General features: G+C 44.3%; 4 protein-coding genes and 1 pseudogene across 4 annotated transcripts; 1 reads left to right on the forward strand and 4 right to left on the reverse strand.

Moving 5' to 3' along the window:
- Positions 1-2,346: 2,346 nt before the first annotated feature.
- LOC130681809 (rhox homeobox family member 1-like) lies at positions 2,347-10,674 on the reverse strand. The gene is made up of 3 exons (XM_057495385.1): positions 10,253-10,674; positions 5,633-5,678; positions 2,347-2,567 (listed from the first exon to the last, which is right to left on the reverse strand). Exons 1-3 carry the CDS (start codon positions 10,672-10,674, stop codon positions 2,472-2,474), a joined length of 564 nt encoding a protein of 187 aa, XP_057351368.1. The 3' UTR covers positions 2,347-2,471.
- Positions 10,675-18,127: 7,453 nt separating this feature from the next.
- On the forward strand, positions 18,128-23,303 carry LOC130681956 (rhox homeobox family member 2B-like). Its single transcript, XM_057495842.1, has 4 exons — positions 18,128-18,457; positions 18,620-18,908; positions 19,927-19,972; positions 22,832-23,303. Exons 1-4 carry the CDS (start codon positions 18,157-18,159, stop codon positions 23,102-23,104), a joined length of 909 nt encoding a protein of 302 aa, XP_057351825.1. The 5' UTR covers positions 18,128-18,156; the 3' UTR covers positions 23,105-23,303.
- A 1,732-nt stretch (positions 23,304-25,035) lies between these two features.
- On the reverse strand, positions 25,036-41,199 carry LOC130681810 (integrin alpha-8-like). The gene is made up of 6 exons (XM_057495386.1): positions 41,132-41,199; positions 40,585-40,813; positions 40,195-40,535; positions 34,505-36,986; positions 34,331-34,436; positions 25,036-25,196 (listed from the first exon to the last, which is right to left on the reverse strand). Exons 1-6 carry the CDS (start codon positions 41,197-41,199, stop codon positions 25,036-25,038), a joined length of 3,387 nt encoding a protein of 1,128 aa, XP_057351369.1.
- LOC130681950 (integrin alpha-8-like) lies at positions 32,950-36,982 on the reverse strand (annotated as a pseudogene).
- Positions 41,200-50,538: 9,339 nt separating the features above from the next.
- On the reverse strand, positions 50,539-55,714 carry LOC130681955 (rhox homeobox family member 2B-like). The gene is made up of 4 exons (XM_057495841.1): positions 55,385-55,714; positions 54,934-55,222; positions 53,870-53,915; positions 50,539-51,010 (listed from the first exon to the last, which is right to left on the reverse strand). The coding sequence occupies exons 1-4, from the start codon at positions 55,683-55,685 to the stop codon at positions 50,738-50,740; spliced, it is 909 nt and encodes a 302-aa protein (XP_057351824.1). The 5' UTR covers positions 55,686-55,714; the 3' UTR covers positions 50,539-50,737.
- Between the last annotated feature and the right edge of the window lie 14,772 nt (positions 55,715-70,486).

Consider the following 70,486-nt stretch of genomic DNA (forward strand, 5'->3'; position numbering starts at 1 on the left):
TTGGTTATTTCTTTCTTTTAGAGCAGCTGCCAGGAGGCGGGCCTTTTTTTTTTTTTTTCGTTCTTCTTTCAGCCTCTCTGTCGGCCTGAACTTCTCTGTCTAGATATACTTTGTTGGCAATTTTAATCAATTCAGTGATATTTATTCTGGCAAAGCCTTCGAGTTTTTGGAGCCTTCGTCTGATGTCTGGGGCGGCTTGAGCTACAAATAAGGTGTTGGCCATTTGCTGGCTCCCTGGTGACTCAGGATTGAAGTGAGTGTAGATTCGATAAGCTTCACACAGTCTCTCATTATAGTCCCCAGGAGACTCTCCTGGTTGTTGAGTGACTGGAGATACTTTGGTCATGTTCATAGGCTTTTTGGACCCAGCTTTGATCCCCTGAAGGAGGGCGTCCTGATACTGGTGGATCTGATGCTGTCCCTTATGGGTGGTAAAGTCCCACTTGGGGCACTCCTCGGGGACAGCGATTTCAGCCCATGCACCCCGATCAAGGACCCCGGCTGCCTCTTCTCTTCCGTTGTGAACAGGTTGTGGAGAAGCTGTTGGCAGTCTTTCCAGGTGGCCGATGGGTTTGGAAGACGGATTTCATGAGATCAGCCGGGGCTTGTGGCTTTTCCGATGGGGTGTTGTATTTTTAATTGAGGAGGATAGTTGTGGAGAAGGGTTGATAGTAAAGCATGGACTGGCTGGGCTGGATGGTCCTGTCTTTATTACACCTTTCAGGCTCCTGCGTCTCTTGCGCTGGCATCTGAAGGGCGCCTGCTCCCAGCCAAGGGCTCAGTCTGGCTACTGGTCTGGGGGAGAGTGGGTCCACTGGTTCTGGAGTTGGCGGGGAGGCTGATGGTGGTGGGGTGGCCAGGACCAGGGGGCTGGGTGCTGATGGCCTTGGGGGCGCATAAAGTGGGGGCAATATTGGCTCTTCCTCTGGATCACCAGCAAGAATTTGTGGCGGCTCAGGCTTCTGTTGATTCTTTGTGGGCTGCTTTGTTGAGGCGACCAAGACCCTACCTTGTCCCTGCCTGTTGCAAGCAAATTGCACCCAAGGGGGAAGGGTCTGGGCAACTCCTAACTGGGAGTCAGTGTATGGGAACTGATAAGGATGACCTGGATCTCTAGTGATGACCCGCCAGACTCGACAGATTGTTGGGACATCTAGGGTCCCCTCAGGAGGCCACCCCACATCAAAGGCGGGCCAATCAGATGCTTCACTTGCCAGGGGTCATACTTATTCCATATTCTCCCTGAAATCCCTTTTTGAAATTTTTGATCATGGCTTCAAGAACTGTGGGTTTGCTGTGTCCCGATCCCACGATGTGTTCGTGAGACGGTGCCGCAAAGACAGACAGGGGACGGGGTGTCATACACTTCATCATTTTAACATAGAATTCCATTAAAGAAGCCTCCCGCTGCTAAAGACTATGACTCAGAAACAAAGGTTCAGCGGAGAAGAACCTAACGCTTTTAAAAAAGTGGGCCTGGCCTCTTCCCTCTTAGCCTTATGCTTGCATTGTTTTTACACTGGCAGTTTCACACAAAGAAGACAGGATGAGCAAAGCAAAGGTATGACAACTTTTTTCCCGTGAGGGATTATTCTGGAACACTGTTCAGGAGACCGTCTCCCTACTCTTGCTTTGAGCAGCATTAAACTAAAAGGTCTCCTTAAACAGCAGGAATTGGGATCTTCTCAAGGATGTGGAGGGTGGCAACATACATCTGAAGGCCTGATAGCTTCGGAGCCAGAAAATATGCTTTCCTGGGCTGGTGGGAGGAGAGGAGAAAAGGGAGAAGAGCCCTTTCTGGCCTTGATGGAATTGCTTCTCATCTTTCTTTTCAAGTGCCTGAGTCACTTCTATTTCCCAATCTCCCCCACAAAAGCTGAGGGTAGTGAACCGAATTTGGGTCATGGTGAATGAATTTTGGTAGCCACCTTCCCGTAAATCGCCTTGAGGAGCTTCTTAGGACGTTTCCCCTAGAGTCCAGTGTGCAGCCTGACCTTGTCAGCACCAATGGAGCTGGTCTGTCTGGAAACACACTGCTCTCTGACTAAGGACTCCCCTCGTCCTATCTTGCCCTTCCTTCTGGTCACAGAGGGGCAGGGTGGGGATGAAATGGGGTGCTGGGGGAGGGATGGAGGAGAATATATGGGCCGCTGCAAACTCATCACAGGCACTTGGGAAACGTCTGTGACATGCAGGGCCTACTGACAGTGACTCGGGGATGTCCCTCATGAAAGGAGGCCTCCTTGTCATTCTGTGTAAACGGCATTTCCTTGCCCATTGCCATTCATACCCTACCTGCCCCATGTGGTACACAGAGACAGATATATTGAGAATGTACGTCTTTACTGATAACACAAGTGTGGAGGGGATAAGGGTGGCATGGGCAGCATGGGTGGCCCATGGGCCCATGGCGCCAGAAGCATCCATCTGTGCTCCAGCTCTGGAACTAGGATTCTAGGGCCCCTCCATCATTACGATGGCAGGGTGGTCTGGGTCAGCTGGCGCGTTCCTGGGCACGAGGTGCTCTGATTTCGCTTGTACTTGGCCCTCCGATTCTTAAACCACATCTATAATCAGAGGGAAAATAGGATTGGTTTAGTATATGAAACAGTTAATGCCATCATAGAAAAAACACAGCATGCAACTTTATATCTGCCATTCGAATTTCAAACTGCATCAGGAGAAACTATTTAATTATTGCTAAAATAACTCCGCAAAGTTAGCACCACACCCCCTCCCTCCGGCTCACCCTCAGCTCCAGCTATGTGCCAAGCTCTGGAATAGGTTTATTACTTTGTCTCTGTGCTCCCAATTTTAATATTCTAGTGTTTTTTCCAGGTATTGGCTGGAAGTCTGGCTTATTAACTGGACCAATCCTTGCTGCTGATCCCAGGCCTGATTACAGGATAAAGAAAGGTCTGTATCCTGACAGTGGATCATCAGCTGTCCAGCTGCCTCTTGCCCCTTCCTCACTAGGGATAGGGTCAGCTTGTGTGCGGGGGAATTTGGACATTGTAAGTAGTGGGCCCTATTTAAATTCGTATTGAGGGGAAGAGCTCCCTATTTGAAAAGCCTATCTATCTTCAGTGAGAAGTAAATAATCAATAGGAAGGAACATGGATTTTTAGACAAGGTTTCCTTCATGGATGTCCTAGGGGTCATGAGTCCTTTGAAACCTCTCGAGAGTTAAAACGCAGTCTGCCCCTTTTTAGGGAGGCCTGGCCATAGGGTCCTGAGGAGTGTGTGGCTTGTCTAACTGGGACCTGAGAGTTGCTGACATCTTGGACACTGCCTTGATTCTTGTAACCTGCAGCATTAAGGGAAGTCGAGACCATCTCAAGGCACACCATGGTCACTGTTGTCAATTCTGCATGCTCCAACCTGCCCCACCCTTCAAACCTTCCTGGGCTCAGGACCAGGTCAGCCCACTCTGCTCTGGCTACAGTTCCAGGATCCTGGACCACAGCCGCTGTTGTCCAGCATGGCAGGTTATCCTAGGCGCTGCTACTCAACCAGGAGGTCCCAATCCCATCCCTTATTCTTAAGGCAAGAACGTGGAACAGGCATTTTAGGAACATAGGTGACAACAATGAGGCTAAGGGGTTGTAGCATGGCTCCTCCCTAAATATCCGCCAACTAATTTTGCAAACAGAGCAAAACTGTCAGTCCAACTTCACTATCTTCTCAGTGTCCTAGTTAATGGGCTTTACATTGTACTTAAATCCTTTTGGAAATTTCCAAACTGCGAATTTTATGTGACACAAAGGGCCTTTTTTCCCTGCCTGAAGCCTCATTTCCGCTCTCCTGTCTTAGTATTTGCAGTCTTTCTGCCGCAGGAATACATGTTTAAGAAAGGCCAGTGTGATAGAGCTCATTTTTGCGGGATCCAAAGGCACCAGTGGTCAAATCTCCATAAACATAACCAAAGCCCACAGCTGGCTGTAGCGGTCTGGGCTGATATTAGGTCTCTATCCCCAATATTGGTTTCACCAAACAGTTCTATTTGCAAAAGAAAGGAGGAAGACTGTGTATTAATTTTCTCATGGAAATGCATGCGGCAGGGTTTGGAAATAGATGAGAACCCTGACGTTTTTTTTCCTGATTTGTGGTTCCTCGTGGCTCCCATTGCCTTCAGAACGCCAGTGAGAGAACACTATATAAACCCGGAGCGGGGGGCAAGCTACTCACCAAGCATTACATTTTCCTTATCCTCTGCAATATGCCTTGCCGGCCTAAGAAACTGCTCCCAACCTCCTCCCACCCTTCCCAAGCCGAGCCAGGCCTGTGAGCCCAGCCTCTGGCATTAGGACGCCAGCACTCAATGGTCGGCTGTGTGGGGCTGCTTTTCAGGCACTCCCAGTGCCAGACCTTCAGCTCTTTGTTCATCACTGCACTCAAATGTGCACTGCAGCAAAGCTAATGAATTCAAAACTCATACCGATTTTCTTTTCTTCTTTGGGGGGAAATACCTCTTTGATAAACCTTAGGGTTCTTTTTATTTTTTTTTGGCCGCCCATTTGTCCCAGATGGGAAAAAAAGTATCATTTCCTGGGGGAATGAAAAGTACTTGAAATTAACACAGCTATGAATCTACCCTGAAAGGAGGGCCATCCTTCCCTCCCCCACCAAACAGATTCCACAAAATTCACCTCTTCAAAGTAGTACCATCACAATGGAAAAAAATAAATTCCTCAGATGTTAGAAATTCCTCAAGAGAATACTGGCACATTTAGTAGATTCATAATGTTGCATTTGCATGGTGTCTGTAAAGACCTATTTTGACTATATGTAATTCTTTTCCTGACCTGTTTCTCCCTTGTTAGGTCAAATTAATATTAATTCAACATTCTTCTTGCTTGCTTCATTCTTTAGGCAAATTTTCAAAGCTTACAAAACTTTCTTCCCATTCTCACCATAATGTGGCTATTCTAGCAATGTCTTCAGGTTGATACATCAAAGAATTAAAGAAAATTGAACTTTAGAGCTGCCGCTCTACGCTGCCTTACCAAACACTTAAAAACACCAGTGAGAGAATCAGGCAACCGGACTTTTAAGCTATCTTCCTCTGTCTCAGCTTAATTAAAAGTTACTCCTTCACTCCCCCATTTATAAACACACTCATTTTTCTAACAGCTTATGTCTGGTTTTAAGTGATTTAGCACAACTGAACCCTCTCATAACCTGCTCTGTGCATTAATTTGAGTACTTCCAAATTTAGGATGAGTCCCACTCTACACAGAAGTGTTCCCTACAGGATACCACTGTTAGAATGAGTGGAACGTTATTGAACATACACATATATATGTATATGGGTATTATATATTCTATATGTATATATAGATCTACATATCTATATGTTTGTAAAATATATGTATTTAGATTTGTACACAGAATAGAAGCAGTTCCTTTTTTTCCCTTTTTCTTTAAGAAATCATGTTCTCACTTGTCATGGGAAATATTCATAAGCTGGAGTTTAAATATCCCATTTTCCACCTGCAAAGATCCCTAAGGTTAAAAGTTCTTTGCCAGTGGAAAAACAACAAAAACACGAATGTGAGAATGCCTAGAATAAAAGCGTCCAATCCTCAAAGCAGGCTTCAGAACGGCTGCCCTGCCATGCAGTTGTACTCACCTGCACTCTAGCTTCAGTCTCACCTATGGATCTTGCAAGTTGGCTTCTGAAGAGAGAAAACCACAAATGTCTTAGTATTCGCAGTTGTGGATAACATTCAATATGTACATTTTATGCTTGTTTTAAATTTGTAGTCTCCCCTCAAGACCGCCCAAGTAAACTTTTCTGTCATTTACGGCCCCAGGCTTCCTTTTTAGATGGCTTCCCCTCAAAATTTAAGGTGGCACTGACAACTCAGTATCCAAGAAAAATAATTTTAATGCACCTTTAAAAAAAATTAATGCAAAGAGTCTAATGAACAAATTATCACAACTTTTAATAAAAGAACAATCCATCAACTGGGGTTGCATGACAGTACCTCACTCTCCTTCCCTGATTCCACTAAAATTTTATTTACTAAAAAGGGCCACTAGCACAGGTGGCAAAAGCAAGAAACACATACATGGGACTACATCAAAATTTAAAACTTCTGTGCATCAAAGGACACAAACGGAGTGAAAAGACAACCCATGGAATGGGAGAAAATATTTTCAAATCATGTATCTGATAAGGAGTTACTATACAGAATATATTAAGAATTCCTACAACTCGACAGTAAAGAAACACCCAGATTAACAAAGGGGCAAAGGGCCCAAACTGACACTTCTTCAAAGATGACACACAAATGGCTACTATGCACGTGAAAAGATGCTCAACATCAATATTCATTAAGGAAATGCAAATCAAAACCACACTGATTTCCTCCTCATCCCATTAAGATAGCTACTATCAAAACACCAGAACACCAAGTGTTGATAAGGATGTGAAGAAATTGGAAGTCTTGGGAATGTAAAATGATGCAGCTGCTAAGGAAAAAACAAAATTTACAAATGGGATTAGCCTATGATCACCAATGTTCCACTTCTGCATATATACCCAAAATAATTGAAAATGGTCTTGGGAAGATATTTGTACTATTCAGAATAGCCAAAAGGCAGAAGCAACCCAAGTGCCCAGTAATAAATGGACAGGTAAAGAAAAGATGGTATTTACGCACAATGGAATATTATTAGCCCTAAAAAGGAAGGACTTCTGGGACACGCTACGACATGAATGAACCCTGAGGATATGATGCTAAGTGAAAAAAGCCAGTCCCACAAAGAAAAAACTATGATTCCACTTCCATGAGGCACTCAGAGTAGTTAAATTCATGGGAACAGATAGTAACAAAACGGTTGCCCGGGCTGAGGGGGCTGGGGGAACAGTGAGTTGCTCACAGTGTACTCACTTCTCAGGTTTCAAGATGAAGAGTCCTGGAGATCAGTTATACAACAATATGTGTGTACATAACACTACTGGACTGTATGTTTAAAAATGGTGAAGACACTACATTTTATGTGTATTTTGCCACAATAAAACATCAGGAGAAAAGGAACAAGACAAGGATGCCCACTCTACCCGCTTTTATTCAACACAGTGCTGCAGTTTGTAGCCATGGAAATCAGACAACACAAAGAAATAAAAGGCATCCAGTTTGGGAGGGAAAAAGTCAAACTGTCACCCTTTGCAGATGACATGATACTGTACATAAAAAACCTGAAAGAATCCACTCCAAAAGTACAACTACTATCTGAATTCAGCAAAGTTGCAGAATACAAAATTAGTACACACAAATCTGTCACAGTCCTATACACTAACGACGAACTAGCAGAAAGAGCAATCAGGAAAACAGTTCCATCCACAGTTGCATCAAAAAGAATAAAATACCCAGGAATAAACCTAACCAAGGAGGTGAAAGACCTATACCCTGAAAGCTACAAGACACTCTTGAGAGAAACTAAAGAGGGCACTAATAAATGGAAATTCATCCCATGCTCTTGGGTACCAAGAATTAGTATTGTCAAAGTGGCCAGCCTGCCTAAAGCAATCTACAGATTCACTGCAATCCCTTTCAAAACACCGAAAGCATTCTTCAAGAAACTGGAACAAATAGTTCTGAAATTCATATGGAATCACAAAAGACCCCTAATAGCCAAAGCAATCCTGAGGAGGAGGAATATAGCAGAGGGGATCTCGCTTCCCAAATCCAAGCTCTACTACAAAGCCACAGTAATCAAGACAATTTGGTACTGGCACAAGAACAGACCCATAGACCAGTGGAACAGGATAGAGAGTCCCGATATTAACCCAAGCATATATGGTCAATTAATATATGATAAAGGAGCCATGGATATACAATGGGGGAAAAGATAGCCTCTTCAACAACTGGTGTTGGCAAAACTGGACAGCTACATGTAAGAGAATGAAACTGGATTACTGTCTAACTCCAGACACAAAAGTAAGCTCAAAATGGATGAAAGACCTGAATGTAAGTCACGGAACCATAAAACTCTTAGGAGAAAACATAGGCAAAAATCTCTTGAATACCAACATGAGCATATCTCCCCAGGCAAGGGAAACAAAAGCAAAAACGAACAAGTGGGACTATATCAAACTAAAAGGCTTCTTCTGTACAGCAAAGGACACCATCAGTAGAACAAAAAGGCATCCTAGAGTATGGGAGAACATATTCATAAATGACATATCCGATAAGGGGTTGACATCCAAAACATATAAAGAGCTCATGTGCCTAAACAATGAAAAACCAAATAATCCAGTTAAAAAATGGGCCGAGGATCTGAAGAGACACTTCTCCAAAGAAGAAATTCAGATGGCCAACAGGCACATGGAAAGACGCTCCACATTGCTAATCATCAGAGAAATGCAAATTAAAACCACAGTGAGATATCTCCTTACACCAGTTAGGATGGCCAACATCCAAAAGACAAGCAACAAAAAATGCTGGCAAGGATGTGGAGAAAGGGGAACCCTCCTACACCGCTGGTGGGAATGTAAATTAGTTCAACCATTGTGGAAAGCAGTATGGAGGTTCCTCGAAAAACTAACAATAGAAATGCCAATCGACCCAGGAATTCCACTCCTAGGAATTTACCCTAAGAATGCAGGATCACAGATTCAAAAAGACATGCACCCCTATGTTTATTGCAGCGCTGTTTACAAGAGCCAAGAAATGGAAGCAACCTAAGTGTCCATCAGTAGATGAATGGATAAAGAAGATAAACAATGGAATGTTATTTAGCCATAAGAAAACAAATCCTACCATTTGCAACAACGTGGATGGAGCTAGAGGGTATGGATCTGATGGACCTCAGTGAAATAAGCCAGGCGGAGAAAGACAAGTACCAAATGATTTCACTCATCTGTGGAGTATAACAACAAAGCAAAAACTGAAGGAACAAAACAGCAGCAGACTCACAGAACCCAAGAATGGACTAACAGTTACCAAAGGGAAAGGGACTGGGGAGGGTGGGTGGGAAGGAAGGGATAAGGGGATTAAGGGGCATTATGATTAGCACACATAATGTGGGGGTGGGGCACGGGGAAGGCGGTATGGCACACAGAAGACAGACAGGTAGTGACTCTGGCATCTTACTATGCTGATGGGCAGTGACCGCAATGGGGTATGTGGTGGGGACTTGATAATGGGGGGAATCTAGCAACCACAATGTTGCTCATGTGACTGTATATTAACGACACCATAATAAAAAAATTAGGAAAAAAGTCTTATAAACCATAAGAATGGGGAAAGGACTCGAATAAGCATTGTAAAAGATGCTCAACATCGCCAATCAACAGCAAAACGCAAATCAGAACCACAGTGAGCTACCACTTCACATGCATTGAGATGACTAATATCAAAAAAACAAAATAACAAGTGTCGAAAACTAAGGAGAATCAGAATCGTTGTGTACTGCTAGTGGGAATGTAAAACAGTGCAGCCATTACGGAAGACAGTAGAGCAGTTGTTAAAGTAAATTAAAAAGAGAATTACCACACAATCCAACAATTCCACCTTTGGGTTTATACCTGAAATAATCGAAAACTGACTCCAACTGATACTTGCACACCCAAGTTCACAGCAGCATTATGCACAGCAGCCAAAAGGCAGAAGCAACCCAAGTGCCCATTAATAAAGGGACAGGTAAAGAAAATATGGCATTTACACACAACAGAATATTAGCCCTAAAAAGGAAGAGACTTCTGAGACATGCTACCACATGAATGAAGCCTCAGGATATTACACTAAGAGGAAAACTCCAGTCACAAAAAGAAAAACTGATTCCACTTACATGAGGCACTCAGTCAAATTAACGGCAATAGAGAGTACAAAACGGGTGCCAGGGCTGAGCTGGGTGGGCGAACAGCGAGTTTCTCACTGCGTATAGACTTCTTAGTTTTCAAGAGGAAGAGTCCTGGAGAGCGGTCATATAACAATACGAACGTACATAACACTACTGGACTGTAGGCTTAAAAATGGCAGAGATACTAAATTTTGCCTTTACGTAAATTTTACAATTAAAAAAAAAAAACACCAACCAGTTTCCAGACTTGATTCACATAACTACTGTGTGAAAATATTTCTGTTGCTGCACAGAAGGCATTCTCATCCCCCAACCTTGGGGCACAGGTGGCTTTTTTGGCTTAGGAAGGGAGAGAGGAGGCTGGGGGAGAGACAAAGGTGCTTGGAAATGAACCTAAACCTCCTGAAGAACAGAGTGCTCCCTGGAGCAAGCCACTTACCTTGTGAGCCTGTCCAGGTACCGAGTTTGCTCAAAAATGCTTTCCATCACCCGCACCTGCTCCGGCATGAATTTAACGCGCCAGGCACGTCGCTTCCCACGGTGGGGCAGCGCAGCCTCGGCAGCCGCCGCCGCACAAGCCGGGTCTTCAGGCTGTTGATTCTTCTGGCCACCCCCACTACCCTCGTGGCTCCCGTCGACCTCGTGGCTCCCGTCGCCCTCACGGTTCCCGTCACCTTCACGGTTGGAATCGCCCGGGAGGTCTGGAGTTCCTTCGCCAGGGTGGCCACCTCCTTCCTCGTCTGATGCTGCACCCTGCACGAATCCAGATCTTACTCCGGTTTCGTATGTTCCCAGGCAGAAGTAGCCCAGGTTATAGTAGATGCCCAGGTCATAGTAATTGCCGCTGGGCTGACGCTCCATGGCTGGAGCAAGGCAAAAGCCGTGCGCTTCCACAAACTTCTGGCCAGGAACAGAGCGGCCGGCACAGACGTTTTTTCTGGCGCCAGCTACCGGTTCTAACTGGTTTGGGGCTGGTTCTAGGCCTGCCCACACCCCTTCAGACGACTGCTATTGGCTGTCTCTTTCCCGCCAGTTGTAGTGAGTGGGACTTGCTTCGGCGCGAAAGCGGCTGGGGCGTGGCCACAAGGGGTGCTATGAGAAGGACGTGTGGTGGGGGGATGGGCGTGTGCAGAGTCAGGGCTCTACAGCTCAGCTTACTAATGAGTCAGGAGGCGTGTCTGTTGTGCGAGATTATGCAAGCCGATTTTGGGGAGGGGTCGGGAGTGGGGAGAGATGGAAGGCATGAGACCTCACACCAACTATGGGGAGCCCTTGTGAAAAGTTAGGAGACCATCTTACGGTCCAACCCTCCACATTTGGCATCCTGCATATGCTACGAGTTAATAAGCTGAAATGATTAATTAGGGGGCTGTTTCCTCCTGATTTTCTGCACGTGCACTCAAGGCAGAGCCCACCGTGTTCCCCAGGGTGTCGGCACAGGAGCTTGAGGCTGGGTCTGCAGAGCATTCTGGGTCGGGTGTGCTCTGCAAGAAACCCAAAGCGTCCCTCAAAGTTCAAGTTCTCCAAAGTTTTAGTAATGAATCTGCATCAGAGTGCAGGTGCAGATCCCAGCCCCGTGCTTAGTGCATCCAAGAACGCTTGCACTGCACAGTGGATTCCATAGTGGAGTACACGATCTGAATTCCCTTGGGGAGGATGCTTCCTCCGCTGCACTGCACTCCAGCATCTTGCTATGTTCCCCACACAGGCTCGGGTGCTCCCTGTGCTGGGTGGGCTCCTGTTGTGAACCCAGGTGAGTATCCTCCACCTTTCTGCCTGCTCCTCCTCCTCCTCCTCCCTATATAAACTAGCCCCTTTCCTCCCTTTTCCTGGAAATAACATCCTGACCTCTTGCTCAGGAAAAAATAACATTTTATTTATAGTCAAATAAAAAAGATCCGGGCCAGGTTGAGGGCTCGGTGGTTCTCCCTTCAAGACGTGTTTTGTAGATGCTCCAGTGGTGTTCATATCCCAAATATTTAAAGTGGCTTCTAATAGTGGGCCCTAGGCTTGGAATTTTATGTCCTTTACCCTGTTTTTACCGTGGCAGCCACCAGTGTCTTCAGCATCGTTTTATGAAAGAAACCATTTTTGCGGGTCCTTGTAAGTATCATGGAGCTGAGGCACCTCACCTCCTGCGCCTAATGGGTAAGTGCCTCCCATTTCATATTTCTGGAGGACACCTAAAATTCAGCTAGAATGTGGTGACTGACTAATTCACTTTTAAAAAGATGTCCAGGGATGGCAATCCCACAACCTCTCTCTGACTTCAACCAAATTGTTTCCTTTGCAGGCTGGCACTTGGGGATTAGCAGGCCTCCCCTCCTCTTGGCTAGATTATTGATGATGGATTTTCAACCTTGAATCAGTTATTACACGAGAGACCCAACGGGTTTTCCTCATGGTTTGCAATAGACTAGTTAGGAAATCTGTGACAGCACAGGGGGTGTGTCCTTCCACAGATTTCCACAGTGGGCTCCACTGTTATCTAACCTCCAGTCCCTCTCCTCTAGGTGAGTGTTGCTCTACCTCCATACCAGCTATTCCAGTATTTACTTCAACTTTTTAAGTTAGATGTAGTTTAATTTTTATTTTAAAATAAAGGTGGTGTTCTATTCCAAGCGAAAGTAGCTAGGAATCATGGTCTGATGTGACAGATCTGATTGGGAGATCAAGGGCTCTGGAGCCAGACTGCTGGCTTCCAAATGCTGGCTTTGTTTGCCACTTGCTCTCTGGCTACTCTGACGAGCTGCTTATTCTCACTTTGCCTTGGTTTAGTTATCTTTAAAATGGGGATAACAGTTTTAACTAGTAGTTGTAATGGGGTGTTAGGAGGATGAATTGCGCTGATGACAATAAAACTTCCTAAATGACCATTACACTGTGCAGCCTCACATTTCCTACTTCAGTCACTTTCATATTTTTTATTCACAAGGGTCCAAGAGAGGAGAGACTGCTATCCTCTGGCAGTGTTCAGTGAAGATAGGGACATTTTCGTGTGAAAATGACACTTGTATCATGTCTTTTTTTTTTTTTTTTTTAACCAGTGTGCTTCAGCCAATAAGCCTATGTTGGCTTCTTCATGTATAAGCTCTGTGCCAGCAAGTGTATCAGAAGAGTGCTTATGTCAATCAACAGTTCTTTTTCTGGAGCCTTAGATACTTTATCCCTAGGAGCCAGAAAATAGTAATGAAATAATAGTTTCCATGTTTTACGTGCCTATTCTGGGTCCAACAGGAGGACAAGCACTATATGACTCACAATTTGCAGGCATGACAGAGTCTAATTCACATTTTACCCATCACATCACTCTGGCTCCCAAGTGGAGAAGGGTCATAGGCAGGAAAGGTGAAAACATGGAGACAGGAGGCTAATGCAACGCCCCACTTTAAGATGATAGTGGTTAGATTTAAGGCATGTGGGAAAAGTGAAAGGTGTGGGGATGTGTTTTTGAGATGCAGTTAAGATATACTAATGAGCTGGATGTTTGGAGTTGCAGAAAGAAGCTACATGCATTAAGTCATTGAACCCTCACGAAAACTCTCTATGATGTAGGCACTGTCATTATCGCCATTTTTCAGGTAAGGAAGCTGAGAGTCAGACAGGCTCATGTACTGGCCCAGGACACACAGTGAGCCAGGCTTTGGACCTGTGCTCCTAACTGCCTCTTCTCATTATTGGTGGCCTTTCTCTTCCTATTTTTCTCTTACCCTACTTCATTGCTTTTTCTCCTTCCTCACTCTTCCTTGGCTGAGGATAGAACCCAAGTATCTGGCACTGGGCAGGGATCTGTACTTGTCCTCTGACGTGGATTTCATTTGTAAAACTCTGGAGCACTTAAACTTTCTCAAGGGGCACACTGGGTTTCTTCCAGACTGCATGTGACCATCCAGAGTGCTGGGCAAATCTCTCCCCAAGATCCATCCCCTAGAGCTACAGGTTGCATGGAGGGCTTTGATTTCAGCATCACTGCAAATACTTAAAGCAAGCAGCCTCCAGGCCAATCATTTCAGTTTAATTACTAGCCCCTTTGACGTTACTGGCTGCTGGATATGGAGGGCTGGGTCAAAAGACATCTCCAAACTTTGTTCCAAGAGCTAGAATGAGGTCTCCTCTCTTTCCTCTTCGTATCCAAATCAGCTTGTAAAACCAAGCAAAGCCCCGTGCTCTGGACAGGCACCCCACTAACTTGGGTGTACCTGGCTGAGCTGCACTATAGATCCCCCATTCAGTACACACCCACACACCCTACAGGCACCCTTCTTCTTCCTCAACTTATGATTTCATTGGTCAGAGACGTTTCTAGTGTCTTTCTAACACATTTTTGGTGTATATGGATATATGCTCAAATAAATTGTTGTATAGTATTTGAATGAATGGTGAAAAATATATTTGCTCTTAGAATCATGTGCACTAATAAGAAATGCTATAAAGAGAATGCCTTTAAGAAATCTAGTGAGCCTCAAACATTTAAAAAATACTTTTATATGGTATATATTTATAAATTTAGTATGCATAAATATATAAAACATTTGTAAATAATATACAAAATGTTCATAATAGAAAATTATAAATTATGTTACCATATTCTATTATATATTTAGATTTTATTTATATAAAAAATTTAAATATTTATATTTTGATAGTTCAATAATTATATTCTAAATACATTTTATGTTAATCATACATTTAGGTTTTAATTATATATTAAAATGTAAATATGCCCATATTTTAAGAATTCAATAATTCTGAATATAAAAATTTTAGGTTGGTTATATTTATTTTATATAAAACAAAGTTATTCCTAAGTGTTTTTATATTTACATAAACATATAAAATGCAAAAACATCTAAAACTTTTTTGAAGTTGATAAGAACCACTAAGGGCATTCTCTGTAAGATTTCTTAGTAGTGCACATGATTCTAAGAGCAAATATGTTTTTTACCATGCATTCAAATGCCATATAAAATTTATATTTGTAAGGGTTCTTTATATTTATGAACAACATTTTATATTTGATGGTCGCCCACTAACATGCATGCACCAGCAGGCCCCACCTACTGCAACTGGCAGTGAAAAAGCGAGTAGCCCGTGACTAACATGTAGTACGCGTGCTTTGAACCTGAGACCCACACACTGTCACTGCGCCCAGACACCCCTAGAGCACCTGACTGGGCTGCTGGCTACACCTGTGGACCCCAGCCTGGGGTTGCCATGGATCCCCACGCAGAGTCTGCAGAGAGGCACGGCTACATGAAGATAGTCTCTGCCCTGGTGCAGCAGGGATGAAAATGACTACCCGGGAGTCAATGAGTACTGGGGAGAATTAGCTGTATGGTCAGTGCCTGGATGGTGACAGGTGCTTCAGCCAACAATAGGAAATAAACTTTCCGTGGGACAGCGGAGCATTTGTCTATTTGCCTTTCCCCCTTTCCAGATGCAAAACCTCCTGTGATCTCGTTGATTGCATCAGAAGACGAGGAGGAAATACAGTGCAAACCTAAGGAAGGAGCAGGAGCACCAGCAAAGGGCCATGTTGGCGTGGGAGCTGCTAGCCCCGTGGATGGAGTGTTCTGGGAGGACGGTGGGCTGGAGCCCAGGCAGCCTGGGGACAGGCAGCAGACCCTCTACCGTCCCACTTTCATGTGTTGCAGCGACAGGAGTGGGAGAGCGTTTTACAACGAATTCCCTACTTGGCCATGCTGGCTTGGTAAGCAGCATGCTCAGGCACGCTCACTTTCCAGGGAGCACTGGCTGGACCCAGGCTTCTTTCTCTCTCTCGGAGCCTCTTCCCTCCCTTCCTAAGCCAAAGGCCAGTTGGGGGTCCCAAGGCAACTGGGAGACCTCCTGCCCTTGGGCACCAAGGTAATTATTTTCATGTGTCATTAAAATGAATGAAGCAGGGACACTTCAGCAGAAGCCAGGTTTTTGAATACAGTGGTTGATTGGAGCCAGGGTCATGATCAAGGTGAGAAGAGTAAGGCATGGCTGGTTGTGCAAGTGGCGGGTCAGATCCTATCTTCAAGTTTTTGTTAACGCGTTCATAATAATAATTTGGATTTTTAAAAGTCGTGCAAAAAGCGTCATTTATCCAGAATCCTGAGTTTTTGGTGCCCCTTAAATTTAGTGTGGAGAGAAGACCATCTGGGTACTACAGAGTAATATACAAGGGGAGAGGTATTGTGGGTTGAGTATTTAAAAGCGATCATGTAGTATGGATGAACGTTGAAATCACAATGTTGTCTGTGAAACCTTCGTAAGACTGTCTATCAATGATACCTTAATTTAAAAAAATAAAAAATGAATAAATGAAAGCAACCATGAACTGACTATGGTGTATTTAATTTCATCTACAACTTCATATGCTGAATGTTTGTGGTTTTCTCCGCTCAGAAAGGAGCTTGCAAGATGCATGCATGTGACTGAAGCCAGCAGGCAGGTCAGTATAAATGAAAATAATATTGAACAAAAAACAATTAGCCATGTTTGGAAAATAAGTTTTGAACCTTAGCTCTTCGTGGGTGGAAAATGGGATATGTAAAACCCAGCTTGTAGGAATTTCCCACTACCAGAGAATGTGATTTTCTAAAGAAAAAAATACTTCTGGTCCTTGTATATAAGTAAGTGTATGTATATATATGGATATTATATGTAAGTAAAGTATAAATATATTCTATGTAATATAAGTAAATATATGTGTATGTATATGCATGCATATATACATTAGGGAGGACTTCTGTGTGGAGACTGTCTACAAGATGGGAATAATAGCAATACCTATGTCATAGAACTGATGAGAAGAGTAAATGACATGACATACGTTAAGTACCTAGCACCATGTCTAGCTACAGAGGAAGTCCTCAGAAATATTACTCCATAATATATATCTTAGCGCCACCGCATACCCTGAGGCATATGTGGCGTAATGGAAAGAAGCTCGCTTAAGGAGTCACATATTCTGGTTCTTTTAGCGATTCACTCTGCTTGCCCAGTTCTGATCTCCAATTTCTAACCAGTGAGGACCAGGACGTCACGAGTGTCCAGGACAGGAGGCCCCATGGTAATGAAGCAGGCCTCACTTGACCTAATTGCACTTGTTGGCACATTTCTGCAGCTGTTTTTAATGATAGGTGGGCATCTTGGGAGACTATTAAGAAACATTATGTCTCAGGGACAAGCTCACTGGAGCCTGGAGAAAAGGGAATTTTGTGAGACTAATGTCTCTTGTGGTCAAGAAATACTTTTCTCAGGTTCAGCAGTTCTTTCTATCTCTTTTCTTTCTTTTTCTTCTGTTAAATGAAGTAAATTTTATATTTAGTACTTTTTATTTTTTAGAAGCATATGCGGTATGATTCCAGTCTTACTAGATTCTCTCTCTGTGTACACTCATCCATTCACCCTTTCTTCTCTATACTTGTGTGCGTAGGGATGTCTGTGAGAATATCAACCAGCATTGAATATCACCGATATCAGCCCTGATTATTTCATCTTTGTGAGATGTGAGTGGATTTGTTCTTTCTGTTTGGGACTTGTACGAATTCCTTCAATTTTCATCATGCCAATCGCCGTTTTACAACTAACATAGTATTACATAAAAGAATAAGTGGGTGTAAATAAAAAACATTTAAAAATGCATCGTGGGTAAAATTGTAACATTTCGCGGGTGTCTGGCCTGGCTTTGGTGCATTTGCATATCCTCGGGGGTGGAGAGAAGCTCACCCCACTGTCAATGGGTGACTACCTGGGCAAGTGAGGGCGTGTCTGAACCGGAGAGGTGAGGGGGAGGGGCTGGCTTGTGTGTTTGCTTCCTCCGGAGCCGGGGAGAGAGACTGCGCTGGGCTGCAGTCTGTCGGCTTGCCTGGAACTGTTGGCCGGGTTTCCGTGGCTTCGGGCGGGAGCGTGGCATCAGGTTCGGGACGCCAAGGCCCCGCTCACGAGAGCGCCCCCTATTGTCGCGGCTACAACGGCTCCGGAGCCTGGTTCGCGCAGCCGTGAAGGGGATGCTCCGCGGGGAAGCGCCGCAGTTGGTCGAGGAGCGCCGAGCCCAGGAGAGCCGCCCGCCCCCCGCCGGGCCGCCGCTCTGGCTCGCGCGTTGGCTCTCCGGCCGGGACCAGAATGGCCTCAGCCGTCAGCGTGGCGGCCACAGCGGCGCCTCCGGAAGCAGCCCAGCCGCCCGCGCCCGAGAGCCTCAGAGTGGCAGGGGTCGTGGGAGGCCTTGGGGAGGAGGCGATGGAGCAGGTGGTGGGCGCCCCCCCCCCCCCCCCCCCCCCCGGCAGGCCCAAGCCCCAGGAAGTGTCGCAAAACATCAGAGCCCCGGTACAACTAGATACACTGTAACCGTCGATGGACGCATGCGCACCTCGGCCTGCCCCCATCCCCAGGAGTTGTTGCAAAAACCATAGCCCGTGTACAGCTAGACACATTGTAAGCCTTTCTAGGCGTCAGAAGGAAGGGGAAGGAGGTTGGCCGCCATCTTGGCGCTTTCTGTGTCCCAGGAATCTGAGGAGAGCCCAGCGCAGAATCTGCAGACGCACACAGCCTCCTCGAGTGCGCACTCAGGACATGGAGCCTCTGCCCCCGTGCCGCCGCGAATTTGCCCGCTTTCGCAGACGGGAAGCCGAGGACGACCGCGAAGAGCTGCGTGGTCGGTGCCAGACGGGACATGTACTGCAGCCAACTCCCAAGAAAGAATCCATGGGGGAGGCGGGCGGACAGGACACCCCTTAGATGCTGCCCCTCATGTCCTCCTTCCCACAGCCTGGGCCCCAGCGCCCTGATCTTCACCTTTGGCTTTCTTCCTTTGCAGAAGCGAGGCCTGCGGAAGGCGGAGAGCAAGAAGGCGGCGGCGGCGACCATGGCGGCCAAGCCCCTGGCCTGGTGGAGGTGCGAAACCTCGAGGCCGTTGGCACTGGCAGCCGTGAAGCTAGAGAGCCTGGAGAGGCGGGGCAGGAGGAGCAGCCCGCGCAGGCCGCCATCGGGGATCCAGAGCCCAGAGAAGAGCCGCAGCGGGCCCAGCGTCACCCCTGCACGTACTCCCAACTGCTGCTAATGGAGTACGTTTTCCAGCACACTGGCTATCCCAGCACGGCCCTGCGGTAAGCGACAGCCCCGCTTGGCGCGAATTTACCCCCGGGCTTGTGGGCTGCCCCAGGGGCCCGTTTGGTTCCCACATGCCTCCGCCCCTTTCGAGCTAAAAGCCACCTGGAGGACTGCTGGGGTCCCCTCCTGTACACCTGGGTCCTAGGGTGGGGGTCAGGGCCCTGCCTTTCGGGAATCAAGGGAAATAGTTGTGCACAGGATTGAGGTAAACCAAGCCGCGCTCCTCTGTTGTGCTAGAATCGCGGCAGGGGCAAATCAGGGCAGGGTCCCTACCTTTCTTTCACATTTTGATAAATCAGTTCACTGTGGGTCGTTTCGGTATTGACTTTTACATTTGTAAACGCTGCGCTGCATCTGAAAAGCGTTTATCATGATTTAGTAATTTCTCTGCATTCCATAACGTTCGCTCTTGAGGTAAAACTGTCCCTAAAGGAAGCTTCAGCCTGGATAGTACAGAACAGTGTAGTGCAGAGGATGGGGGCAGCGGCTCACAGAAAAATGGAAGCTAAGCAGAACCAGAGAGTGAACTGCAGAGAGTTTGTGCCGTCCATTCACGTCTACCAGGGATGTACTTCAGCCTCCTTGGCCCTGATAGACACACAGATACAGAGGGTTACGTCGAGCGAGTGAGCGATCAAGGTGTTTCAAGGCTCTAATTTAATCCATAGAAAGGGGTAAGATCAGTAATTGAGAAGTGGGGCGATATTTCCTCAGGCCGAGGGTTTTACTCATGTTGAAGTTCGTACCATTAAAATAAACTGTGAATGAGATTTTCATGTGGTCTTGGACCGTGCCTCCTTTTCCTGGGACACTTGGCTTTTCTTAACTGCTTTGTGTTGACTTAATTTCACTGTAAATCTTGACATGGTGTGAGTTTTCCTACTGCAGAAATTGGTCCATAAAATAAATCACTGACATTTCCCTGAAAAGGAAAAAGTATTAATGAGATCGCATCCTATACTTAAATTCATCCACTAGTCCAAACGCTGAACACTTGTGATTTTGTCCCCTCAGACAGGAACTTGCAGGAATCGTGGATGTGTCTGAAGCCACAGTGCAGGTGAGTGCACCCGAAAAAGCAGTTAGTCAGGGCAGCAATTCTAAAACCTGCTGCGGGGCTTGGACACCCTTGTCCTACGCTTTCTGACATTCCTGTGTTTCTGTTGCCTTCTTCCTATTTAGGAAATAAGTTTTGAACTTTGGGGATTTGGTGGGTGCCAAACAGGACAGATGAACGGCAGCATTTGGAAATTTCCCATTACCAGGGGAACCTGGTTTCCTAAAGGAAAAACAAATTGCCATAATATACCATTCCTTGTATACAGGAATATGTATATACGAATGTACTTCATCCTCTTTGGCCCTGATAGATACATAAACAGAAGGTTCCAACGAGCGAGCAATCAAAGTATTTTAAGGCTCTAATTTAATCCATAAAATGGGTAAGAGCAGTAACTGAGAGGTGGCGGCGAGATTCCCTCAGGCTGAGAGTTTGTCATTTTGAAGTTAAAAGAAACTGTGAATGAGAATTTCACGTGGTCTTGGATCCGTGCATCCTTTACCTGGTAGACACACACTCACACACGCACAGACACACACACACAGGTAGATATATTGAGTGCAGTGAAGGAAGCAGGCAGCAGATCTGGTGGCAGGCAGGGGGCCAGGAAAGCAGCCCAACAAAGCAGGCCGCTGGGTGCTGGCAGCCTAAGGCCGGGGGCTGGGCTCCCAGGCGGGTCAGGCCAGGACTAGGGAGGCCCAGGCCTCTGCTTCCTCAAGCAGGCGAAGCAAGCTCAGAGGAAGAGCAACCCTGACGTCCCGGCGAGTCGGTTCCCCTCCCTGGAGGCAAAGTGCTCGGTCAGTGGGGGTCTGGAAGAAAGGGGACACGGCAGAAACAAATAAGGAGAGCGACCTGAGGTTTCCATCCATTTCCAAACTCTACTGCCCGAACTTCCCTAGGACGTGGTCCCTAGTTTTATTGAAATATAGTTGACATACAGCACTGTATAAGGTTAAGGTGCACAGCAATAGGACTTGACTTATACATGTTGTGAAATGATTACCACCGTAAGTGTAGTTAACATCTACCATAAGGCTACAAAGAAAGAAAGAAAAATTGTGTTTCAAGGCTACGGAGAAAGAAAGAAAAAGTGTGTTTTGCATGTGATGAGAACTCTTAGGATTTCTTCTCTTGGCTTCCCTGTGTGCCATACAGCAGTGTGAACTACAGGCATCATGTTGTACATTACCTTCTCCAGGACTCACTTAACACTGTAAAGGGTAGCTTGTGTCTTTTGGAAGAGGACCGCCCTACTCCAAATGCCCCCTCCCGCAGCCCTGCCTCTGGTAACTGCAAATCTTCATCTCCTGTTCTAGGATTTTGTTTTTCCTTTCCTCTGTTTGTAAGGTCCCACGTATGAGCGAGCTCAGACAGTATTTGCCCCGACGGTATTTTAATGGCGGCTGCCCCACACTCTACTTTGCACATACAGCAGGAGCTGTTTGAATAAGAAACCAGGATTAGTAATATGGAACCAGTAGTGGCCTGTACCTCAGTCGCCTGCTCTGCGTTTTGGTTATGTTTATGCAGATTTGACCACTAGTACACCTGGGCTCCCCCAGACGAGCTCCTTGGCCCTGGCTGTTGCAGACTGCCTGTTCATGCAGCAGAAGGACCCACATGCTGAGATGGCAGAGCGAATCTGAGGGCACAGATGGGGGAGGGGGGGCCCTCTGTCTCCTGACAATGGCGCAGACCAGGAACTCCCAGAAATGTGAGATCCAACATAGTTCCCTAACTCAGATGCTGAGGGGACAGTGGAGTGCGAAGGGCAGGCTTTATTTGTGGCTGTTAATTGTTGGCAGATATTGGGGAGGAGCCCTTCTGTGACCCACACAGTTGCTGGCTACCTGCCTGAAAGGTCAGCGCCACGTCCTTGCCCTCAGAATGAGGGAGGGCATGGGGATCTCCTGGGGGAGGAGCAGGGCCTGGGGACCCCACCGTGCTGGGCAACAGAGGCTATGGCCCTGCATCCTGGACCTGCAGCCAGAGCAGAGAGAGCCAACCCAGGCCTGGGCCCAGAAAGGTCTGCAGGGTGGAACAGGGTGGAGCGTGCAGAACTGACGGCCCTGACCGCGGTGTGCCTCCTTCCCCCCAGACGCTGGGCTGGGCAAGGGTTTAAGAGGTTTGCTGAGGTTGGTCGCACTTAGCGTAAGCACCCGTTACCCCCGACTTCTGCAAGGCGAAGGCAGTGTCCAGGCTTCAGGTGGACACTGTGTCCCAGCAAGACAAGCCACAAACTCCCTGGGCCCCCGTGACCCAGCCTCCCTGCGGTACCATCGTTTTCACTCTGGAGAGGTTTCAGAGGGTGGATGGGCCTTCCTTCATCCTTGGCGGAAAGCTTCTGTTGAAAGATTCAACGGGCTCATCCTTTTGGCTCTTTAGTGGACCCTGAACACAGCCTTCTCCAAATGGGTGCTGTTCCCCTCAGTATGACTTGAAAGGCACCCACTTGTTCCCCCGCAAGCAGGGTGCCACTGGTCTAGTGAGTACGGGTCAGTGGCAGCTGGACAGCTGAGGGCAGTTGTCAGGGCACAGCCATCCCAGGGGTAGTTGCAGTCCCGGCAGGGGCAGAGTGCAGTTCCTCAGCTTCTAAGCGTGGGGAAGTGACATGGCAGTCGGGAGGAGAGGGTCGAAGCAGAAAGCCAAGCCCCAGCCTGGCACACAGTGGGCGGTCACTGGGGTGCGCTGAAGGGAGGCCACAGTGGCCACTTTCCTGCAGTCTTAGCAGGAAGGGAAAAGCTTGTCCGGATGCGGTTTAAATGTCACGGGCCTGGAGCACTGCCTGCTGTGTGTTTACGTGGAGCACATTAAATGCTCAGTGTACTCAACCAATTCCTTTCTTCTCTGCGATTGAAGGTTTGGTTCAGGAGGAGGAGGGCCATTTGGAGAAGACAACAGAGGCCATTAAGGTTTAGATTGCCGCAGCCCGTGCTGCTCGGCCGCACCGTGGTCTTAACCTTGTTCGGACTGTGCGATGCCTCCATTCTTCAAGAGCTGGATGTCATATGGGTTCTTCCGGAGCCAGGACCACCGGGGCAGCCTCTGCTGAACCTGCGGGACTTTCCTCCTCTTGTCTTGCCTGTTCTGCCCTGGTTGCTCCCACGTAGGCTTCCCCGTGCCTGGCCTTAGGGGGCAAGGCCTGGTGCCTTACCATCTGTGTTCTTTTTGAAGTCCCCATTTTCTCAGGAATGATCTGTGTGGCACTGCGTGCTTTTGAGCCACATTCGCACTCATATCTCACCATCAAGCATCATTCCCCAAATGCCCGCTGAAGTTTCAGCAGCCCAAAGTTCTTGCCCCTCTGTTTTAGGGCATGTTTTTGTATTTTCAATAAAGTTGTGAATTCTGTTTTCTGTGTCCTGTTCAGTTAATAAATCTGAGGAAATGCCTCCTTTCCTGTAGTCAGATTCCCGACTCACCCTCAGGAGGCCGTGCACATCTCAGAAATTTCCCAACGGACCCACCTCCTTCCCCAACACCCATGTGCCCCCACCCTGCACCACTGGGCCCACAGAGATGTGCAAGATGGGGTGGCATGAGTCATCTGAGCCTCACTTTCCTGGACGCATATAGGGGGACCATCACTATGACTAGTGGTGCTTGCTAAAATAAAAACAATCTGCCCAGAATTCTTATGGCATCAGAATGAAGTCTGGAAAGACATTTTATTAACTTGAATTTACACACATAAGGGGTGATTTACATCGCTGCGATTTGTGTGAAGAGGTTCCACTTGTTTGTCTTTTACAAAAAAAAAGTTTGTCATGAAAATACTCAAATACACTAAACAATGGCCAGAGAACTCTAACAGACCCCCATAAAAACCATCACCGAGCTTCATCGTTCACCAGGATTTGACCAAACTTGCTTCATCCACCTTCTTTCCTCCCTCCCATCCTTCCTTCTTTCCTGCGTTCCTCCTCTCTTCCTCGCTCCACCTCCTCTTCTTGCTGTGATAAGTGAAACTCCAGACATATGGGTCCTTTCATCTCTACATCTTTATCTGTGTGCACTTTTGAAAAAACAGAGACCTTTGCCTGCATAACCAGTGCTGTCCGGGCACTTGAATGGGAACAATGAGCCCTTGGTAATATCATCACCTAGTCCCCCAGATGTAGATTTCCGTGACTGCCTCAAACATGACTTTTTCCACTTGGGGTTTTTAGAACTTAAGCTTTGTTGTGTCTACACTGATAAGTAAGAGGAGAGCTCATGGAGGCATTTGCACGGCTAATGCTACATTGGAAAGGGGGAAGGAAATTAAAGACAACCCCTGGATAGCTATTACTGGTGCTGCATGTATGTGGCCATAAAAGTGATTCTGTTTTGTTGTTCACTGCCCTATCTTAGGACACCATGGACTCTTGAGGTTGGTTCCAGGAAGATGAATCATTTGCACACTAAATCCCAATCTACAATTACATGACGAACATTATGTTTAGTAGGCTCCCCCCTTCACCAAGTCCCCCCCCACACCCCATTACAGTCACTGTCCATCAGCATAGTAAGATGCTGTAGAATCACTACTCGTCTTCTCTGTGTTGCACAGCCCTCCCCATGCCCCCCCCAACATTATACATGCTAATCGTAATGCCCCCTTTCTTTTTCCCTGCCCTTATCCCTCCCTTCCCACCCATCCTCCCCAGCCCCTTTCCCTTTGGTAACTGTTAGTCCATTATTGGGTTCTGTGATCCTGCTACTGTTTTGTTCCTTCAGTTTTTGCTTTCTTGTTATACTCCACAGTTGAGTGAAATCATTAGGTACTTGTCTTTCTCTGCAGGGCTTATTTCACTGAGCATAATACCCTCTAGCTCCATCCATGTTGTTACTCTGTAAAATTGTAAAAACTGCATTTTAAGCTCTCTTATGGCTTGGAAGCAAGTCATAACATTAGGTAGCCTGAACTAGGATGGTGGCTAGAGGAAGGAAGGGTTTTGTTTTGTACAGTTTCAAGAGCCAGGTGGGAGGCATCATGAATAGGGCTTTGGATTCATTGAAAAAGGGAAGGGCAGACAAAGAGGATGTCAATCAAGAATGATGACTAAGTTCCAGTTTTTCACCTACCAATTTATAATTATGAAGATCAGTATAAAGATCATGAATATACAGATAATAACTCCAATGGTCAGCACAAACACTAGGACTGCATCACTTTCTGGTCGGCTTGATCCTCTCATCTGCAACTCTAGAGAAAAAAACACACACCTGATGATTATTACTACTGGAAAAAAAAAGAAATGGAAATCTGAATTGAAAGTTTATATCTGATAAACAACTCTAGAAAAATACAGAAAAAAATAATAAGTTTATTGAATAAATTTTGTATTGTCCAAACTCTAAAACTTACCGTAACCTACTAATTCATTGATGTGAGAATGAGAATATTTCTAATAACTACATGAGCGTTATACCCTGGTATGTCCCTCTGAGGGCTCATCTGCTATCACAATGCATCACAAACTAAAATCATGCTTAAGAAGGCATGTCTCTATCTAGACAACTAAATATAAGTCTTAGTTTTAGTTTTCATTTCATGAGAGATGTTTTTGTTTTTGTTTTTGTTTTTGCTTATTCTCCCAGGGTGGCAGTCAAGGCCTTCTGGGGGACAAAAGCCTCAACAACTGAGATACAATCCGAGCCGAATTTAGTGAAATACAAAGATACCACTTCTCTTGACCAGTCACCCACAGAAATACCTGGACGTGAAGATGGTGCTTTGGGTGAATGGAATGAATGATGTACAGATGATATGTAACAAAACAAAAGAAATTAGAGCGTGTCAGATGCATTATTATAAAAATAAAATATATAGTGCAATAGTTTAATAATATTGTACATGATTTACCATAGTCTGAACGTAGTGCAATATGAGAAGGGGCTGTTTAGGTTCAGTGCATTTTTCTGGTGGTAATTATCAAGAATTATTTTTAATTCTCAACATTTACTATTTCAGATAATCACTTGGTAGCATTTATCTAGAGACACACACACACACACACACACACACACACACACACACACACACAGACGGAGTCTCATAGAAACAATTTGATCAGTTCTAAGGTGATTTTCCTGTTCTGTCCCAAGCAAGAAAAATGTGCCTTACATATCAGACTTCATCCCAACTGAGAGCACTGGATTGAACTTGCTAGAGCACTCATACTTTAGAATCTCTGCAGGGCATGTAACACAAAGCAGCACTTGTAAGAGATGAAGTAATAATAACAACTATAATAACCAGCAGTTAGTCAGTGACTATCGTGTGCCAAGCATTGCTCAAAGCATTTCACATGTATTAGGCAATTTCATTATGATTGTATATAGGCTGTATATAGAGAACAACTGGGGAAGAGCTTGGAGATGGCTGAATAAATGACATGAATTTAACATGCCCTTCATTTCTCACAGAAAAACAGTCAAAGACTTTTGAGTGGCTATTGGTACGTACCTTCACTGTGCTTGGAATGCAGGCGATAACATCTCAAAACTTAGGTACTCATTTCTGAATATTGTCACTGCCTTTTTGTGCTGTGTCATTATGTGATAGAGTTATGGGCAATTATCAATCAAGATAGCAAAGCATCAGATCATTTGGTTTAGCAGATTCATCAGAAATTAATTTTGAGAGGTTATAATAGTGGCACAAAATACATTTAACTGTTTAGACAAACTCTAGGCCAACTTTATTGCTTTCATTATGGAATTCATCTGATGATAGCATTAACTTTGCACATTTGTGAAAACATCGTAAATGGGCATTTATGGCATACCTCTCTCTAGTAGCCTAGAAATCGGCTGCCCAGAGTTACCCATGCTTTCTGTTTTAAGCATTTGTATTTGAAAGAAACCATGAAGAATTGGCTAGAAAACTATTTTGTTATCTGCTGTGGGAACTCCACTAGAGACTTGAAGTGAAAAGAAATTGTTTTAATAAAATCTTCCAAAAGAATAGTTTTTTTGTGACACCTCTCCTCCCCCTCAGACAAGTATGAAAACAAAAATCATCCTTCCACATATTATTTCTGATTAAGTATGGTCATGCAAGTTTAGCAAAAGTGTTAAACATTCTCAAATAGTAATTATCATCCATCCTTCTTTTCAAAATCATGAACAGCAGGGATGTCCACTGTACTTCAGTGACCACTGATGTTCAGTCAGGTTAACAGGTTTAGTTGTCAGCGCAGTTCACTGAATATTTCCGGTTGTCTACTTTCCAGGCATGTGGTAGGACCATGAGTTGTAAGCCAAAATTCCAAGTGTCACTTTCAGGCTAGCCCACCTCACTGTGGAAACATGCAGAGCTTACCTTGTCTCTGCTAGAGCATCCAGAAATGCTTAGACGGTGACTGCTCTAACCTTGGATCCCAGAGCGAGAACTACATGGAACAGGATCTCCAGTCAACCAACAGTGGATATGTAGCATGAGAGAGAAGGAAACCTTGTTATTTTCAGCCTCTGAGGCTTAGAGGTTGATACAGCAGCCTTCTTAAGGCTATCCTGATTGGCACATGAATGTTTTCTGAAGAATAAGTTTTCATGGCCAAATGAGTTGAAGGCTTCTTCAGTATAGGGCTCCCCATCAGTGTGATATACACACTGTGACTCTTCAAGAAGGTAATATAGGTGCAATATTTCCCAAATGTATGGGTGGTCTTTGGAACAAAATGGAAAGTGTGCATGAATGTTAATATTACACCAACTCAGAAATATACTTCAGAGCAGGACTAACTGATTGGTCTGTTTTTGAGGAGTCAGGGCTGAGTGAGCCAGGCTTTCATAATGTATAACACACAGCAAATCAGCAATGCATCTTGACAATAGTAGCATTTTCCCTCTTAGATCTGTGGGTGTTACTTAGACCTTTTACTGGTCCAGACCCATCTTGATGGCCTTTCTCGAAATCATACTACTCCCAAGACCAGGGGCTCCTCTCTTAAGTATGGTGACCACACTGCTTTAGGTTAAAATAATCAACAAGCCTTATATTGAAGTAGATTATACTATGCTCCAGAGTTCGATGAAATTACTCCAAGTCTCATGAAGACCCTCTGTCATTTGCCACTTGGTTATAGTCTCTGTGGGGGACCTTGAGGTCTCCATTGCACACCACCAAAGATTCATAGGGTCAGTCGCTTCCCTCTACAGGTAGACTAGGCCAGAGGCCTCTTCCAGTTTGTATCTACTCTTAAATTCCAGGCATCTGTTACTTTTCCTGATCACCAAAATATCTACAGGGAAAGCCTTGGAGTTTGCATCTGGATCCAGGAAGTAAATAAAACCAAGCAATTATGTGTCAGCAAGAGGCCTTCCTGTTAGTCCCCAAGGCACTGGTCCCTGCATATGCAACAGCAGGATTTTGTGAAGTGTTCACACAACACCCTACTAATCAAAAGAATTCTTCAATCATCCTTTCAGTCAACAAACATTCCTTGAGCTATTCCTGTGATCCAGGTACTATACTAGACACTAGGAATACAGTTTGTGCAAAAAATCAAAAAAGATAATATTCCTCTTCTTTTGGAGTATGTCATTTACTCAAGACACAGAAATTACAATTAACCACAACCAGCTTGAATATATTGAGGGTTCTGTGAAACTGTAGCAGGGAATGACATTTAAGGAGTCTTAAAGCCCGAATAGGTGTTACTACCCTGGTTAACAGGGAGGAGGGCCTAGGTAGAAGGAGGTGCAGTTGTGAAGATTCTGAGTCAGAAAGGAACATGACACATTCCGAGAGAAGGCTAGCTGGGCTGAAGTGTAAGGAAATGAGAAAAGAGTGGTGGTAGATGAGGCTGAAATTGTACGCAGGAACATGTGAGATGTGTGTGTGTGTGTGTGTGTGTGTGTGTGTGTGTGTGTGTGTGCACATATACGTATAAAATAGCTAACTGACCTGAGAATACATATCAAAGGATTCAGTGTTGAAATTCATACTCCTGATTTCTTGTCTACACCATATTTGTCCATGCCTTCCTGGAGTTCATTTATTATTGGCTTTTTTACAGACGACGATTGTTGATCCTTACGTAGTTGAGGTAGTCTATACTTTAATCTGGGTTTCCTTGAGTCCTACTGAAATGTAAGATCTCATTAATTAGACTTTAATTCTCTTCCGTAACAGTTCCTAATTCACTCTCATATTACACAGCTAAGACTTAGACACAGGAGCTTCAGAGTTCCTAGCAGTGACCAGGATTGTGGGCATAACTGGGCCAGCAGCAAGTGATAAGGTGGGTGGTAAACATAGTGGGCCATAGTTTTCTACAATCTAGACTTGACATGAAATGAAGCAGGTAACATTACTCATTCTGTTGAAATACATTCCAATTTCCATCTATTAACATATGCATAACATTTCAATTCAAAATGGTTTTCTTTCCAGAGTGGTTCTAATATAATCTATATGCTCCCTGTGTCTGTCTTCTTGATCTCTTAAAACTGAGGTGATTTTTCTATTTCAGTTTCACTTTATTTTAAATGTACTCTCCAGTCATTTTTTTTGTTATTTTCTGGAGGACAATCCTTTAGCAATTCATAACCCGTCACTGCTGTGATCAGAAAGCTTGGAACCCATTTTATGTGGTCATTCAGGCTCTGAGGTTTGTATAATACTATTTTCTGTGGCCAAGTCATTTATCTGATGGAAAATAGTTTGTCCTTGACAGTTTTCTGATTCTTGTTGAAAATGAACTTGGATGTTGAATATCAAGGTTGTGTGGGGTTTTCTTTTTTATGATTTAAAGGAAATAAAACACAAAAAAGGAACACGTTTCTTTGAATTCATCTTCCACAGTTTGTGAAAATATCAAGTGCATTTAAATAAATGAAAGGTACTCAAGAATTAATTTTCTTGGATAGAAAAATTTTAGGATTATGCAACAATCATTTAAATCATGCTCTTACAGACATATGTACCATATATACTAGTTGTTATTTTTCTTACCTGTCTATATGTTTATAAATATATATCTTATTTGAAATCAATCCTCTAGGCTCTATAGTGGGTATTTTCCTCCCACAATGAAGGACTTTAGTATTTCTGTCTAGTGAAACTTACATGAGCAAATGTTCAAAGGTAGTAATGCAAATTGTTGCTTTATATGATGATAGCAAGATATGTCGAGAAATGCTGCCATAATTGAGAGGATTTTATGCTTACTTATAATGTCCACTGATTTCTTTTTCATTCAGACATTTTTTTTGTGTGCATGAATTATTTGTTGAGGACAATAGACGCATCACAACTTCCTTTCTGTACATTAATCGTCTCCCTTTTCTTGACAGAGTGTACAAATTACAAATAAAAATTCCCACAGTGCTTTTACCTTCCCTCCTCTCAAAATCACAATATTATTTATCTGCTAAATGCCATTGGCCACATGTAATGTGAACATCCCAAATTCTACTTCTTTGACTACTGTCGTATTTGAAACTAAACATAAAGTGCAAAGATACATTATTTAATCATATGAAAATTTTTGTAACTGAAAAACTCTTATTTGGGGATGGAATATACAAGCACTTATTGTGTGGGAATCTGACATTTTTTAAGTTTTAATAAATCAGAAAAGCAATTCCATTCCTAGTACATCTATTATTGTTTAAATCAAAAGAGGCCTAAACCCTTAAAACAGTAAACTAAATTAGTTAATAATTTGCAAAGTTTCGTATTTAAACCTTGTATATAACTTCAAAATAATTTTTCTCATCAGTTTGGTACATGAAGAGTTAAAGTTCTATAGAAGGTCAGATAAACAAAAAAAATCCTGCTAATTTTAAGGCCTATTTTGTCCTGTTTTCTATTTTCCAAAAAAATTAAGTGTATCATTTCCATCTGAGAAGAAGTCTTTATACTGAGAGTTCATTGAAATTATATGTTACAGATTGGTTCTACTTATTCCAACGTTAAGAGGGCAAACTGTTCCTAAGAATTTATTTCAACACTTTTTTTAGCAGGATAATCTAGAAGCACACAAGTATTTTATAATAACACAATACAATAAATATTGCTGGTTTTAAATCACATGTGTTTTTCTAATCATTCTGAAGTTGGGCATGAATTCTACTTGCTGTAGTGTATAATCAATTCTTCATAGCAGACTAGAACTAAAATCTTGACACAAGAAGATACTAAATGAGCTGTTAGAGGACAATTTTTAAAAGGCATTGTATCCCGAGGCAACAATATTACATCGGAGTACATCAGACTTGGAGTCCAGATTGCTGCTTCTACCACTAATTAGCTGTTTGGAGTCTGAGCAAACTACCTAAACTCTTTCAGGTCTATTTTACCCTTCTGTAAAATTTGGACAGGAGGTCCTTTCTCATTTGATTACTGTAAGGATTAAATGAGATAATGTGTGTGAAAGCATTCTGTAACTTATTTAGGGTTATAAACATGCTTAAGATATAACTTCATTCATTCTCATTTTATACTTATTTCATATAATTCTAAGATTTTTTTCTGATTTTGATTACCATAAGATAATATTTTCATAAACACTTCTATACTTACAAGCACAAAATGCATGCCTTGAATACACAGTAAGCACTTGATGTACATATGTTAAGTAAATCAATATTAACTTTGTTAAATTATTTGGATTATCATGATGACCAATTTTGAATTAAAATTTTTGCTTGAAATGCTTGGATACTTTCTGCTGGCACATTGTGAGATATAACTTAAAAGCCAAATCTTGAGCATAGAAAACACGGGTGGCCGATTAAGTACTAGACTCTTTAATGTAATCTTTTCAAAAACTATTAAAAAATAACCAATCAGCTATACCGTTCACTACCTATGCTATTTTTGGAAAATTACTTAAATTCTCTTAAGAAAAAAAAGATTTAATCAGATAGTATCTGACATCCCTTTTGGTCTTGAGTGCCCATTAGGTCATACAATGACTTTCTTTTTTAATGAGAATCCTAAAATGGTGGGTTGGGAAATTACATGAATCTGGACTTCAGTGTGGTATTTGTTGAAATTTCCCATTATATACCTATGAGTATAAAGGGAGTATATAGCCTGAATGTTTGTTAAGTGTTTTGTATAACTTGTTAAACAGTAAGACCCACTGAAACTAATTAATTGGTTGGTGTCAATGGGTGGAAGGGGTGTTGTGTCACAGAACTCTCTGCTTATTTAACACCTTTTATTACTGACTTGGAAAATATTGATATCATGCCAGGTCAATTTGCAAAAATAGGAAGGATAGCAAACATGTTTGAAGATAAGTCAGGATCTGAGAATGACAAGATGGAATAATGGGTAAATCTAACAAAATGAAATCTTTTTTTTTTTTTTTAATTTGGCTGGTCAATTTTACTTCAAAAATGGTAATATTACACACAATTATGGATTATTTACAAGAGTTTTAAACATCAAGTTTTTTGTGATGGTTAAATTCAAGATATTGGGAAAATAGCTTAAATAATGATTATTTTCTAAAGTTATAACTATAAAGATTAGCAGTGAAAATGAAGTTGGACTAGGCAATTCTAAACAAAATCCTTAGGAGTCTATTTCTAGGTTTATCTCACATCTGCATAACTTTATATTCCCTTGCTATTTATGTTTAACATGTCTTCTTTGTGTATATAAGTTTGAGGTATAGTAATAAAACATTTAATCCCAAGATAACTATTGGTGTTGCTTCTCATAGATCACAAATATAATATGTTTACTCATTTAGTTAAATGGCTTTTTTACTAATGGACTCTAGTCATTTACCATTACTTTTAAACACCACACAGGCTCAACAGTATCTTGAAATGTGTATATTGCTAATCAAATCTATGGAAATATTTTTATTTTAAATAAAAGGAAATATAAATGAAACTTTTTGCAAAGCTAAATCAAGCAGATGTGAGTCCCTGTAAAGTGTGAGTAAAAGTAGTTTCAGGTAGAAGGCAGCAAGGTATTAAGTGAAACTGTCACCTAATACCAATTTGTTTTTCCTTAACACTAAATCCTGAAGAGGCTCTGTTAAATGATTTATTCTGCACACAATGTTTATCTTAGAAGGAAATTTAGTGTATGATTTCAAAAACCAGCTAACCAAGTCTTAATTTCCAAATCCTCTAGGTGACTAGAGTATTAGCCTAGAGAAATGGAAAATAAATAAATAAATTGTTATCCTCACTTACAAAATTATCTTTGTCATTTTAAAAGTACTTTTACAGTACCAACAACATATGCTTGTCTCCCTGAGCCATAATGTCATTTCCATAGGGAGGTGTCAAATGTTCCTTTGGGTACAGTAGTGTTGGAAGGTTTAGTCCTAGTTCACCTTCTAAATTCTATCATAGTTCAGACATTTTGTCTTTGTGACTGAAGTTGGATTTACCTGGAATGCAACCTTAGTTCCCATACCCATTTCAAAGAGTCTGTCAAATACAGAATGACTCAAGCAAAATAAATTATTCACGATCGTTGGTTGTTTCTACAGCGCTGAGTATGTTTCCTTTCCCAAAAGGGTCACTGAGCTCCTTGGCAACTTCTCCAAAGCACAGTGTAGATGAGGTGGTATATTCTGGCACCTTTCCATTTCCTAGGGCACTGGCAGGTCTAGGATAATCTTTGCTTCACCCTCATGTTCTTTTTCTATTTTGAACAGGACCAGTGCTTGAGTTTTTTGGTCTTTGGTTTTCCTTTTTATGCATCAGGCGTTTTCTCATTTGTCAGCTGCTCCCTGTCATTCATATCATCTTGAGGGGGTCTTCCTCTGTCAAAGAATCCACACTTCCATAAAGCTAGGGTTAAAATGGCCAGAACCAATAATCCAAGAAGTATTGCTAGTATTATTACCCATAATGGGACTGAAAAGGAAACGTTTGGCGTTGCCCAAATCACTGATGTCTTAATTGCTATGCTTCCTTCTGGGAGTTTTGCTGGCTGATCTTTATAAGGCAACTTCTTAACTTCAAAGGACACCAGGGATACAAGAGAATACGGATCATTTTTTCTCTGGAGAAATGTCTTGGCCCACAACTGTGATCTGACTTTCAGGACTGCGCTTTCTCCTCCATCTAGTCGTCCTACTGCACAAGAGATTTGTAAGCACTCGATATTTGTACAGTTCAGTATGTTTGCAGGGCTCTGTCTGTGGAGCTCCAGCACACGCACATCCCTCTTCCTGACAAGATGAGGGATGGTCGAGTTTCTCAAAAAGGCGCTCAGCTCAGGGGTGTCCTCTGTGGGGACAGCAGGCTTTATATCCTGTGGGTTGATATCAGGATTTGTTTGACACTGCAGAGGCCCCAGAGCTTGAATATGAAAAATGTAAAGGAGAAATTCATGCTGGGCAGAGAATGGCCAGCCCACCTCCAGAAGGGTGTTACTGATGGTACTTGGTCCAATATGGTGCAGCTCGTAAATATGTTCCACCAGTGGTCCAACTCCCTCCTCTTTCCGGGGCACCTCTTCTGGTTCCCAGTTATGAATGGGCAGAACAATCTGCGGAGATGGGATACTCCTCTTATTTCTACTTGAGCAACAGCAGTGATGTTGATTTGCAGGCTTACAAAATTGCTGTCTGGGTTGTCCTTGTTGGAACTTCTGATTTGGAGATCGAAGTTAATGCTCATGTTTGTTTTCTCAAGACGTGGAACTGCAAACCGGAGGCCCAGAGAATAATTTGTTCCAGCCACCATAGGGTTCCCAAGGTCACACACCACCATTCTGGTTACATTTTCCATCTTGTACTCACAGCTCAGTGGTTGCAGTCCCTTGCTGCTGTGTTCAATCCCAACATAATCCGCCTCTTCTGGTATTATCACAAAGAGTTCAGCTTCATAGGCTCCTTCACCTTCATTTCTTGCATTGATTATGAGCATAAGATGATTTTCATCTCCAATAATGACCTGATGCTTATCTGGTCTAGCTGACAGCTTCAAGTCAGGAATGCACATATTGTCTTCTCCACAGTCCACCAGGATGTGAGCCTGTTCAGTAACAACATTTTCCTTGCAGTGGTTCAATATTGGTTTCACATCCAGGCCTTCTTTAGAGGTGGATTCATCCAAACTGTAATTCAAACTAATGTTGATTGGGGATAATTTATCTCGGAATTCAGTTTCATCTCGAAGGTAAACGATAAAATCCTGGCACTGGAGGGATTCCTGCCACTTTATAGACAGAGGGAAGACGTGATGTGACTGATGGTTATCAAGGAAGAGAGTGCGTTTAATGGCTCCTTTTTGTTTGAGGGAATCTAACTGCACCTCGGCAGTAAGGCCTATTGTGTTTGAAATGCTCTGGCCAGCTACAGATGCACATACTCTTAAAGAAAAGCAGGCCACAGGTGTCAAAGACGCTGAAATCTGGCAGGTTTTATTTTCCAGATTGATAATCATTGGGTTCAGCAGAAGCCGGGCATCCACGGTCACAACTGGCCTTGCTCTGTAAACAGCTACTTTTCCTGTGCCGAATGCACCCACAATTAAATCTGGGTAATCATTCTTGTCTATATCTGAATCTCCTCTTAAAGTAAAGCCAAATCCAGAAGGGATAGCCTGTGAGGCCCACACCCCTTGTAGAATTTGGGAAGCCTCAAAATTTAAGCCGCCCTTGTTCCCATTGTAAATGAGCACTTTGCCTCTTTGATCCTTGCCTGCAAAGGGTGCACCAATGGCAACGTCATTGTATCCGTCTTGGTTCAGGTCTCCTAAGTGTGCCACCGCGCTACCAAATCTCCCAAAAGCCTCAGCGCCTGTGAGGACCTGCGGGTCTGCGAAGACGAGAGCGCTCACTTGCAAATACAAGTACACTTGCCCTACTTCTCTAGGGTTGCTCTCAAACTCACGGTCCATAAAGAGAGGTGCCCCGATCAATACGTCATCCAGTCCATCATTGTTAACATCTGATACTGCAACTGTATATCCAAAATAAGATGCCATCTGTTCACCAGTGAAATTCTGAATAAAGGTCATATCTGTTGAGTTAATGATTGAAACATATCCAAAATTCTGTGCTCCTCTTGGAACGCCAGCAACCAATTCTTGCTGTGTGTCTCCAGTAAATTCCCCAGCAGCAACTGAATATCCAAGGTAACTACCATCGTAAGAAGCTGGAGCCACTTCTGTCTGTTTTTCTCGAGCCAATTTCCTTAGAATATCCTTGAAGGAGTAATTTGCAATGATATCTGCAATACTGGCAGTGATCACCTGACCTTGCCAGTAAAAACTTCCAGGTCCTCCTACAATAAGGTCTCCATTCTTAGAAAAATCCAGGCTAAATCCTGCTTGGCAGTAACCCTGGCCTTCAGGATCAGCATTACTGTTTCGACAAGGAGAGTACTCAGCATATGCACTGAAATTCTGAATTGCTACATAGCAAGTGCCAACGGGGTCCTTTTCTGGTGTTGGTTTAAGAGTTCTCCAGTGATATAAAGGAGCACAGGCCATGACTTTCCCCTTGTGCGCTCTCACTGTTGCTCCAAACCACTGATTTGATTTAAACTCTACAGGTTCCTTGGTTCCATTAACTCTGATTTTTCTGTTGTTGGTACTGTCAAACGGTATCTGCTTGCACTGTGCAGACCCCTCAGAGGGCCACGGACAGTAATAGACGGCTCCCCCTTCCACGATGTCTGGCTGGCTGGTGTTGGCTTTGGGCACCCCCACCAAGACACTCGCTGTGCAAGCAGCAGGTATGTGGAAGTCCACCGCGTAGCCGAAGTAGCTGCCCTCCGGCCCGCTGTACACCGTGAGCTTGTCCACGTCCAAGTTGAACGCCTGCGAGGCAGGGGGCCACAGCATCCCCAGCGCCGCCGAGAAGCACCAGAGGGGCGCGGGCAGCTGCGCCCGGCTGCCCCGGGGACTGCGGCGGGCCCTGGCCCACATCGCCCTTCCCCCGGCGTGTGCCCCCGCGGAGCGGGCGCCGAGAACCTCGGCGAGCAAGTGGCGGGGGCGGCGGCTGGCGGCCCCCAGCTGCCCGCGTGCCGGTAGGAGCGCGCGGCGCGTCCGCGGTGACAGCCCCGGCGATCTGCCGCGCGTCCCCTGCGGTCTACAAAATGAAATCTTAGAGAAATAAAAAGTCCTGCACGAGAAGTCCAGCCGAGAAGTCAACTGTCCCCCAAATACTGCAAAGGCAGTCTTAATTTTATAGAACTATAGGTGAAAATGAGTGGAGAGTTCAAGAATGAGTTCAACAGGAGTCAGGAGTGTGATGAGGCTTCCTTAAAAATCTACTGGGTCTTGGACTGTGCTGATAAAAGCCTGGCATCCCACAATGATGCAGATAATGATCCTGCTTTTTTCATTCTGACCAGACCCTGGAATGTTCTCTTCAATTTTGGATAGCACACTTTAACTGTTGGTATCCACCATCAGAGTAGAATTTTACTTTTTGAGTTTCTTTTTTGAGAGTTGATTTGTAAGATTGATATTTCATGACTTATATTCTTTCTTGGATATCTTCCAAAGAAAAAGAGAAAAAACAGTTATATTTGTAGAGGATAAAGCTCATTTTATATAACTCATTCAAGTTGGCAATTATGTAGCTTTAAGGTTGGTATAACTAAACCCTTAGATTTATAAAAGGCATAAGGGTTATTAAAGGCATAAAATGTAAAGCAGTATAAAAGGTGTAAGTCTAACATGACATTTAGTGACCTTTCCCGTGTTCTGAAACATGTTGTTATCATCCATAATGATGGATTGCATTATTACTCTTCAGTTACCCCCAACCATGTTTGCTAAAAAGACTTAAACAATAAAGTGGAAGAATGTCTGGAATAGCCTAGAAAGATGATGTAATTGTGAGATAAATCGTAGGTATTACATGTTTTCTTACTGCTTTGCCCAAAGTATTGCATCATCTTTCAGGAAGATATCAAAGAAATCTATAGTCACCTTTCCTGCAGTCTATTTTCAGCTTTCACTGAACACAGTTGAGAGTTTAGAGTTTTGTTTTGACTATAATGGTAAAGAGAAGAAAACTGACAAGAAATTTCACAATTATTGGGTGAATCAGAAGATGAGCAAAGATCGCAGCACTTAAGATGCTAATAATGATGTTGAAGTTGATTGCATAAGCAAAATGAGTGACAGCTGATATTTTAGATGAATATCCTAGATGAATTTTCTCTAACTCAAGAATCAATAAAGGATCATTGTATTTCTAAGAATGAAAAGGATGTGCGGTAGTCTCATCCAGTTAGTCTTTTAACAGAAAGGATTTGATCCTGAAATATTTTTGTGAAAATAGTCTGGACCATGCTTTTCTTTTTAAATTGTTTATATACCAGAATCTACTTGATAAGGTTTGTAAATGGACAAATCATGATGACAGGTGTATATACAAAGATGACTGAAAAGAAAATAGATGATGTAGATATGAATAAAATTCATTGGGACTACTCATTCTAATTAGTGTTTATAAATCTAAAATGGAAATGTTTTGCAATATGGAGCAAAGCGGACACCACACCAGTCTTCTCTTCAGAAAAAGTGTGCCTTCAGTCTTCAAAAGTATCATGTTTTGACAATGCAAGTGCAAATAGAGCCAGAGCCATGATAAGCTAGAGCCTTTTACACGTGTACTTGAAATCTAGAATCAGTATTTACAAGGTGGATACATTCCCGATTCATGCATAATATAATGAACATTCAAAGTACTTTGACCATTTAGGGTTTTTCCTCAAAACCAGGAAATACGGAATAAAAATTGGGGGTTTTCCATGTTTAAATTCTTACTAAATTTTCAAATAAATTTTCACTATCCCTTTCTTTTTTTGTAAATTGTTTGTAAAATGCCTTAAAAGTAAAACAAAAAAAAGAGTCCATTGGTGGTAAATGGTGATGACTGTGTTTCCATCCACTGAGGGTTAAGAGGGGCTTTGCCGTATTTTAATAATGGCTCTGGAGCTTTCAGATTTCACACACCTCAGATTGTTTAAAGTTCTGGATTCTCTCTCTCCCCAGGTAAAAGCAGCAATGCATGAAATTGTATATATAAAATTCCAGAAGGTACACAGACTCCCTTAAGTTTGCAGATGAGGAAACTGAGACACTGAGAGAATAACTTGCCTACATTTGAATTTGAATCTAAGGCATTATAACTCCATCACTGGGTTTCGCCTAAACTCACATACTAGCATTTTACAGCTAGAACTATCCCTTTGCCAATGTAATACTAAAATTGTCAATTCAATTACTTTTAAAACCAGAGTTAAAAACAATAGCTACTCAGAACACATTTTTCCCTAGTCTTCTTTTTCACATATCCAGTCAGGGACCTTTCCAAGCTCTCCATAATGTAGTGTTATCAAGGCAGTACAAACCTCTAACCCACCATTAACCTCAGATAGTCAATTGCTTTCTGTAGCTGAGGGTCACATCTGTTATTTGGAAATAAAGTCTCATAAATACAGCGTCTACTCTACATGTACAGGATACATGACACTGCCAAGGATTTAAAAAGAATCTCAGCTGGGTCGTTTTTGGGGAAAGGAATCATTCTCCTTTAGATGGCCACAAACCTACAACTGACCTTTTACCTACCAACAACGTGGGTTACCAACAATATAACATGCACAACAACTTGTCGAGTTTTATTACTTAATGAGCCAGCAGAATAAGGCAAATTTATGTACCAAGCTTAGGCTCATTCTCCCTTGGTTAACACGAATTACCCAACAATGCCACTAGTCGGATCCCTTCACGGGTGTTCCCGATTGCCACTGCTTCTCTGTGGTTCCAAGTCTAACTAGCAAGCTGCTCCATGTCAACATGCAGCTGACATGCGGCTTCTGAGCAGGTTTGCCAGCATATTGGTCTGACATCTACGTGTGTCACACACAGTAAGAGGAATTCCTAACTCCATCGAATTCCAACCCGAAGTACAAATGTGGAAAGGAGGAAGACCTCAAGAATTTGAAACTACAAAAGGCAAAAAAATCTACAGTGGGAAGGAACAACAGAACCACAAGGGGAGTCAAAATCATTCTCCTTGGTGGGGGACTACTCTCCGACTCCTACCCCTTTTTAGAGAAGCATCTTTTTCCTTTCCAGAGCAATATTTAGCAATGTTTCCGTAGCAATCTCTATATGTGTGCTTCTGTTAGTTTATCTTGCTGTGACCTTGGAGATGAACACATCTTTCTTCGAGGCCAGTAGGTATAAATTTGGGGCTGTTTGCCAGAGAGCTCTCCAGGTGTTAACAGGGATAATTTTCATTGGCCTCGGGCAAAGATCAGGGCTTGGCCTCCCACTGGTGCCTCCGCAGCCCCCCAGGGTGCCTCCCGCCCTCCCCGCCCTCCCCTGCCTCAGCCCGGCCCTCGGGGTCCGCCTCCCTGAAGTTCCGGGTCCCGCCCTCGCCTTGGCCTTGGTCCGCGCACGCGCCCTCGCGGGCCAAGCCAGGATCCTGGACGGCGGTGTCGTTGGCTCCGCAGGTGGCCTGGAGGTCCGCCAGGAGCAGCCAGCCGAGCGTCAGCAGCCGCCCGGGGGAGCAGCGCGCGCCCCCAGGGCCCACGGTTCTCGGGCCCCGACGGCCGTCCAAGGCGTAGTCGCAGCCGCCCGCTCCTGACGAGAGGTGCGTTGGGAAAAGGAGCCCCTGGCCTCCGAACCCCCGTGCCGCCCCCCGGCAACCATTGAGGCGTCACCCCTCGTCCCCAGCGCGTGGCCCACCGCCTCTCCCTTGGCGTCCCCCGAAGAGCGCCGGCCGCCAGGGCCGCCCCTCGGGGGCACTTCCGACGCTGCCGGGGCCGCGCCACCAGCTTTGCGGCGTTCCGGGCGGGTGCGCGCGCGTGCGGCCGCGCCGGCGGAGGCTCGCGTTTCCTCAGGGAGCAGGCCGCCAACAATTGCAGGCCGCTCTCATTCACCTGCTTTGTTCTAAAAGACGTCGGTCCTGCCTGCTTTCACTGCTCTTTAAACCAGATCCCTAGACCCTGAAGCAGTCTTCCTGTGACTTAGTTTCAAAGTCCTCCTGCAGAAAGTCCAGCTCGGCGGGGGGTGTTATGTTGGATCTTCATTTGTCAGTCTTAGCAAGTGCGGAGCCCCAAACTGGAGCCGTAATTGGCAAGTGAGGCTTGGTTTGTAGAGGGTATAGGGCGAACTTACTTTCTTTGAGCTGAACTCTGTTGTTAATGCAACTCCAGCCCCTGGCCTCCGAACCCCCGTGCCGCGCCCCGGCAACCATTGAGGCGTCACGCCTCGTCCCCAGAGCGCGGCCCGCCGCCTCCTCGCCCTTGGCGCTCCCCGAAGAGCGCCGTGTACATGTTAAGATTTTGTGCAGAGCCATCAGCTTTGTGTGGGGCTTTTTGGAGCTAGATGGGGGTGGGGGAGAGAGGAAGGGAGAGGAGAGGATGCAGCTTTTGTCGAACTAGTTCTTTAACATTCTGTATTTCCATAGCTGGTGTTCTTAGAACCAAATATGGAACTTCACCTTTGTCCCCGTTTATTTCTGTCTTCTTGCTTTTGGCCTACTTTTTAAGCTTCATGGAGATGTTTTTTTGGATCTTGATTCTGTTGTCTTAACATGTTAGGTATTTCTGCCAAGTTTGATTTGGGAAATTTTTTTTCTTCAGGTCAGTTAAAAATGTTAAAAAAGGTCAACTGGACAAGGATAGACCCCCTAAGAGGTCACTCGCTGACGATGATCCACTAATCCACTTCGATTTAACCCAAGAATGAATTATTTTACCAAAAAAGAGTCCTTTTTTACTAAGGATGAATCAGACTAGAAGCAAGAATACCTTAGCATTTCCACTTGAATCAGTAGAAAAGCTTACAGGTAATTGTAACTGCCCTCTTAATGGCACTCAGGATCAGTATGTTCAATTATGTCATAGAAAGAAATGAAATTAGATTAAATTCCTTCCATTGATGGTGCTAATTTCAAGAAGTCTACCCTAGTTAATTTAGAAATATAATCACAGACTTTTTTTTGTTTTGTTTTGTTTTTGTTATCATTAATCTACAATTACATGAAAAACATTGTTTACTAGGCTCCCCCCCTCACCAAGTACCCCCCCACACCCCATTACAGTCACTGTCCATCAGCGTAGAATCACTACTTGTCTTCCCTGTGTTGCACAGCCCTCCCCATGCCCCCAGCTACATGCTAATTATACATGCTAATCGTAATACCCCCTTTCTTCCCCCCCTTATCCCTCCCTCCCCACCCATCCTCCCTAGTCCCTTTCCCTTTGGTAGCTGTTAGTCCATTCTTGGGTTCTGTGATTCTGCTGCTGTTTTGTTCCTTCAGTTTTTCTTTATTCTTATACTCCACATATGAGTGAAATCATTTGATACTTGTCTCTCTCCGCCTGGCTTATTTCACTGAGCATAATACCCTCTAGCTCCATCCATGTTGTTGCAAATGGTACGATTTGTTTTCTTATGGCTGAATAATATTCCATTGTGTATATGTACCACCTCTTCTTTATCTGTTCATCTACTGATGGACATTTAGGTGGCTTCCATTTCTTGGCTATTGTAAATAGTGCTGCGATAAACATAGGGGTGCATCTGTCTTTTTCAAACTGAACTACTGCATTCTTAGGGTAAATTCCTAGAAGTGGAATTCCTGGGTCAAATGGTATGTCTATTTTGAGCTTTTTGAGGAACCTCCATACTGCTTTCCACAATGGTTGAACTACTTTACATTCCCACCAGCAGTGCAGGAGGGTTCCCCTTTCTCCACAACCTTGCCAACATTTGTTGTTTGTCTTTTGGATGGTAGCGATCCTTACTGGTGTAAGGTGATATCTCATTGTGGTTTTAATTTGCATTTCCCTGATGACTAGTGATGTGGAGCATCTTTTCATGTATCTGTTGGCCATCTGAATTTCTTCTTTGGAGAACTGTCTGTTCAGCTCCTCTGCCTGTTTTTTAATTGGATTATTTGCTTTTTGTTTGCTGAGGTACATGAGCTCTTTATATATTTTGGATGTCAACCCTTTATCGGATCGGTCATTTATGAATATGTTCTCCCATACCGTAGGATACCTTTTTGTTCTATTGATGGTGTCCTTTGCTGTACAGAAGCTTTTCAGCTTGATATAGTCCCACTTGTTCATTTTTGCTTTTGTTTCCCTTGTCCGGGGAGATCTGTTCATGAAGAAGTCACTCATGTTTATGTCAAAGAGATTTTTGCCTATGTTTTTTTCTAGGAGTTTTATGGTTTCAAGACTTACATTCAGGTCATTGATTCATTTCGAATTTACTTTTCTGTATGGGGTTAGACAGTGATCCAGTTTCATTCTCTTACATGTAGCTGTCCAGTTTTGCCAGCACCATCTGTTGAAGAGACTGTCGTTTCCCCATTGTTTGTCCATGGCTCCTTTATCATATATTAATTGACCATATATGTTTGGGTTAATGTCTGGAGTCTCTATTCTGTTCCACTGGTCTGTGGCTCTGTTCTTGTGCCAGTACCAAGTTGTCTTGATTACTGTGGCTTTGTAGTAGAGCTTGAAGTTTGGGAGTGAGATAGCCCCCACTTTATTCTTCCTTCTCAGGATTGTTTTGGCTATTCGGGGTCTTTGGTGTTTCCATATGAATTATTGAACTATTTGTTCCAGTTTGTTGAAGAATGCTGTTGGTAATTTGATAGGGATTGCATCAAATCTGTATATTGCTTTGGGCAGGATGGCCATTTTGACGATATTAATTCTTCCTAGCCAGGAGCATGGGATGAGTTTCCATTTGCTAGTGTCCTCTTTACTTTAGGGTGATTAATTTATCTTAAGAGTGTCTTATAGTTTTCAGGGTATAGGTCTTTCACTTCCTTGGTTAGGTTTATTCCTAGGTATTTTATTCTTTTTGATGCAATTGTGAATGGAATTGTTTTCCTGATTTCTCTTTCTATTAGTTCATTGTTAGGGTACAGGAAAGCCACAGATTTCTGTGTGTTAATTTTGTGTCCTGCAACTTTGCTGTATTCCAATATCAGTTCTAGTAGTTTTGGAGTGGAATCTGTAGGGGTTTTTATGTACAATATCATGTCATCTGCAAATAATGACAGTTTAACTTCTTTTTTACCAATTTGGATTGGTTGTATTTCTTTGTTTTGTCTAATTGCTGTGGCTAGGACCTCCAGTACTATGTTGAATAACAGTGGGGAGAGTGGGCATCCCTGTCTTGTTCCCGATCTCAGAGGAAAAGCTTTCAGCTTCTCGCTGTTCAGTATGATGTTGGCTGTGGGCTTATTATATATGGCCTTTATTATGTTGAGGTACTTTCCCTGTATACCCATTTTGCTGAGAGTTTTTATCATGAATGGATGTTGAATTTTGTCGAATGCTTTTTCAGCATCTATGGAGATGATCATGTGGTTTTTGTCTTTCTTTCTGTTTATGTGGTGGATGATGTTGATGGATTTTCGAATGTTGTATTATCCTTGCATCCCTGGGATGAATCCCACTTGGTCATGGTGTGTGATCTTTTTGATGTATTTTTGAATTCGGTTTGCTAATATTTCTTTGAGTATTTTTGCATCTACGTTCATCAGGGATATTGGTCTGTAATTTTCTTTTTTGGTGTTTTGTGTTTCTTCCTTTGTCAGTCTTGGAAGGTTGTATTTTTCTAAGAAGTTGTCCATTTCTTCTAGGTTTTCCAGTTTGTTAGCATATAGGTTTTCATAGTATTCTCTAATAATTCTTTGTATTTCTATGGGGTCCGTCATGATTTTTCTTTTCTCGTTTCTGATTCTGTTGATGTGTGTTGATTCTCTTTTTCTCTTAAGTCTGGCTAGAGGCTTATCTATTTTGTTTATTTTCTCAAAGAAACAGCTCTTGGTTTCATTGATTTTTTGCTATTGTTTTATTCTTCTCAATTTTATTTATTTCTTCTCTGATCTTTATTATGTCCCTCCTTCTGCTGACTTTAGGCCTCATTTGTTCTTCTTTTTTCCAATTTCGATATTTGTGACGTTAGACTATTCATTTGGGATTGTTCTTCCTTTTTAAAATATGCCTGGATTGTTATATACTTTCCTCTTAAGACTGCTTTCTCTGTGTACCACAGAATTTTGGGCTTTGTGTTGTTGTCATTTGTTTCCATATATTTGTTTCCATATATTGCTGGATCTCCATTTTAATTTGGTCGTTGATCCATTGATTATTTAGGAGCATGTTGTTAAGCCTCCATGGGTTTGTGAGTCTTTTTGCTTTCTTTGTACAATTTGTTTCTAGTTTTATACCTTTGTGGTCTGAAAAGTTGGTCGGTAGGATATCAATGTTTTTGAATTTACTGAGGCTCTTTCTGTGGACTAGTATGTGGTCTATTCTGGAGAATGTTCCATGTGGACTTCAGAAGAATGTGTATCCTGTTGCTTTTGGATGTAGAGTTCTATAGATGTCTATTAGGTCCATCTGTTCTAGTGTGTTGTTCAGTGCCTCTGTGTCCTTACTTATTTTCTGTCTGGTGGACCTATCCTTTGGAGTGAGTGGTGTGTTGAAGTCTCCTAAAATGAAGGCATTGCATTCTATTTCCTCCTTTAGTTCCGTTAGTATTTGTTTCACATATGCTGGTGCTCCTGTGTTGGGTGCATATATATTTATAATGGTTATATCCTCTTGTTTGACTGAGCCCTTTATCATTATGTAATGTCCTTCTTTATCTCTTGTGACTTTCTTTGTTTTGAAGTCTATTTTGTCTGATAGTAGTACTGCAACACCTGCTTTTTTCTCCCTGTTGTTTGCATGGAATATCTTTTTCCATCCCTTGACTTTTAGTCTGTGCATGTCTTTGAGTTTGAGGTGAGTCTCTTGTAAGCAGCATATAGATGGGTCTTGCTTTTTTATCCATTCTGTTACTCTGTGTCTTTTGATTGGTCAATTCAGTCCATTTACATTTAGGGTGATTATTGAAAGATACGTACTTATTGCCATTGCAGGCTTTAGATTCGTGGTTACCAAAGGTTCAAGGTTAGCTTCTTTATTATCTTATTGCCTAACTTAACTCGCTTATTGAGCTATTATAAACACTGTCTGGTGATTCTTTATTTCTCTCCCTTCTTATTCCTCCTCCTCCATTCTTTATATGTTGGGTGTTTTATTCTGTGCTCTTTTGTGTTTCCTTTAACTGCTTTTGTGGGTAGTTGATTTTATTTTTTGCCTTTAGTTATTATTTGGTTGGTCTGCTTTCTTTGCTGTGATTTTAGTTTCTCTGGTGACATCTGTTCAGCCTTAGGGGTGCTCCCATCTAGAGCAGTCCCTCTAAAATACCCTGTAGAGGTGGTTTGTGGGAGGCAAATTCCCTCAACTTTTGCTTGTCTGGGAATTGTTTAATCCCTCCTTCATATTTAAATGATAATCGTGCTGGATACAGTATTCTTGGTTCAAGGCCCTTCTGTTTCATTGCATTAAATATATCATGCCATTCTCTTCTGGCCTGTAAGGTTTCTGTTGGGAAGTCTGATGGTAGCCTGATGGGTTTTCCTTTGTAGGTGACCTTTTTCCCCTCTCTAGCTGCCTTTAAAACTCTGTCCTTGTCCTTGATCTTTGCCATTTTAATTATTATGTGTCTTGGTGTTGTCCTCTTTGGGTCCCTTCTGTTGGGATTTCTGTATACTTCTGTGGTCTGAACGGTTATTTCCTCCCCTAGTTTGGGGAAGTTTTCAGCAATTATTTCTTCAAAGACACTTTCTATCCCTTTTTCTCTCTCTTCTTCTTCTGGTACCCCTATAGGGCGAATACTGTTCCGTTTGGATTGGTCACACAGTTCTCTTAATATTGATTCACTCCTGGAGATCCTTTTATCTCTCTCTGCGTCAGCTTCTATGCGTTCCTGTTCTCTGGTTTCTATTCCATCCAAGGCCTCTTGCATCTTATCCATTCTGCTTATAAATCCTTCCAGAGATTGTTTCATTTCTGTAATCTCCTTCTGGATGTCATCCCTTAGCTCTTGCATACTTCTCTGCAGCTCCATCAGCATGGTTATGACCTTTATTTTGAATTCTTTTTCTGGGAGATTGGTTAGGTCTATCTCCCCAGATTCCTTCTCAGGGGAGACCGTCTGGGTTAATCTGGTGTGTATCAAATTTTTCTGCCTTTTCATGGTGATAGAGGTATTTGTGGGGAGCTGGCGTGTGTGTCAGCTGGGAGAACGTCCCTTCTTGCTAGTTGTGGCCTTCCTCTCCTGGGTGAACGGCGACCCCTAGCGGCTTGTGCTGGGCAGCTGTGTGCAGTCGGCGTTTCTAATTCTTGCCTGGCCGCTGTGAAAGAAGCTCTGCCCTGCTGCCTCAGGCAACTTCTCCAATATGGCGGAGCAGCGTCAGTGGGGAAATGGGCGGGAGGCTGTTTATCTCTGTGAGGGGCCTCCGAGCTGCGCTGTTGCCCAGGGGGTTAGAGTGCCCGGGATTCCCTGGGATTCCAGCTGCTGGGCTAAGTGTCCCGGGACATTTCCTTCCAGCTGTGGGGTCCCTGTCCCTTTAAGACTTCCAAAAAGCACTCTCTTTTCTTTGTCCCAGGGGCACCGGCTGCAGAGACCCACTCACAGGTCTTACTGTCCTGTTTCCCTAGCATCCAGCACCCCAAGCACTGTGTGTCTGCGTTCCTAGTGCAGATGGCTAGGGCTGGGTGTTTAGCAGTCCTGGGCTCCCTCTCCCTCCCCGCTCTGACTCCTCTCCTCCCGCCGGGAGCTGGGGGAGGGGCGCTCGGGTCCCGCCAGGCCGCGGCTTCTATCTTACCCCCTTTGCGAGGTGCTGGGTTCTCACCGGTGTGGATGTAGCCTGGCTGTTGTCCTGTATCTTCTGGTCTCTCTTTTAGGGATAGTTGTATTTGTTGAATTTTCAAAAATATATATGGTTTTGGGAGGAGATTTCCACTGCTCTACTCACACCGCCATCTTGGCTCTCACTTAATCACAGACTTTTTGAGTCAGAAAGAAGCTTGAAAATTATCTAATACTCCAAGTCCCTCATTTTTAAGTGAGGAGATTAAGAACTGGACTGATTGAATAACTCACCCAACATCATCCAGCAAATTATTTGCAAAGCGGTTTCTCACCACCACATCTCCTGAATGCTCATTCAATGCTTAGTGAGTCATAGCATTTCAAGTTAACTATCAAGATGCATTCTATTGGGGTAATTGTAAATCAAGAGTTCAGGCACTGAAAACAAATTAGGGTTGACATTTTTTAATCTTGTTAATCGAAGTTTGATTTCATCTAATAGGTACAGTGTGGTAGTAAGAAAATACTGATGAATAGATGGTTCGATAGATAATACCTGGGATTTGAAACAAAGTTCATTTGGCTATGTTTCTACCTAGTATTGTCCCATACTTTGAAGTTTAATGTAGTGAAAGGTGAAATGAAATGGGGTCACTTATGTCAAGGGGCTTTAAAATGGACCTCGGGGGCCAGTAAGGAGGGGGACCTTATGTATGTCCTCACTGGAGGAAGCATGCACTTTTGAATTAGGCCAAACTGGCAGTATTCCAAGGACTCAGCCTAAACACATGCAACTTGCTGCAGTAAGTGTAAATCCGGGGACAGGAAATCCTGGGGCAAAATACCTAGCTGAAACCGAAATCAAGTCAAAGGAGAAATAAAGTTGAAAACCCACTTATTGCTTACAAACAGCCATCCAGCATCTCTCTCTCTCCTGGTGTGGCAGAAGCAAGCAAATATTTCCCCCTCCCCGCAACCTCCCAGGTCCAGATAAGCCCTAGCTCACCCAGGTAATTACCCCCTGATGTGAAGATGATCTACTTCTCTCCACCCCTTAGAAACACCTGTTGATATGGAGATGCACTAAAACCAGGTGAGAGATTCTGGAAATACTGCAATTTTACCCACAAGTAGGAAACTTTGCGTGGCAACTAAATACAGTGAGTTAAGATTAGATTTCTGCCACCAACCAGTCAAAATTCTTTGTAAACAACATATTCAAGAATTCTCTTTTGTCTTTAAAAACCTTTGACTTTTGTAACCAGGGTGTGGTGTGATATACAACTTGGGTTGCTGGCTGAATCTGTGCTTCCCAAATGGCAGTTCTAAGACCCCAAATAAAAATGCTTTTGTTTTATTTCAATTCTGCCTCTTTTCTTGGTCAACAATGTCAATTTATATGACACATGGGCTGAAGAGTAAACTACTATGAAGTGAATTTAAGGCATACATTGCGGCTTTTGGAACATGTATATATCCAGCCTCAGCAAATTAACAGGTGAGCAAGTAACTGAGGAAAGTAGTGGAAAGGTGTTCAGAGCCACTTACTTATAACAACAGTAGGTTACTGGAAGCACAAATGGAGATTTTTATTTGAATTTTTCTTTCACAAAACCTTTTGGTTTTGAACATAGTAAAAGACAAGAACTGCTAGAAATGATTAATACTAAAGCTCAAAAAGTTTTTATTAACTAAAATGCCATAAAATACTATAGTGCCTGACAAGACTATGAGGGAAATTAAAATGGCAAATTTAGGGATGATCTTGAGATCATTTAGGGATGATCAAAAGGCCTTTGTTTCATGGCCAAATCAAGAGCCAAATTTTTTTACATGCAGAGAAAAACAAGTAACACATGATACTATCAAACACAAACTTTAAAAAGATCTACAGTATTTCATGGATAATGTTAAGGGAGGGATAAGGGCAGGGAAAAAAAAACAATCACTTTCATGGCCACATACATGCAGCACCAGTAATAGCTATCCAGGGGTTGTCTTTAATTTCCTTCCCCCTTTCCAATGTAGCATTAGCCGTGCAAATGCCTCCATGAGCTCTCCTCTTACTTATCAGTGTAGACACAACAAAGCTTAAGTTCTAAAAACCCCAAGTGGAAAAAGTCATGTTTGAGGCAGTCACGGAAATCTACATCTGGGGGACTAGGTGATGATATTACCAAGGGCTCATTGTTCCCATTCAAGTGCCCGGACAGCACTGGTTATGCAGGCAAAGGTCTCTGTTTTTTCAAAAGTGCACACAGATAAAGATGTAGAGATGAAAGGACCCATATGTCTGGAGTTTCACTTATCACAGCAAGAAGAGGAGGTGGAGCGAGGAAGAGAGGAGGAACGCAGGAAAGAAGGAAGGATGGGAGGGAGGAAAGAAGGTGGATGAAGCAAGTTTGGTCAAATCCTGGTGAACGATGAAGCTCGGTGATGGTTTTTATGGGGGTCTGTTAGAGTTCTCTGGCCATTGTTTAGTGTATTTGAGTATTTTCATGACAAACTTTTTTTTTGTAAAAGACAAACAAGTGGAACCTCTTCACACAAATCGCAGCGATGTAAATCACCCCTTATGTGTGTAAATTCAAGTTAATAAAATGTCTTTCCAGACTTCATTCTGATGCCATAAGAATTCTGGGCAGATTGTTTTTATTTTAGCAAGCACCACTAGTCATAGTGATGGTCCCCCTATATGCGTCCAGGAAAGTGAGGCTCAGATGACTCATGCCACCCCATCTTGCACATCTCTGTGGGCCCAGTGGTGCAGGGTGGGGGCACATGGGTGTTGGGGAAGGAGGTGGGTCCGTTGGGAAATTTCTGAGATGTGCACGGCCTCCTGAGGGTGAGTCGGGAATCTGACTACAGGAAAGGAGGCATTTCCTCAGATTTATTAACTGAACAGGACACAGAAAACAGAATTCACAACTTTATTGAAAATACAAAAACATGCCCTAAAACAGAGGGGCAAGAACTTTGGGCTGCTGAAACTTCAGCGGGCATTTGGGGAATGATGCTTGATGGTGAGATATGAGTGCGAATGTGGCTCAAAAGCACGCAGTGCCACACAGATCATTCCTGAGAAAATGGGGACTTCAAAAAGAACACAGATGGTAAGGCACCAGGCCTTGCCCCCTAAGGCCAGGCACGGGGAAGCCTACGTGGGAGCAACCAGGGCAGAACAGGCAAGACAAGAGGAGGAAAGTCCCGCAGGTTCAGCAGAGGCTGCCCCGGTGGTCCTGGCTCCGGAAGAACCCATATGACATCCAGCTCTTGAAGAATGGAGGCATCGCACAGTCCGAACAAGGTTAAGACCACGGTGCGGCCGAGCAGCACGGGCTGCGGCAATCTAAACCTTAATGGCCTCTGTTGTCTTCTCCAAATGGCCCTCCTCCTCCTGAACCAAACCTTCAATCGCAGAGAAGAAAGGAATTGGTTGAGTACACTGAGCATTTAATGTGCTCCACGTAAACACACAGCAGGCAGTGCTCCAGGCCCGTGACATTTAAACCGCATCCGGACAAGCTTTTCCCTTCCTGCTAAGACTGCAGGAAAGTGGCCACTGTGGCCTCCCTTCAGCGCACCCCAGTGACCGCCCACTGTGTGCCAGGCTGGGGCTTGGCTTTCTGCTTCGACCCTCTCCTCCCGACTGCCATGTCACTTCCCCACGCTTAGAAGCTGAGGAACTGCACTCTGCCCCTGCCGGGACTGCAACTACCCCTGGGATGGCTGTGCCCTGACAACTGCCCTCAGCTGTCCAGCTGCCACTGACCCGTACTCACTAGACCAGTGGCACCCTGCTTGCGGGGGAACAAGTGGGTGCCTTTCAAGTCATACTGAGGGGAACAGCACCCATTTGGAGAAGGCTGTGTTCAGGGTCCACTAAAGAGCCAAAAGGATGAGCCCGTTGAATCTTTCAACAGAAGCTTTCCGCCAAGGATGAAGGAAGGCCCATCCACCCTCTGAAACCTCTCCAGAGTGAAAACGATGGTACCGCAGGGAGGCTGGGTCACGGGGGCCCAGGGAGTTTGTGGCTTGTCTTGCTGGGACACAGTGTCCACCTGAAGCCTGGACACTGCCTTCGCCTTGCAGAAGTCGGGGGTAACGGGTGCTTACGCTAAGTGCGACCAACCTCAGCAAACCTCTTAAACCCTTGCCCAGCCCAGCGTCTGGGGGGAAGGAGGCACACCGCGGTCAGGGCCGTCAGTTCTGCACGCTCCACCCTGTTCCACCCTGCAGACCTTTCTGGGCCCAGGCCTGGGTTGGCTCTCTCTGCTCTGGCTGCAGGTCCAGGATGCAGGGCCATAGCCTCTGTTGCCCAGCACGGTGGGGTCCCCAGGCCCTGCTCCTCCCCCAGGAGATCCCCATGCCCTCCCTCATTCTGAGGGCAAGGACGTGGCGCTGACCTTTCAGGCAGGTAGCCAGCAACTGTGTGGGTCACAGAAGGGCTCCTCCCCAATATCTGCCAACAATTAACAGCCACAAATAAAGCCTGCCCTTCGCACTCCACTGTCCCCTCAGCATCTGAGTTAGGGAACTATGTTGGATCTCACATTTCTGGGAGTTCCTGGTCTGCGCCATTGTCAGGAGACAGAGGGCCCCCCCTCCCCCATCTGTGCCCTCAGATTCGCTCTGCCATCTCAGCATGTGGGTCCTTCTGCTGCATGAACAGGCAGTCTGCAACAGCCAGGGCCAAGGAGCTCGTCTGGGGGAGCCCAGGTGTACTAGTGGTCAAATCTGCATAAACATAACCAAAACGCAGAGCAGGCGACTGAGGTACAGGCCACTACTGGTTCCATATTACTAATCCTGGTTTCTTATTCAAACAGCTCCTGCTGTATGTGCAAAGTAGAGTGTGGGGCAGCCGCCATTAAAATACCGTCGGGGCAAATACTGTCTGAGCTCGCTCATACGTGGGACCTTACAAACAGAGGAAAGGAAAAACAAAATCCTAGAACAGGAGATGAAGATTTGCAGTTACCAGAGGCAGGGCTGCGGGAGGGGGCATTTGGAGTAGGGCGGTCCTCTTCCAAAAGACACAAGCTACCCTTTACAGTGTTAAGTGAGTCCTGGAGAAGGTAATGTACAACATGATGCCTGTAGTTCACACTGCTGTATGGCACACAGGGAAGCCAAGAGAAGAAATCCTAAGAGTTCTCATCACATGCAAAACACACTTTTTCTTTCTTTCTCCGTAGCCTTGAAACACAATTTTTCTTTCTTTCTTTGTAGCCTTATGGTAGATGTTAACTACACTTACGGTGGTAATCATTTCACAACATGTATAAGTCAAGTCCTATTGCTGTGCACCTTAACCTTATACAGTGCTGTATGTCAACTATATTTCAATAAAACTAGGGACCACGTCCTAGGGAAGTTCGGGCAGTAGAGTTTGGAAATGGATGGAAACCTCAGGTCGCTCTCCTTATTTGTTTCTGCCGTGTCCCCTTTCTTCCAGACCCCCACTGACCGAGCACTTTGCCTCCAGGGAGGGGAACCGACTCGCCGGGACGTCAGGGTTGCTCTTCCTCTGAGCTTGCTTCGCCTGCTTGAGGAAGCAGAGGCCTGGGCCTCCCTAGTCCTGGCCTGACCCGCCTGGGAGCCCAGCCCCCGGCCTTAGGCTGCCAGCACCCAGCGGCCTGCTTTGTTGGGCTGCTTTCCTGGCCCCCTGCCTGCCACCAGATCTGCTGCCTGCTTCCTTCACTGCACTCAATATATCTACCTGTGTGTGTGTGTCTGTGCGTGTGTGAGTGTGTGTCTACCAGGTAAAGGATGCACGGATCCAAGACCACGTGAAATTCTCATTCACAGTTTCTTTTAACTTCAAAATGACAAACTCTCAGCCTGAGGGAATCTCGCCGCCACCTCTCAGTTACTGCTCTTACCCATTTTATGGATTAAATTAGAGCCTTAAAATACTTTGATTGCTCGCTCGTTGGAACCTTCTGTTTATGTATCTATCAGGGCCAAAGAGGATGAAGTACATTCGTATATACATATTCCTGTATACAAGGAATGGTATATTATGGCAATTTGTTTTTCCTTTAGGAAACCAGGTTCCCCTGGTAATGGGAAATTTCCAAATGCTGCCGTTCATCTGTCCTGTTTGGCACCCACCAAATCCCCAAAGTTCAAAACTTATTTCCTAAATAGGAAGAAGGCAACAGAAACACAGGAATGTCAGAAAGCGTAGGACAAGGGTGTCCAAGCCCCGCAGCAGGTTTTAGAATTGCTGCCCTGACTAACTGCTTTTTCGGGTGCACTCACCTGCACTGTGGCTTCAGACACATCCACGATTCCTGCAAGTTCCTGTCTGAGGGGACAAAATCACAAGTGTTCAGCGTTTGGACTAGTGGATGAATTTAAGTATAGGATGCGATCTCATTAATACTTTTTCCTTTTCAGGGAAATGTCAGTGATTTATTTTATGGACCAATTTCTGCAGTAGGAAAACTCACACCATGTCAAGATTTACAGTGAAATTAAGTCAACACAAAGCAGTTAAGAAAAGCCAAGTGTCCCAGGAAAAGGAGGCACGGTCCAAGACCACATGAAAATCTCATTCACAGTTTATTTTAATGGTACGAACTTCAACATGAGTAAAACCCTCGGCCTGAGGAAATATCGCCCCACTTCTCAATTACTGATCTTACCCCTTTCTATGGATTAAATTAGAGCCTTGAAACACCTTGATCGCTCACTCGCTCGACGTAACCCTCTGTATCTGTGTGTCTATCAGGGCCAAGGAGGCTGAAGTACATCCCTGGTAGACGTGAATGGACGGCACAAACTCTCTGCAGTTCACTCTCTGGTTCTGCTTAGCTTCCATTTTTCTGTGAGCCGCTGCCCCCATCCTCTGCACTACACTGTTCTGTACTATCCAGGCTGAAGCTTCCTTTAGGGACAGTTTTACCTCAAGAGCGAACGTTATGGAATGCAGAGAAATTACTAAATCATGATAAACGCTTTTCAGATGCAGCGCAGCGTTTACAAATGTAAAAGTCAATACCGAAACGACCCACAGTGAACTGATTTATCAAAATGTGAAAGAAAGGTAGGGACCCTGCCCTGATTTGCCCCTGCCGCGATTCTAGCACAACAGAGGAGCGCGGCTTGGTTTACCTCAATCCTGTGCACAACTATTTCCCTTGATTCCCGAAAGGCAGGGCCCTGACCCCCACCCTAGGACCCAGGTGTACAGGAGGGGACCCCAGCAGTCCTCCAGGTGGCTTTTAGCTCGAAAGGGGCGGAGGCATGTGGGAACCAAACGGGCCCCTGGGGCAGCCCACAAGCCCGGGGGTAAATTCGCGCCAAGCGGGGCTGTCGCTTACCGCAGGGCCGTGCTGGGATAGCCAGTGTGCTGGAAAACGTACTCCATTAGCAGCAGTTGGGAGTACGTGCAGGGGTGACGCTGGGCCCGCTGCGGCTCTTCTCTGGGCTCTGGATCCCCGATGGCGGCCTGCGCGGGCTGCTCCTCCTGCCCCGCCTCTCCAGGCTCTCTAGCTTCACGGCTGCCAGTGCCAACGGCCTCGAGGTTTCGCACCTCCACCAGGCCAGGGGCTTGGCCGCCATGGTCGCCGCCGCCGCCTTCTTGCTCTCCGCCTTCCGCAGGCCTCGCTTCTGCAAAGGAAGAAAGCCAAAGGTGAAGATCAGGGCGCTGGGGCCCAGGCTGTGGGAAGGAGGACATGAGGGGCAGCATCTAAGGGGTGTCCTGTCCGCCCGCCTCCCCCATGGATTCTTTCTTGGGAGTTGGCTGCAGTACATGTCCCGTCTGGCACCGACCACGCAGCTCTTCGCGGTCGTCCTCGGCTTCCCGTCTGCGAAAGCGGGCAAATTCGCGGCGGCACGGGGGCAGAGGCTCCATGTCCTGAGTGCGCACTCGAGGAGGCTGTGTGCGTCTGCAGATTCTGCGCTGGGCTCTCCTCAGATTCCTGGGACACAGAAAGCGCCAAGATGGCGGCCAACCTCCTTCCCCTTCCTTCTGACGCCTAGAAAGGCTTACAATGTGTCTAGCTGTACACGGGCTATGGTTTTTGCAACAACTCCTGGGGATGGGGGCAGGCCGAGGTGCGCATGCGTCCATCGACGGTTACAGTGTATCTAGTTGTACCGGGGCTCTGATGTTTTGCGACACTTCCTGGGGCTTGGGCCTGCCGGGGGGGGGGGGGGGGGGGGGGGCGCCCACCACCTGCTCCATCGCCTCCTCCCCAAGGCCTCCCACGACCCCTGCCACTCTGAGGCTCTCGGGCGCGGGCGGCTGGGCTGCTTCCGGAGGCGCCGCTGTGGCCGCCACGCTGACGGCTGAGGCCATTCTGGTCCCGGCCGGAGAGCCAACGCGCGAGCCAGAGCGGCGGCCCGGCGGGGGGCGGGCGGCTCTCCTGGGCTCGGCGCTCCTCGACCAACTGCGGCGCTTCCCCGCGGAGCATCCCCTTCACGGCTGCGCGAACCAGGCTCCGGAGCCGTTGTAGCCGCGACAATAGGGGGCGCTCTCGTGAGCGGGGCCTTGGCGTCCCGAACCTGATGCCACGCTCCCGCCCGAAGCCACGGAAACCCGGCCAACAGTTCCAGGCAAGCCGACAGACTGCAGCCCAGCGCAGTCTCTCTCCCCGGCTCCGGAGGAAGCAAACACACAAGCCAGCCCCTCCCCCTCACCTCTCCGGTTCAGACACGCCCTCACTTGCCCAGGTAGTCACCCATTGACAGTGGGGTGAGCTTCTCTCCACCCCCGAGGATATGCAAATGCACCAAAGCCAGGCCAGACACCCGCGAAATGTTACAATTTTACCCACGATGCATTTTTAAATGTTTTTTATTTACACCCACTTATTCTTTTATGTAATACTATGTTAGTTGTAAAACGGCGATTGGCATGATGAAAATTGAAGGAATTCGTACAAGTCCCAAACAGAAAGAACAAATCCACTCACATCTCACAAAGATGAAATAATCAGGGCTGATATCGGTGATATTCAATGCTGGTTGATATTCTCACAGACATCCCTACGCACACAAGTATAGAGAAGAAAGGGTGAATGGATGAGTGTACACAGAGAGAGAATCTAGTAAGACTGGAATCATACCGCATATGCTTCTAAAAAATAAAAAGTACTAAATATAAAATTTACTTCATTTAACAGAAGAAAAAGAAAGAAAAGAGATAGAAAGAACTGCTGAACCTGAGAAAAGTATTTCTTGACCACAAGAGACATTAGTCTCACAAAATTCCCTTTTCTCCAGGCTCCAGTGAGCTTGTCCCTGAGACATAATGTTTCTTAATAGTCTCCCAAGATGCCCACCTATCATTAAAAACAGCTGCAGAAATGTGCCAACAAGTGCAATTAGGTCAAGTGAGGCCTGCTTCATTACCATGGGGCCTCCTGTCCTGGACACTCGTGACGTCCTGGTCCTCACTGGTTAGAAATTGGAGATCAGAACTGGGCAAGCAGAGTGAATCGCTAAAAGAACCAGAATATGTGACTCCTTAAGCGAGCTTCTTTCCATTACGCCACATATGCCTCAGGGTATGCGGTGGCGCTAAGATATATATTATGGAGTAATATTTCTGAGGACTTCCTCTGTAGCTAGACATGGTGCTAGGTACTTAACGTATGTCATGTCATTTACTCTTCTCATCAGTTCTATGACATAGGTATTGCTATTATTCCCATCTTGTAGACAGTCTCCACACAGAAGTCCTCCCTAATGTATATATGCATGCATATACATACACATATATTTACTTATATTACATAGAATATATTTATACTTTACTTACATATAATATCCATATATATACATACACTTACTTATATACAAGGACCAGAAGTATTTTTTTCTTTAGAAAATCACATTCTCTGGTAGTGGGAAATTCCTACAAGCTGGGTTTTACATATCCCATTTTCCACCCACGAAGAGCTAAGGTTCAAAACTTATTTTCCAAACATGGCTAATTGTTTTTTGTTCAATATTATTTTCATTTATACTGACCTGCCTGCTGGCTTCAGTCACATGCATGCATCTTGCAAGCTCCTTTCTGAGCGGAGAAAACCACAAACATTCAGCATATGAAGTTGTAGATGAAATTAAATACACCATAGTCAGTTCATGGTTGCTTTCATTTATTCATTTTTTATTTTTTTAAATTAAGGTATCATTGATAGACAGTCTTACGAAGGTTTCACAGACAACATTGTGATTTCAACGTTCATCCATACTACATGATCGCTTTTAAATACTCAACCCACAATACCTCTCCCCTTGTATATTACTCTGTAGTACCCAGATGGTCTTCTCTCCACACTAAATTTAAGGGGCACCAAAAACTCAGGATTCTGGATAAATGACGCTTTTTGCACGACTTTTAAAAATCCAAATTATTATTATGAACGCGTTAACAAAAACTTGAAGATAGGATCTGACCCGCCACTTGCACAACCAGCCATGCCTTACTCTTCTCACCTTGATCATGACCCTGGCTCCAATCAACCACTGTATTCAAAAACCTGGCTTCTGCTGAAGTGTCCCTGCTTCATTCATTTTAATGACACATGAAAATAATTACCTTGGTGCCCAAGGGCAGGAGGTCTCCCAGTTGCCTTGGGACCCCCAACTGGCCTTTGGCTTAGGAAGGGAGGGAAGAGGCTCCGAGAGAGAGAAAGAAGCCTGGGTCCAGCCAGTGCTCCCTGGAAAGTGAGCGTGCCTGAGCATGCTGCTTACCAAGCCAGCATGGCCAAGTAGGGAATTCGTTGTAAAACGCTCTCCCACTCCTGTCGCTGCAACACATGAAAGTGGGACGGTAGAGGGTCTGCTGCCTGTCCCCAGGCTGCCTGGGCTCCAGCCCACCGTCCTCCCAGAACACTCCATCCACGGGGCTAGCAGCTCCCACGCCAACATGGCCCTTTGCTGGTGCTCCTGCTCCTTCCTTAGGTTTGCACTGTATTTCCTCCTCGTCTTCTGATGCAATCAACGAGATCACAGGAGGTTTTGCATCTGGAAAGGGGGAAAGGCAAATAGACAAATGCTCCGCTGTCCCACGGAAAGTTTATTTCCTATTGTTGGCTGAAGCACCTGTCACCATCCAGGCACTGACCATACAGCTAATTCTCCCCAGTACTCATTGACTCCCGGGTAGTCATTTTCATCCCTGCTGCACCAGGGCAGAGACTATCTTCATGTAGCCGTGCCTCTCTGCAGACTCTGCGTGGGGATCCATGGCAACCCCAGGCTGGGGTCCACAGGTGTAGCCAGCAGCCCAGTCAGGTGCTCTAGGGGTGTCTGGGCGCAGTGACAGTGTGTGGGTCTCAGGTTCAAAGCACGCGTACTACATGTTAGTCACGGGCTACTCGCTTTTTCACTGCCAGTTGCAGTAGGTGGGGCCTGCTGGTGCATGCATGTTAGTGGGCGACCATCAAATATAAAATGTTGTTCATAAATATAAAGAACCCTTACAAATATAAATTTTATATGGCATTTGAATGCATGGTAAAAAACATATTTGCTCTTAGAATCATGTGCACTACTAAGAAATCTTACAGAGAATGCCCTTAGTGGTTCTTATCAACTTCAAAAAAGTTTTAGATGTTTTTGCATTTTATATGTTTATGTAAATATAAAAACACTTAGGAATAACTTTGTTTTATATAAAATAAATATAACCAACCTAAAATTTTTATATTCAGAATTATTGAATTCTTAAAATATGGGCATATTTACATTTTAATATATAATTAAAACCTAAATGTATGATTAACATAAAATGTATTTAGAATATAATTATTGAACTATCAAAATATAAATATTTAAATTTTTTATATAAATAAAATCTAAATATATAATAGAATATGGTAACATAATTTATAATTTTCTATTATGAACATTTTGTATATTATTTACAAATGTTTTATATATTTATGCATACTAAATTTATAAATATATACCATATAAAAGTATTTTTTAAATGTTTGAGGCTCACTAGATTTCTTAAAGGCATTCTCTTTATAGCATTTCTTATTAGTGCACATGATTCTAAGAGCAAATATATTTTTCACCATTCATTCAAATACTATACAACAATTTATTTGAGCATATATCCATATACACCAAAAATGTGTTAGAAAGACACTAGAAACGTCTCTGACCAATGAAATCATAAGTTGAGGAAGAAGAAGGGTGCCTGTAGGGTGTGTGGGTGTGTACTGAATGGGGGATCTATAGTGCAGCTCAGCCAGGTACACCCAAGTTAGTGGGGTGCCTGTCCAGAGCACGGGGCTTTGCTTGGTTTTACAAGCTGATTTGGATACGAAGAGGAAAGAGAGGAGACCTCATTCTAGCTCTTGGAACAAAGTTTGGAGATGTCTTTTGACCCAGCCCTCCATATCCAGCAGCCAGTAACGTCAAAGGGGCTAGTAATTAAACTGAAATGATTGGCCTGGAGGCTGCTTGCTTTAAGTATTTGCAGTGATGCTGAAATCAAAGCCCTCCATGCAACCTGTAGCTCTAGGGGATGGATCTTGGGGAGAGATTTGCCCAGCACTCTGGATGGTCACATGCAGTCTGGAAGAAACCCAGTGTGCCCCTTGAGAAAGTTTAAGTGCTCCAGAGTTTTACAAATGAAATCCACGTCAGAGGACAAGTACAGATCCCTGCCCAGTGCCAGATACTTGGGTTCTATCCTCAGCCAAGGAAGAGTGAGGAAGGAGAAAAAGCAATGAAGTAGGGTAAGAGAAAAATAGGAAGAGAAAGGCCACCAATAATGAGAAGAGGCAGTTAGGAGCACAGGTCCAAAGCCTGGCTCACTGTGTGTCCTGGGCCAGTACATGAGCCTGTCTGACTCTCAGCTTCCTTACCTGAAAAATGGCGATAATGACAGTGCCTACATCATAGAGAGTTTTCGTGAGGGTTCAATGACTTAATGCATGTAGCTTCTTTCTGCAACTCCAAACATCCAGCTCATTAGTATATCTTAACTGCATCTCAAAAACACATCCCCACACCTTTCACTTTTCCCACATGCCTTAAATCTAACCACTATCATCTTAAAGTGGGGCGTTGCATTAGCCTCCTGTCTCCATGTTTTCACCTTTCCTGCCTATGACCCTTCTCCACTTGGGAGCCAGAGTGATGTGATGGGTAAAATGTGAATTAGACTCTGTCATGCCTGCAAATTGTGAGTCATATAGTGCTTGTCCTCCTGTTGGACCCAGAATAGGCACGTAAAACATGGAAACTATTATTTCATTACTATTTTCTGGCTCCTAGGGATAAAGTATCTAAGGCTCCAGAAAAAGAACTGTTGATTGACATAAGCACTCTTCTGATACACTTGCTGGCACAGAGCTTATACATGAAGAAGCCAACATAGGCTTATTGGCTGAAGCACACTGGTTAAAAAAAAAAAAAAAAAAGACATGATACAAGTGTCATTTTCACACGAAAATGTCCCTATCTTCACTGAACACTGCCAGAGGATAGCAGTCTCTCCTCTCTTGGACCCTTGTGAATAAAAAATATGAAAGTGACTGAAGTAGGAAATGTGAGGCTGCACAGTGTAATGGTCATTTAGGAAGTTTTATTGTCATCAGCGCAATTCATCCTCCTAACACCCCATTACAACTACTAGTTAAAACTGTTATCCCCATTTTAAAGATAACTAAACCAAGGCAAAGTGAGAATAAGCAGCTCGTCAGAGTAGCCAGAGAGCAAGTGGCAAACAAAGCCAGCATTTGGAAGCCAGCAGTCTGGCTCCAGAGCCCTTGATCTCCCAATCAGATCTGTCACATCAGACCATGATTCCTAGCTACTTTCGCTTGGAATAGAACACCACCTTTATTTTAAAATAAAAATTAAACTACATCTAACTTAAAAAGTTGAAGTAAATACTGGAATAGCTGGTATGGAGGTAGAGCAACACTCACCTAGAGGAGAGGGACTGGAGGTTAGATAACAGTGGAGCCCACTGTGGAAATCTGTGGAAGGACACACCCCCTGTGCTGTCACAGATTTCCTAACTAGTCTATTGCAAACCATGAGGAAAACCCGTTGGGTCTCTCGTGTAATAACTGATTCAAGGTTGAAAATCCATCATCAATAATCTAGCCAAGAGGAGGGGAGGCCTGCTAATCCCCAAGTGCCAGCCTGCAAAGGAAACAATTTGGTTGAAGTCAGAGAGAGGTTGTGGGATTGCCATCCCTGGACATCTTTTTAAAAGTGAATTAGTCAGTCACCACATTCTAGCTGAATTTTAGGTGTCCTCCAGAAATATGAAATGGGAGGCACTTACCCATTAGGCGCAGGAGGTGAGGTGCCTCAGCTCCATGATACTTACAAGGACCCGCAAAAATGGTTTCTTTCATAAAACGATGCTGAAGACACTGGTGGCTGCCACGGTAAAAACAGGGTAAAGGACATAAAATTCCAAGCCTAGGGCCCACTATTAGAAGCCACTTTAAATATTTGGGATATGAACACCACTGGAGCATCTACAAAACACGTCTTGAAGGGAGAACCACCGAGCCCTCAACCTGGCCCGGATCTTTTTTATTTGACTATAAATAAAATGTTATTTTTTCCTGAGCAAGAGGTCAGGATGTTATTTCCAGGAAAAGGGAGGAAAGGGGCTAGTTTATATAGGGAGGAGGAGGAGGAGGAGCAGGCAGAAAGGTGGAGGATACTCACCTGGGTTCACAACAGGAGCCCACCCAGCACAGGGAGCACCCGAGCCTGTGTGGGGAACATAGCAAGATGCTGGAGTGCAGTGCAGCGGAGGAAGCATCCTCCCCAAGGGAATTCAGATCGTGTACTCCACTATGGAATCCACTGTGCAGTGCAAGCGTTCTTGGATGCACTAAGCACGGGGCTGGGATCTGCACCTGCACTCTGATGCAGATTCATTACTAAAACTTTGGAGAACTTGAACTTTGAGGGACGCTTTGGGTTTCTTGCAGAGCACACCCGACCCAGAATGCTCTGCAGACCCAGCCTCAAGCTCCTGTGCCGACACCCTGGGGAACACGGTGGGCTCTGCCTTGAGTGCACGTGCAGAAAATCAGGAGGAAACAGCCCCCTAATTAATCATTTCAGCTTATTAACTCGTAGCATATGCAGGATGCCAAATGTGGAGGGTTGGACCGTAAGATGGTCTCCTAACTTTTCACAAGGGCTCCCCATAGTTGGTGTGAGGTCTCATGCCTTCCATCTCTCCCCACTCCCGACCCCTCCCCAAAATCGGCTTGCATAATCTCGCACAACAGACACGCCTCCTGACTCATTAGTAAGCTGAGCTGTAGAGCCCTGACTCTGCACACGCCCATCCCCCCACCACACGTCCTTCTCATAGCACCCCTTGTGGCCACGCCCCAGCCGCTTTCGCGCCGAAGCAAGTCCCACTCACTACAACTGGCGGGAAAGAGACAGCCAATAGCAGTCGTCTGAAGGGGTGTGGGCAGGCCTAGAACCAGCCCCAAACCAGTTAGAACCGGTAGCTGGCGCCAGAAAAAACGTCTGTGCCGGCCGCTCTGTTCCTGGCCAGAAGTTTGTGGAAGCGCACGGCTTTTGCCTTGCTCCAGCCATGGAGCGTCAGCCCAGCGGCAATTACTATGACCTGGGCATCTACTATAACCTGGGCTACTTCTGCCTGGGAACATACGAAACCGGAGTAAGATCTGGATTCGTGCAGGGTGCAGCATCAGACGAGGAAGGAGGTGGCCACCCTGGCGAAGGAACTCCAGACCTCCCGGGCGATTCCAACCGTGAAGGTGACGGGAACCGTGAGGGCGACGGGAGCCACGAGGTCGACGGGAGCCACGAGGGTAGTGGGGGTGGCCAGAAGAATCAACAGCCTGAAGACCCGGCTTGTGCGGCGGCGGCTGCCGAGGCTGCGCTGCCCCACCGTGGGAAGCGACGTGCCTGGCGCGTTAAATTCATGCCGGAGCAGGTGCGGGTGATGGAAAGCATTTTTGAGCAAACTCGGTACCTGGACAGGCTCACAAGGTAAGTGGCTTGCTCCAGGGAGCACTCTGTTCTTCAGGAGGTTTAGGTTCATTTCCAAGCACCTTTGTCTCTCCCCCAGCCTCCTCTCTCCCTTCCTAAGCCAAAAAAGCCACCTGTGCCCCAAGGTTGGGGGATGAGAATGCCTTCTGTGCAGCAACAGAAATATTTTCACACAGTAGTTATGTGAATCAAGTCTGGAAACTGGTTGGTGTTTTTTTTTTTTAATTGTAAAATTTACGTAAAGGCAAAATTTAGTATCTCTGCCATTTTTAAGCCTACAGTCCAGTAGTGTTATGTACGTTCGTATTGTTATATGACCGCTCTCCAGGACTCTTCCTCTTGAAAACTAAGAAGTCTATACGCAGTGAGAAACTCGCTGTTCGCCCACCCAGCTCAGCCCTGGCACCCGTTTTGTACTCTCTATTGCCGTTAATTTGACTGAGTGCCTCATGTAAGTGGAATCAGTTTTTCTTTTTGTGACTGGAGTTTTCCTCTTAGTGTAATATCCTGAGGCTTCATTCATGTGGTAGCATGTCTCAGAAGTCTCTTCCTTTTTAGGGCTAATATTCTGTTGTGTGTAAATGCCATATTTTCTTTACCTGTCCCTTTATTAATGGGCACTTGGGTTGCTTCTGCCTTTTGGCTGCTGTGCATAATGCTGCTGTGAACTTGGGTGTGCAAGTATCAGTTGGAGTCAGTTTTCGATTATTTCAGGTATAAACCCAAAGGTGGAATTGTTGGATTGTGTGGTAATTCTCTTTTTAATTTACTTTAACAACTGCTCTACTGTCTTCCGTAATGGCTGCACTGTTTTACATTCCCACTAGCAGTACACAACGATTCTGATTCTCCTTAGTTTTCGACACTTGTTATTTTGTTTTTTTGATATTAGTCATCTCAATGCATGTGAAGTGGTAGCTCACTGTGGTTCTGATTTGCGTTTTGCTGTTGATTGGCGATGTTGAGCATCTTTTACAATGCTTATTCGAGTCCTTTCCCCATTCTTATGGTTTATAAGACTTTTTTCCTAATTTTTTTATTATGGTGTCGTTAATATACAGTCACATGAGCAACATTGTGGTTGCTAGATTCCCCCCATTATCAAGTCCCCACCACATACCCCATTGCGGTCACTGCCCATCAGCATAGTAAGATGCCAGAGTCACTACCTGTCTGTCTTCTGTGTGCCATACCGCCTTCCCCGTGCCCCACCCCCACATTATGTGTGCTAATCATAATGCCCCTTAATCCCCTTATCCCTTCCTTCCCACCCACCCTCCCCAGTCCCTTTCCCTTTGGTAACTGTTAGTCCATTCTTGGGTTCTGTGAGTCTGCTGCTGTTTTGTTCCTTCAGTTTTTGCTTTGTTGTTATACTCCACAGATGAGTGAAATCATTTGGTACTTGTCTTTCTCCGCCTGGCTTATTTCACTGAGGTCCATCAGATCCATACCCTCTAGCTCCATCCACGTTGTTGCAAATGGTAGGATTTGTTTTCTTATGGCTAAATAACATTCCATTGTTTATCTTCTTTATCCATTCATCTACTGATGGACACTTAGGTTGCTTCCATTTCTTGGCTCTTGTAAACAGCGCTGCAATAAACATAGGGGTGCATGTCTTTTTGAATCTGTGATCCTGCATTCTTAGGGTAAATTCCTAGGAGTGGAATTCCTGGGTCGATTGGCATTTCTATTGTTAGTTTTTCGAGGAACCTCCATACTGCTTTCCACAATGGTTGAACTAATTTACATTCCCACCAGCGGTGTAGGAGGGTTCCCCTTTCTCCACATCCTTGCCAGCATTTTTTGTTGCTTGTCTTTTGGATGTTGGCCATCCTAACTGGTGTAAGGAGATATCTCACTGTGGTTTTAATTTGCATTTCTCTGATGATTAGCAATGTGGAGCGTCTTTCCATGTGCCTGTTGGCCATCTGAATTTCTTCTTTGGAGAAGTGTCTCTTCAGATCCTCGGCCCATTTTTTAACTGGATTATTTGGTTTTTCATTGTTTAGGCACATGAGCTCTTTATATGTTTTGGATGTCAACCCCTTATCGGATATGTCATTTATGAATATGTTCTCCCATACTCTAGGATGCCTTTTTGTTCTACTGATGGTGTCCTTTGCTGTACAGAAGAAGCCTTTTAGTTTGATATAGTCCCACTTGTTCGTTTTTGCTTTTGTTTCCCTTGCCTGGGGAGATATGCTCATGTTGGTATTCAAGAGATTTTTGCCTATGTTTTCTCCTAAGAGTTTTATGGTTCCGTGACTTACATTCAGGTCTTTCATCCATTTTGAGCTTACTTTTGTGTCTGGAGTTAGACAGTAATCCAGTTTCATTCTCTTACATGTAGCTGTCCAGTTTTGCCAACACCAGTTGTTGAAGAGGCTATCTTTTCCCCCATTGTATATCCATGGCTCCTTTATCATATATTAATTGACCATATATGCTTGGGTTAATATCGGGACTCTCTATCCTGTTCCACTGGTCTATGGGTCTGTTCTTGTGCCAGTACCAAATTGTCTTGATTACTGTGGCTTTGTAGTAGAGCTTGGATTTGGGAAGCGAGATCCCCTCTGCTATATTCCTCCTCCTCAGGATTGCTTTGGCTATTAGGGGTCTTTTGTGATTCCATATGAATTTCAGAACTATTTGTTCCAGTTTCTTGAAGAATGCTTTCGGTGTTTTGAAAGGGATTGCAGTGAATCTGTAGATTGCTTTAGGCAGGCTGGCCACTTTGACAATACTAATTCTTGGTACCCAAGAGCATGGGATGAATTTCCATTTATTAGTGCCCTCTTTAGTTTCTCTCAAGAGTGTCTTGTAGCTTTCAGGGTATAGGTCTTTCACCTCCTTGGTTAGGTTTATTCCTGGGTATTTTATTCTTTTTGATGCAACTGTGGATGGAACTGTTTTCCTGATTGCTCTTTCTGCTAGTTCGTCGTTAGTGTATAGGACTGTGACAGATTTGTGTGTACTAATTTTGTATTCTGCAACTTTGCTGAATTCAGATAGTAGTTGTACTTTTGGAGTGGATTCTTTCAGGTTTTTTATGTACAGTATCATGTCATCTGCAAAGGGTGACAGTTTGACTTTTTCCCTCCCAAACTGGATGCCTTTTATTTCTTTGTGTTGTCTGATTTCCATGGCTACAAACTGCAGCACTGTGTTGAATAAAAGCGGGTAGAGTGGGCATCCTTGTCTTGTTCCTTTTCTCCTGATGTTTTATTGTGGCAAAATACACATAAAATGTAGTGTCTTCACCATTTTTAAACATACAGTCCAGTAGTGTTATGTACACACATATTGTTGTATAACTGATCTCCAGGACTCTTCATCTTGAAACCTGAGAAGTGAGTACACTGTGAGCAACTCACTGTTCCCCCAGCCCCCTCAGCCCGGGCAACCGTTTTGTTACTATCTGTTCCCATGAATTTAACTACTCTGAGTGCCTCATGGAAGTGGAATCATAGTTTTTTCTTTGTGGGACTGGCTTTTTTCACTTAGCATCATATCCTCAGGGTTCATTCATGTCGTAGCGTGTCCCAGAAGTCCTTCCTTTTTAGGGCTAATAATATTCCATTGTGCGTAAATACCATCTTTTCTTTACCTGTCCATTTATTACTGGGCACTTGGGTTGCTTCTGCCTTTTGGCTATTCTGAATAGTACAAATATCTTCCCAAGACCATTTTCAATTATTTTGGGTATATATGCAGAAGTGGAACATTGGTGATCATAGGCTAATCCCATTTGTAAATTTTGTTTTTTCCTTAGCAGCTGCATCATTTTACATTCCCAAGACTTCCAATTTCTTCACATCCTTATCAACACTTGGTGTTCTGGTGTTTTGATAGTAGCTATCTTAATGGGATGAGGAGGAAATCAGTGTGGTTTTGATTTGCATTTCCTTAATGAATATTGATGTTGAGCATCTTTTCACGTGCATAGTAGCCATTTGTGTGTCATCTTTGAAGAAGTGTCAGTTTGGGCCCTTTGCCCCTTTGTTAATCTGGGTGTTTCTTTACTGTCGAGTTGTAGGAATTCTTAATATATTCTGTATAGTAACTCCTTATCAGATACATGATTTGAAAATATTTTCTCCCATTCCATGGGTTGTCTTTTCACTCCGTTTGTGTCCTTTGATGCACAGAAGTTTTAAATTTTGATGTAGTCCCATGTATGTGTTTCTTGCTTTTGCCACCTGTGCTAGTGGCCCTTTTTAGTAAATAAAATTTTAGTGGAATCAGGGAAGGAGAGTGAGGTACTGTCATGCAACCCCAGTTGATGGATTGTTCTTTTATTAAAAGTTGTGATAATTTGTTCATTAGACTCTTTGCATTAATTTTTTTTAAAGGTGCATTAAAATTATTTTTCTTGGATACTGAGTTGTCAGTGCCACCTTAAATTTTGAGGGGAAGCCATCTAAAAAGGAAGCCTGGGGCCGTAAATGACAGAAAAGTTTACTTGGGCGGTCTTGAGGGGAGACTACAAATTTAAAACAAGCATAAAATGTACATATTGAATGTTATCCACAACTGCGAATACTAAGACATTTGTGGTTTTCTCTCTTCAGAAGCCAACTTGCAAGATCCATAGGTGAGACTGAAGCTAGAGTGCAGGTGAGTACAACTGCATGGCAGGGCAGCCGTTCTGAAGCCTGCTTTGAGGATTGGACGCTTTTATTCTAGGCATTCTCACATTCGTGTTTTTGTTGTTTTTCCACTGGCAAAGAACTTTTAACCTTAGGGATCTTTGCAGGTGGAAAATGGGATATTTAAACTCCAGCTTATGAATATTTCCCATGACAAGTGAGAACATGATTTCTTAAAGAAAAAGGGAAAAAAAGGAACTGCTTCTATTCTGTGTACAAATCTAAATACATATATTTTACAAACATATAGATATGTAGATCTATATATACATATAGAATATATAATACCCATATACATATATATGTGTATGTTCAATAACGTTCCACTCATTCTAACAGTGGTATCCTGTAGGGAACACTTCTGTGTAGAGTGGGACTCATCCTAAATTTGGAAGTACTCAAATTAATGCACAGAGCAGGTTATGAGAGGGTTCAGTTGTGCTAAATCACTTAAAACCAGACATAAGCTGTTAGAAAAATGAGTGTGTTTATAAATGGGGGAGTGAAGGAGTAACTTTTAATTAAGCTGAGACAGAGGAAGATAGCTTAAAAGTCCGGTTGCCTGATTCTCTCACTGGTGTTTTTAAGTGTTTGGTAAGGCAGCGTAGAGCGGCAGCTCTAAAGTTCAATTTTCTTTAATTCTTTGATGTATCAACCTGAAGACATTGCTAGAATAGCCACATTATGGTGAGAATGGGAAGAAAGTTTTGTAAGCTTTGAAAATTTGCCTAAAGAATGAAGCAAGCAAGAAGAATGTTGAATTAATATTAATTTGACCTAACAAGGGAGAAACAGGTCAGGAAAAGAATTACATATAGTCAAAATAGGTCTTTACAGACACCATGCAAATGCAACATTATGAATCTACTAAATGTGCCAGTATTCTCTTGAGGAATTTCTAACATCTGAGGAATTTATTTTTTTCCATTGTGATGGTACTACTTTGAAGAGGTGAATTTTGTGGAATCTGTTTGGTGGGGGAGGGAAGGATGGCCCTCCTTTCAGGGTAGATTCATAGCTGTGTTAATTTCAAGTACTTTTCATTCCCCCAGGAAATGATACTTTTTTTCCCATCTGGGACAAATGGGCGGCCAAAAAAAAATAAAAAGAACCCTAAGGTTTATCAAAGAGGTATTTCCCCCCAAAGAAGAAAAGAAAATCGGTATGAGTTTTGAATTCATTAGCTTTGCTGCAGTGCACATTTGAGTGCAGTGATGAACAAAGAGCTGAAGGTCTGGCACTGGGAGTGCCTGAAAAGCAGCCCCACACAGCCGACCATTGAGTGCTGGCGTCCTAATGCCAGAGGCTGGGCTCACAGGCCTGGCTCGGCTTGGGAAGGGTGGGAGGAGGTTGGGAGCAGTTTCTTAGGCCGGCAAGGCATATTGCAGAGGATAAGGAAAATGTAATGCTTGGTGAGTAGCTTGCCCCCCGCTCCGGGTTTATATAGTGTTCTCTCACTGGCGTTCTGAAGGCAATGGGAGCCACGAGGAACCACAAATCAGGAAAAAAAACGTCAGGGTTCTCATCTATTTCCAAACCCTGCCGCATGCATTTCCATGAGAAAATTAATACACAGTCTTCCTCCTTTCTTTTGCAAATAGAACTGTTTGGTGAAACCAATATTGGGGATAGAGACCTAATATCAGCCCAGACCGCTACAGCCAGCTGTGGGCTTTGGTTATGTTTATGGAGATTTGACCACTGGTGCCTTTGGATCCCGCAAAAATGAGCTCTATCACACTGGCCTTTCTTAAACATGTATTCCTGCGGCAGAAAGACTGCAAATACTAAGACAGGAGAGCGGAAATGAGGCTTCAGGCAGGGAAAAAAGGCCCTTTGTGTCACATAAAATTCGCAGTTTGGAAATTTCCAAAAGGATTTAAGTACAATGTAAAGCCCATTAACTAGGACACTGAGAAGATAGTGAAGTTGGACTGACAGTTTTGCTCTGTTTGCAAAATTAGTTGGCGGATATTTAGGGAGGAGCCATGCTACAACCCCTTAGCCTCATTGTTGTCACCTATGTTCCTAAAATGCCTGTTCCACGTTCTTGCCTTAAGAATAAGGGATGGGATTGGGACCTCCTGGTTGAGTAGCAGCGCCTAGGATAACCTGCCATGCTGGACAACAGCGGCTGTGGTCCAGGATCCTGGAACTGTAGCCAGAGCAGAGTGGGCTGACCTGGTCCTGAGCCCAGGAAGGTTTGAAGGGTGGGGCAGGTTGGAGCATGCAGAATTGACAACAG

This window comes from Manis pentadactyla, chromosome X, assembly GCF_030020395.1.
Source record: "Manis pentadactyla isolate mManPen7 chromosome X, mManPen7.hap1, whole genome shotgun sequence".
NCBI lineage: Eukaryota > Metazoa > Chordata > Mammalia > Pholidota > Manidae > Manis > Manis pentadactyla.

Excerpts from the sequence above, each read along its gene's own strand:
- LOC130681810 (XM_057495386.1), bottom strand. The coding sequence starts at position 41,199 with ATGTACACGGCGCTCTTCGGGGAGCGCCAAGGGCGAGGAGGCGGCGGG. Across the intron at positions 40,536-40,584 it reads CCACGCGCTGGGGACGAGGG|GGGCTCCTTTTCCCAACGCA; the intron begins GTGACGCCTCAA and ends TTCGGAGGCCAG. Across the intron at positions 34,437-34,504 it reads ACAACCCAGACAGCAATTTT|ATTGTTCTGCCCATTCATAA; the intron begins GTAAGCCTGCAA and ends CCATCTCCGCAG.
- LOC130681955 (XM_057495841.1), bottom strand. The coding sequence starts at position 55,685 with ATGGACGCATGCGCACCTCGGCCTGCCCCCATCCCCAGGAGTTGTTGC. Across the intron at positions 53,916-54,933 it reads TATCCCAGCACGGCCCTGCG|ACAGGAACTTGCAGGAATCG; the intron begins GTAAGCGACAGC and ends TTGTCCCCTCAG. Across the intron at positions 51,011-53,869 it reads TGTCTGAAGCCACAGTGCAG|GTTTGGTTCAGGAGGAGGAG; the intron begins GTGAGTGCACCC and ends CTGCGATTGAAG.
- LOC130681809 (XM_057495385.1), bottom strand. The coding sequence starts at position 10,674 with ATGGAGCGTCAGCCCAGCGGCAATTACTATGACCTGGGCATCTACTAT. Across the intron at positions 5,679-10,252 it reads TACCTGGACAGGCTCACAAG|AAGCCAACTTGCAAGATCCA; the intron begins GTAAGTGGCTTG and ends TTCTCTCTTCAG. Across the intron at positions 2,568-5,632 it reads AGACTGAAGCTAGAGTGCAG|ATGTGGTTTAAGAATCGGAG; the intron begins GTGAGTACAACT and ends CTCTGATTATAG.
- LOC130681956 (XM_057495842.1), top strand. The coding sequence starts at position 18,157 with ATGGACGCATGCGCACCTCGGCCTGCCCCCATCCCCAGGAGTTGTTGC. Across the intron at positions 18,458-18,619 it reads CGACCGCGAAGAGCTGCGTG|AAGCGAGGCCTGCGGAAGGC; the intron begins GTCGGTGCCAGA and ends CTTCCTTTGCAG. Across the intron at positions 19,973-22,831 it reads TGTCTGAAGCCACAGTGCAG|GTTTGGTTCAGGAGGAGGAG; the intron begins GTGAGTGCACCC and ends CTGCGATTGAAG.